The following is a 66,202-nucleotide window of genomic DNA, read 5'->3' on the forward strand; positions in this document are numbered from 1 at the left end:
AAATTCAAGACTCACCTGAGAGGCCCCCGCAAGTTTCCTACTTATCTTTGTACATGTTATCCTGTCTACATTGATCCCAACTTGGTCAAGAAGCTGCCAAGTATCTACTCATCCCAACATTTCCACCAGAATGGCACTCCTATCAACCGGCTGGTAGTCACCTGGAGCCTTCCTCACCTGCCACCACCAATTGTCACCTTCAGCTTCCTTCCCTGCCTCCCATCTTGTGAGTTTCGCAAGATGAAGGACGAGCGACAGTGGTGCTTTCAATGATGGGGCATTGGTCACATCTCCTGGTATTGCTCTGTGCCATAATGGTGTGCATGGTGCTCTGGCCAACACGACTCTCGGATGTGTCCTCACCGACCCCCTCCACCTGCTTCTGATACAGCCTCGATGCAACCCAACCCACCACCTCCAGATATCTTGGACTGGAAATGTCCCCGATGTCATCAAGAAGGGGTTAACATTTAACATGGCTGCACTGGACGCTGGCTAACCCTGCCCTGTTGCTAAGGATGGGGCTCCACTAGCGTCACCACCACCACCACTCCGCGTTGCCGCTTCCCCTGCCTCGACTGTCAGTTTCGACTCAGCTGCAGTCACTGAACTTCACGATGCTGTTGCCACTCTCAGGACTCGGATTAGCTCACTTACAGCACGTTTGATGCAATGGAAGCCCACACTGACGGCTTGGTTGGCAAGCACGCCACACTTGAGGCAACATTAAATTCACTGGTTGAATCACATGTCATCATTATGACTGTCACAATCTTTACAGAGAAGCTGGACTCCATTGTCACTCCCATTGGACGACTAAATGCTCCCCCCAGGGAGTCTTCCTCTTGCGGCACACTGCGCAGCAGTAATCATGCCACCACCACTTCCTCATCTGGCCCTCACAAACGTCATGGCAAAGTTAGGTAACATGGCACTACTGCATTTCATCTCTTGGAAATGCCTGTGGTGTTACTAATTGGTCTAAACTTACTGCACTCAAAGGATGTGTATACAGTTGCCACCTGGATATCACTTCTTTGTTGGTCATGCGCTACTCGGGGTAGAGGCACCCACTCTCAGTGGTTATGTTTCCTATGTCCATTGAGTTAGGAATGGACTTGTCACGTATGTCCATTCCTCCATCCAGCACCGTTTCCTCCAAAGCTCTGTAGACGACGAGACAACCTTCCAGCTTCTTGAGGTCACCATTGGAAGCAGCACAATTCGGTTGTGCAACGTGTACTCTGCGCCAGGCAGGTTGAATACAGCTGCTCTCCCAGCTCCCACCATCTGTGGCATTATATACATGGGGGATTATAATGCCTGACACCCTGCTTTGGGGGACCTTTCTGCCACTGCTAACCATAATGGGACTAAACTTCTTGAGTATATTCGTTGTAATCAGCTCACTTGCTGGGACACCAGTGGGGCCACACACTCTCGAGGAGGCACACTAGATCACATCCTTACATCCGGCCTCATGGTGTCCCAGGTCAGGTGTTCACCTATCCCTGCACTCTTCTCTGATCACTTTGCTTTCAGCCTTCATTATTCCCTCCCTGCTACACCTTCTCCTGTATACAGATGCACTCGCATTGCAATCTCACCCAAGTACTGCCCTACATACATCTCCTATATGACCAACCTTCATCCCACATTCAACCTTCATTGTCCCGAAAAGTTGTATTCATCACTTGTCAGCTCCACACATGGCTTCTACACCCATTATGTCAGCAGGCCACACATTACGCACCATCATGATGCCCACACTTGGACTCTGGATAATCACATCACTCAGGCAGAGAGGAAGGTGGTGGAAGATGGTTTTACCTTTCAAAGACGACCTTTCCCCGAGAGTCTCCATCCGTATCGATTGTCAAGGGATGATCTAGTTGCTCTCCAGCACTGTGTTTATACTGATTCGTGGCATAAACTTACCGATAGCATCAACCATCATACGACTGTTGATTCCATGTGGCGCCTTATCAACAAGGTTGTCAAGAAGAAGCCCCCTAGTCTCCACCACAGTCCAGCGCAGTAGGCACAGGATCTTCTAATTGCCTGGTCTGCAAAGTCACGGGCTTTTGCCCTTCCTGCACACATACTGGACGTGCTCTCCACCCAGAAAACTTTCGTGCACTCCGTCTCACCGCCGCTCTACTGAGGACAGACGATGAGGATGGTGTGGGCATCACATTTTCTGTCCTCCATGTCTTCCTGAAAGTTCCTGGTAATCCCCTTCTCCAGCTGTTCAACCTTTGCATCCATCTGGGATACATGCCACAAGCCTGGACCCGCAGTATAATCGTGCCTATTCCTAAGCCTGGCACTGATAAATTCCATCCTGTTTCCCTCACCTCCTGCTTCAGTAAAGTATTGGAATGCATCCTTCTTACAAGACTCTGATTAGGCTGCAGGACAAGCTCTCGCCCCGACTGTATGACGTTTTACCACAGCAAGGGACACATCACTGCCTCATGGAGCTGTACACCCTCCTATTCCCCACCAGTGTAGTGGCCTTCATTGATTTAATGTGTGCATTTGATGTCGCCAACAGAGACATCATCCTCGACCAGCTAGTGAATTTTGGAGTGAAGGGAAACCTGCAATGATGGATACGTGGTTATCTGTCTAATAGGTCATCTTGTGTTCTTTTTAAGGGTGCATACAGCACTGCTATGGATTTCGAGCTTGGTACTCCACAAGGTAGTGTCCTGAGTCCTTTTTTTGTTTAATATCCTCATACATCATCTACTCACCCTCCTTCCTGACATCCCTGGAACCATGATTACTTGCAACGCTGATGGCATCTGCATTCATTCAAATTTCCCTCCAGATCTGCAACGTTTCCTTCACTTTTTTCATGAGTCGGCTTCCAAATGTGGACTCATTAACTCTCCAGAAAAGAATAGAATCTTCACTTCCCATCCAGCAAGAACACTGCCTGTATTCTCTGTCGGGGATTGTGTTATCCCTTTGTGCACACAGTACCTTTATCTGGAGGCGCCTGTATGGATTTCTCCCTCCATTCCTGCAAGACAACGCATGCATCTGATTTTTCAGGATCTGCTGACCCGGCTACAGTGGTGCCTAAAATCTCTCAAGTGGCTCAATAAATATGCTGCTGGGGTGTTTAATCCCGTAGCACGAACCATATACATAGCATTCATTCAGTCAGTTGTTGATTATCTCTCCCTTGCTCTTTGTTAACTTTCCAGAACAGCCTTACAACCTCTTGAGAAGTTCCAAAATGCAGTAATGAGACTCATCCTGGGTTGCCCTGGCTCAACCAGAATTGTCAACATGCAACTTGAACTCAACCTTCCACCACTTGTTGAGAGAACATACTCCGGTGTTACATACTTCAGCGTTAAGTGCCTGCATTATCCTCACCTTTCTCCCCACTACTGTCACATCATTCGGACTTCCCTTGATCCCACTGCACCAAGGCCTCTGCTTCGCAGTGGTGGCCGCACACTAGTTAATACTGTTTGTTCAAACGTCCGACGGCTAAACATCAACGTACCGGTGCTTGCTGAGGAGGTGGACTATGGATTTCCACATCAGCAGACCCCTGTGCCTGCTATCTCATACACTCCAGCCACCAAGACTGACCTGCCTCAGCTTCAGAAACAGCTAACTTTGGAGACCATTGCCAGGCTGTCAACTTCCCTCTCTTCGGCCCACCATAGCTACACTGATGGCTCCCCACAGGAGGATGGCAGTGCTGGCTGTGCTGTATTTTCCCCAAGTCTGGTCCCACCTCAAGGGTGCTGGTTGGGCCGTCATCTGCCAACCTCGTTGAGCTCTGCATATTGCGAACTACATGGACTCCTGGATGCAGTTACTTTATTATTACAGACGAACAACAGCGGCTTGATTATCTGTGACTCGCAGCCGGCCCTCTATGCCCTCTCCTCTCCCAGGCCTGCATATCAACACCTCGTTATGCAGTTACTCAGTCAACTGGCCACTGGCTGATGATGCACTTTCTGTGGAGTCCCTCTCATATTGGTCTCACAGCCAACAACACCACTGACCTCCTTGCAAGGACTGCCTGTGGACTGGATCTGCCCACTGTGGATGCTACTAATGCCTCCCCCATTTGCTACAAGGAGATAACACACAGAGCAGCCCACTCCCCTATTCTCCACTGTAGAAATGCTGAAAGGGCTCACAGTGCATCTATTCAACATTATGACCACTTTCTCTCTCGTCCCCATAGATATTATTGCAGTGGTCTTATGGTTTGTCGATATAACGTGGTGTGTGACCGCCTCAGACTGGGCTACTGACCTGTGTGGCAGGTGGCTGGGGCGGGCAACACACCTCATTTTTCCTCCCGTAAGCTGTGTGATGCACCCAATGCCAACACCCTTAACCAATATTGCCTGCAATGTCTACTTGTCTCTGATTTAATACCACACGGACTCACATTAGTGGACACTTGGAAATATTTGTTGGAAGATGATAATCTAGATGTTATTCTCATGCATCATCCATACTTTAGTGGGTGTTAATTTGTTATAGCTAGACAGAGTGTCGTGCGTGGCACGAGTTCCCCTGTACTCACCTTACATATGGCCGCATGGCACTGTAATAGGTTTGTCACCTTCGGGCATAATAAATTAATCAAATCAATTTCCTCTGCTGGTTAATATTCCTAAGCTGCTAGAGGGTTGGTATGTTTCTCTGCTCTAATATTTCACCCCTTTTACTTGTCACTCTCCTTTGCTGGCTAATGTTCCTAAGCTGAGAGAGTCTTGGTATGTTTCTTTGTCCACTGATACAAAAGTTAACCTAATATTTCACCTTCTCTACTTGTCACTTTACTCTACTGCCCTATTATTAAACCTCTCCTACTTGTCACTTTCCTCTGCTGGCTAATATTCTTGTGCTGAGAGAGGCTTGGTATGTTTCTCTGGCCATAGATCAATGTGATTTACTATCACCAAGTGTTAACTATATTAATTTTGGTCTGATAATAAGCAGTTTTACCTCTGACTTACTGCACGTATGTACGGTACGTATATATAACTCTCTCGCCTTTGTCTTTCAACTTGTACCTCTTCTTCTTGCTGGAAGTTTGCTGTCATTCAGCCAGTCCCAAAGAAGGGTGACCATTCCTAACCCTCTAACTATCGTCAAATTGCTTTAACATCCTGTGTCGTGTCTCAAAAGTTTTCGAGACTATTCTTAACAGAAAAAATTTAAACCATCTATCCTATTACAACCTTCTTTCTGATCGTCAGTATGGGGTCCGTCGGGGACGCTCCACTGGCGATCTTCTCACCTACCTTTCAAACTCCTGGTCATCCTCCTGTCGGGACTTTGGCGAAAGCTTTGCCATTGCACTTGACATCTCAAAGGCTTTCGATCGAGTTTGACATAAATCTTTAATTTCCAACTGCCCTCTTACGTTTTCTATCCTCCTATCTGTGCCTTCATCTATAGCTTCCTTTCTGGTCGTTCTATAGCTGCTGTTGTAGACGGTCATCATTCGTCTCCTAGATCTATCAGTAGTGGTGTTCCTCAGGGCTCTGTCCTATCACCAACTCTCTTCCATAAATCAATACTCTTCTAAGCTGTACATCTAATCCTATCCACCCATACACTGGTGATTCCACCCTTCACCTTTCCATTCGGTTCCCGCAACGTCCATCTCAGCAGTTACTTCAACAAACAAGGGATGAGGCTATGGCACACCTAATGTCTGACTTGGCTCGTATCTCGGACGTGGGTAAAAATAATCTTATTGTTTTTAATGCATCAAAGACTCAGTTTTTACACCTATCAGCCTGTCCAAATCTTCCTCAGGAGTACCCACTACTGTTTAATAATATCCAGCTCAATCCACCATCATCCTTGAACATGCCTGGGGTTTCCTGCACACGGGACTTACCTTGGAAAGATCATATTGCATCCCTTGTTAAATATGCTTCCAAGAGACTAGGTGTGCTAAACCGACTCCATACCTTCTTTACCCCAACTCAGTTGTTGCCTTTATACACAGGTTTTGTTCACCCCTGTTCAGAGTACAACTCTCATGTGTGGGGAGGCTCCCCACATACAGCTCTTCTCAATAGGGTGGAGTCAAAGGCTATTCGTCTCATCAACTCTCCTCCTCTTACTGGCTCCCTTCAACCTTTGTCTCCTTGCTGCACTGTTCCATCTTTATCTCTTTTCTCTCGCTACTTCAATGGTCACTGCTCCTCTGAACTGTCTGCTTGCATCCCTCCAACTCTACGGCGAGCGCATAGCATCCGTCTAGCAACAAACGCTCATCCCTTTGCTCTCCAACTTTCTAATGCAACAGTTAACCGTTACTTTCAGTCCTTCATTTATGCACCAGGTCAACTCTGGAACTGTCTCCCTCTGTCTGTATTTCCTACTTCCTATGATCTCCATTCTTTCAGACTCAGTGTGTCCAGGCATCTCAAAATGAATGGATCTTGAATTTGGCTCTCTTTTGTATTGTTTTTTTTTTTTTTTCTTTGAAGGAATGTTCATGCGGGCTCTGCCTGTGGCTCCTTCCTCCTCGCATAAATATATATATATATATATATATATATATATATATATATATATATATATATATATATATAATCTCATCAGCCGTTTGAGTGTCCATTGCAGGACCGGCATATCCCGACCGAATTTTCTTTTTCTTTTTTTTTACGTGTCCGACTTTGGGCGAAGGCTTCAGGGCCTATTTCTGGGGGACAGTGACCTATCCCAAGGCCCAGTAGTCCTCCTACACCTCCACATGTCACTACTTCGGCGCTAACACCCACCATCCATATTGAATACATGCTAGGGCTGTCTCATACAGGATTGGTGTATTGGTATTAGCGGGAGTATTTATACGATATGTTAGCGGGCCATCTGGTAGATCAGGAAAGTCTGCTTTTAGGAGATTCATATCCTTAAACTGTTCCCTGCCCCAGCCGGGATTCGATCCTGGGTCCATTAGGACCGCAGGCAGCCTCTCTACCGATTCCGGGACGATACAGCAACTGTATCTCTACCAGTGGCTTAGGCTGTTTGGAAGAGATTGTATGTAGGGTGAGAAGTGCTTGTAAGTGTAATTGTAGTGTTGGAGTGGCTTTGGATGTGTGTGTAGTCTGTGAACCCGCGCAAGCCGACTGGGTGCAAGCATACTTAATAGTATGTGATATTGGTTCAACCACAGCACACCTTGTGTCCGCCAAAGTAGTACGTGGTCAGAAGAACGCTCCCAAAATTTATTACCCTGGCGGGACGCGAACCTCGTCCTTCAGTGCACGAAAACGCACACATTACCACTTTACCACAGAGGCTCAAAATTATATATATATATATATATATATATATATATATATATATATATATATATATATATATATATTGTTACATAGCCTATGATTTCATCATCCTTTGTGTAATTTTAACGCTCAGTATGCTGCATGTTTGATCACGAGCGTGTTCTGCCTCAGTTCCCCCCTTCTACCGTTCTAATAGAGTAAGTCGTTCTCTCTGTTATCCAGAGCGGAATTTTCAGCTTTTTGTCCCCATGGCTTCATTTGCGCGTCCTTCTTACAAGTTGTATCAGGCTCTGCCGGCCCCTATATAATGAGCTCAGTCTCTGCATCATGGCCACTTAGATCTGCTCCTCATTTTGTTCACATCTCTGTCCTCCCCTGTACAGATATTATTATTGTGAGTGCTCAAGAAATCTCCAACCATCTAGCAGCTGTGTGTAATTTGAGTATAACTGTTGTTGCATTTTTTCTTGTACTGTATAGCATAAGTTTAATTTGTAGGCCTAGTGAAGTTTTTGTAATTCGTGTGGGGTTCTTTATGTCAGTCATTTTTGATAATAGTTTGTATCTGTAATTATTTATCTGGCATTCACTGAGTATTATCTGGTATCTCATTTTATCAGGGCTGACTTAGATAAATTTACTCTTGCTAATTTCGTGTTAATAGAGGCTATTGCAGTTAACCATATATTTAACCTGTTTTTGCCATTACATTATCCTTATGAGTCCTGAATGTTTTGTTGTTAGTTTAAGCATTAAACTTTAACTTGTAATTTTACCTAACTCTTTTGTTTTGAACCTGGAACTTTACGGGACAGTAGTGACTCTTAGTATTCTCACTTAAAGTGTACGTTATCTTTCTCTGTTCCGTAACATAAATTTGGCGACCTCTCATCAGGATATTCAGGATATTATCATAAGGATATTGTTTGATATTTTGTGACTGTGATATATTCATGATGGCTACTATTTCTACACTTGATGAAGCCAAAGATTTTTTGTCAAATGTGCAAACAGTGTGTGATATAGAAAACAGAACAAAGAATGAACTTAAGCTTGTTGCTCAACAATTGGGAATTGCAGTTCACTCTCATCATTCTAAAGATCAAATTGTTGGCATGATTAATAAAAGCTTGTTTAATGTAACTCCTCCAAATGAGCAAACGCAGATTGAATTAGCTAAGTTACAGCTAGCCCTGCAGGAGGCTAAGGCTAAGGAGGCGGAGTCTCGTGTGAAGGAAGCTGAATTTCAAGCACAGGCTAAGGAGGCTGAATTTCAGGAAAAAGCTAAGGAGGCTGAGGCACAAGTTGAAATTGCTAGGATTCAGGCAGACCATGAGTATCGCATGAAATAAGGTGGAACTGGATCATCTAGCTCTGATGATTTTGATGTGGCTAAAAATGTTAAACTTGTCCCTCCTTTTAATGAATCTGATTTAACAAAGTATTTTCAGTTGTTTGAGAGGGTAGCTACAGGTTTTAATTGGCCTAAGGAGTATTAGCCAGTACTCCTTCAAACTGTTCTCACCGGTAAAGCTCAAGTAACTTATGCATCTTTGCCTCAGGATCAGTCTGATAATTATGATGTAGTTAAGAGCTTGATTCTTAAGGCCTATGAGCTTGTTCCTGAAGCTTATAGAGTAAAATTTAGGACAAGCAAGATAAGCAATCCCATGTTGAGTATGCAAAAATCAAAGAAGATCTGTTAGAGCAGTGGTTAAATTCTAAGAATGTGGATTCTGATTTTGGTAAATTTAAGCAGATGATTTTGCTGGAGGATTTCAAAAGGTGTATTAGTAAAGATGTAAGCCTATATCTTGATGAGAAAAGAATAGATAATTTGTCTGATGCTGCAGTTTTAGCTGATGAGTATGTTCTCACTCACAAGAGATATTCTAGAGAAAAAGGGAAAGCTGAGAGTAAGTACGTTGCCTCTACTCAGAGTACAGGTAACAGGAAAGAGAATAAGGATGATGTTTCTCAGGAAGTAAATACCAGCTTCACCTCTAGATTTCAGAAAAGTAAATGTACTTATTGTAGTAAGCTTGGTCATACTACGGAGAGGTGTTTCAGGAGACAGCGTGATGTGAACAAAAAGGAGTCTTTAAATATTCAGTCAATTGGTCTAGTGTCCACTCTTGAGAGTTCCCAGAATTCTTTAACTGAGTTAACTGAACCTGCTTTGAGGGGTAACTTAAATTCTCATGATGGAGCTCCTCTTTTGAGCAGTAACGTGGGTGACACTCTCAAGAGTTCATGTGCTAATTTCCTGTCTGATGGTTTTGTCAGTCCTCTGGACAGTAATGACAGGAAATCAGTTCAAATATATCGTGATACAGGTGCTTGCCAATCCCTTATGCTGACCAGTGTTCTAGGCTCTAATGTTAATTCCTCTGATGAAACTGTAATCTTACAAGGTGTAGGGAATAATTACTTCTCTGTTCCTCTGTGCAAAGTGAATTTAGAGTCTGGTTTTGTTAATGGTTCTGTTATGGTTGGGTTGGTTGAGACACTCCCAATGTCAGGTGTAACTTTCTTACTTGGAAATGATATTGGTGGAAGTCAAGTGTGTCCAGCTCCTCAGTTGTCTAGTGAGCCAGTGGCTGCGTCCCAGGATTGTGATGTCCCTGATGTGTTCCCTGCATGTGCTGTCACTAGGGCTAAGTCTAAAGTTACTGGTGATTTAGAGGATAATGATGATGATGATGTTATCCTAGCTGACACTTTTCTTGCTAATTTGGACCACTCACCAGATGAGGCAGTACCCCGTAGTGTTGATAATTTGTCTCGTCAAGAGTTGGTTGAGTTGCAGGTTGCTGACCCTGAGTTGAAAGGTCTAGCTAACTCTGCTTACAGTGAAGAAGAGTCAGCCGGTGTTTCTACTTGTTATTATGTAAAGTCAGGAGTACTTATGAGGAAGTGGAGACCCCCAACAGCATCAGCCGACTGTGAATGGGAGGTTGTACATCAAGTTGTCATCCCTCGTGTTTGTAGGCAGGATATCATTCGAGTGGCTCATGATTCCAGTTTGGCAGGACACCTTGGAGTGAGGAAGACTGTGGCACGCATTTTGAAACACTTCTACTGGCCAGGTATCTTCAGGGATGTTTCCTGGTATTGTAAGTCTTGTCACACCTGTCAAGTTGTGGGGAAGTGTAATCAGACCGAAAAAGTTGCACCTCTAGTTCCCATTCCTCCTTTTGAGGCGCCTTTCACCCGTGTGTTGGTGGATATTGTGGGCCCTCTTCCTAAGACTTCTTCAGGATTTTCTTATGTGTTGACCATGATTGATATGGCTACTCGTTATCCTGAAGCCATTCCACTTAGAAATATCTCAGCAAAGAACGTGGTTAAGGAAATGCTAGGGTTCTTCACAAAGTTTGGTCTGCCCAAGGAGGTACAGTCAGACCGGGGAAGTAATTTCATGTCAAACGTTTTCAAACAGTCTCTGAAAGAGTTGGGCATCACCCAGATCACGTCTTCAGCTTACCATCCCCAGACCCAAGGAGCGTTGGAGAGATATCATCAAACACTCAAATCGATGCTCAAGAAATACTGTTTGGAACATCAGAAAGACTGGGATAAAGGTCTTCCATTCGTTGTGTTTGCTGCAAGAGAATCTCCAAATGAATCACTGGGCTTCTCACCTTTTGAACTACTGTTTGGCCATGAAGTAAGAGGACCCCTTAAGCTACTCAAGGAATGCTGGCTGTCGGAGGAAGATGACGTCAACCTGCTGGAGTATGTGATGAATTTCAAAGAACGGCTGTCCACTGCTTTACAGCTGGCGAGAGAGAATTTAGGAGCTGCTCAGGAGAAGATGAAGACTTGGTATGATAAGAAGTCCAGGTTACGCCACTTTCAGCCAGGAGATCAGGTTTTGATTCTGCTACCAGTTCATGGGCAACCTCTTCAAGCCAAGTTTAATGGCCCTTATTTCGTGGAGAAGAAACTCAGTGATGTCAGCTATGTCATCGCCACACCAGATCGTAGAAAGAGCAAGCAACTATGTCACATCAACATGCTAAAGTTATATCACAGGCGGGACGAAAATAATCCAGTCTGCATTGTAGCTGTTCCACCCGAGTCTGCAAGTGAAGCTCTCCCATGCAGTATGAGCCTGAGTGATAGTTTGGGGAAGAATCCTGATATCATGAATGATCTCCAGACTAAGCTTTCTCATCTACCACCCAAGGAAAGGCAGGAGTTTTCGGCATTACTGCAGGAGTACCCGCAAGTGTTCCGTGCCACTCCAGGAAGAACCACTGTGTTGATGCATGATGTCGATGTTGGAGACGCAAAGCCAATTAAATTGCCTCCTTACCGTGTGAACCCAGTGAAAGTTCCTCTTATCCAGCAGGAGCTTGGCTACCTGTTGGACCACAAGATGATTGAGCCCTGTCAGAGCGAGTGGAGTTCTCCTGTCACTCTAGTCCCTAAGCCAGGTGGGTCACAGCGGCTTTGCATCGACTACAGACGTGTTAATCAGATAACTAAAACAGACACTTGCCCTCTCCCTCGTGTGGAAGATTGCATAGACAAGATCGGAAAGGCTAGGTACATAAGTAAGTTTGATTTGTTAAAGGGATACTGGCAAGTACCTATGACTGAACGTGCTAGGGAGATCTCATGTTTTGTAACATTAGGAAAGACTTTTGCATGTTCTGTAATGCCATTTACAGATTGTTTTAGAGTAATAAGAAATTTCCTTTGTAAATTTCTTTTTTCTTTGTGGGGAGATGTTACATAGCCTATGATTTCATCATCCTTTGTGTAATTTTAACGCTCAGTATGCTGCATGTTTGATCACGAGCGTGTTCTGCCTCAGTTCCCCCCTTCTACCGTTATAGTAGAGTAAGTCGTTCTCTCTCTTACCCAGAGCGGGATTTTCAGCTTTTTGTCCCCATGGCTTCATTTGCGCGTCCTTCTTACAAGTTGTATCAGGCTCTGCCGGCCCCTATATAATGAGCTCAGTCTCTGCATCATGGCCACTTAGATCTGCTCCTCATTTTGTTCACATCTCTGTCCTCCCCTGTACAGATATTATTATTGTGAGTGCTCAAGAAATCTCCAACCATCTAGCAGCTGTGTGTAATTTGAGTATAACTGTTGTTGCATTTTTTCTTGTACTGTATAGCATAAGTTTAATTTGTAGGCCTAGTGAAGTTTTTGTAATTCGTGTGGGGTTCTTTATGTCAGTCATTTTTGATAACAGTTTGTATCTGTAATTATTTATCTGGCATTCACTGAGTATTATCTGGTATCTCATTTTATCAGGGCTGACTTAGATAAATTTACTCTTGCTAATTTCGTGTTAATAGAGGCTATTGCAGTTAACCATATATTTAACCTGTTTTTGCCATTACATTATCCTTATGAGTCCTGAATGTTTTGTTGTTAGTTTGAGCATTAAACTTTAACTTGTAATTTTACCTAACTCTTTTGTTTTGAACCTGGAACTTTACGGGACAGTAGTGACTCTTAGTATTCTCACTTAAAGTGTACGTTATCTTTCTCTGTTCCGTAACAATATATATATATATATATATATATATATATATATATATATATATATATATATATATATATATATATATATATATATTATATGTAAAATGGTGGGGCATTACAGTGAAGGCTGAGAAATAAAATGATAGTTGGAAGGTACAGTGAAAGCCAGGAAGCACAGTGAAGGTTGGGAAACACAACGGTGTAGTGAACATAGGGAAACAACGAAGAAAGGATCGGAGAATGATGATAGGGAAAACAACTGAGTGAGAAAAGCACAATGAAGATATAGAAGCACAATGGAGATATGTCAAGAATATAAACAAGCGTAGGGAAATTAGAATCACAAAGGAAGGATCACATTGAAGTTAAAGCTAAATAAAACACTCACACACACACACACACACACACACCCGTAGAACACACTAGGCAAGATCAAGGTCTTCGAGATGAAGGGATCTCTGAGAAATCTGAGTCCTGTTCTGGTGTGAAGAGCGTCAGGCCTTGACTATGAGCATCAATATTACACCGTTAAGGGATACGATACTGATACTGCCGTTATTAGCATTCTATACACTGAAAGTTGTAGATTAAATGATGGTAGGAAGATAAATGGCCATCGTGAGTCTCAGCCATAATCTTGCAAATGTCTTGGACCCGAAATTTCACCATATACAACTAAAACGGCTGAGCAAATCCAAGAAACAACCAAAACAGCTCAGCAAATCAAAAAACACAACAAAACATCTCACTTAATCAAAAAACGACTCAAGCAGCTCGGCAAATTAAAAAAAAAACAATAAAACAACTCAGCAATACAAAAAGCACAACCCAAACAGCCCAGTAAATAAAAAAAATGAAAACAAAACAGCTCAGCAAGTAACCAAACATAAGAAAAAGAGCTCAGGAAGACAAAAAGCAACGAAAACATCTCACCAAGTTAAAAAAAAAAAAAAAAAACGAAACAGACCAGCAAATAAAAAAAAACAGCTCAGTAAGTAAAAAAAAAAAAACAATAAAAAGCTCAGCCAGACAAAAAACACAACCATAACCGCTCAGAAAGTAAAAACACCTTCAAAATAGCTCAGCAAATATAATAAAAAAACGTAACAAAAACGGCTCAAGAAAAGCACAACTAACATCTCAACCAAAAAAAAAAAAAAAAACACAACAAAACAGTTCAGCAAATGAAAAAAAAAAAAACACACACAACGAAATAGCACAGCAAGTCTAAAAACATGCAGCACAAACAGTTCAGCAAGCATGGAAGTGGACAGCAAACATACCAGTTCCTGGATGCGTTCCCAATAAGAGACGAGGGAAATATTTTGATCCCACCTCCCTCCCGGAAAAAAAATAAAAAATAAAAATCCTATAATGGCCACTGCTTCTTTGGGGGCAGCCTCGATGGTTTCTTAGAAGCAAGGTGAAGGAAAATGGAAACTATCACGAACAGTAGAAACTCGGTTACCATCTTGCCTCTTCTGGCTCTCTCTCTCTCTCTCTCTCTCTTCTCGCTGCTGTACTGTATAATGTGCACGGGACGCTGCACCCGACCTTCCACGCATGCGCAATCATTCCTTCAGAGTAGAGGGGAGCATGGGAGGGGGTAGCTGGGGATAACCCAGGGCCGGACCTGCAGGGGGGTCCGTACTCTCGAAGATAGTGTTAAGATGGTGGAAAATAGAGCGTAGGTCACTGTATAATGAAACACTGGATTTCTAAACATAATATATATGAGGAAGTAGGAATAATTATATCTAAACACATTAAAACAAGGCTGTGTATAACATTTACAGTAGCCCTTCAGAAAAAATTTTAAAGTCTTAAAATATTTATAGAGCATCTTTCCTATGACAACCTTCTTCCTGATCGTCAGTATGGGTTCCGTCAGGGAAGCTCCACTGACGATCTTCCCACCTACCTTTCAGACTCCTCGTCATCATCCTATCGGGATTTTGGCTAAAGCTTTCCCATTGCACTTCACATGTCAAAGGCTTTTGATAGAGTCTGGCATAGATCTTTAATTTTCAAACTGCCCCCTTACAGTTTCTATCCTTCTGTCTGTGCCTCAACTCTAACGTCCTCTGGTCGTTCTATAGCTGCTGTTGTAGACGGCCACCGTTCTTCTAGAGCTATCAATAATGGTGTTCCTCAGGGCTCTCTCCTATTACCAATTCACTTCCTTTTATTCATCAACGACCTAAGCTGTACATCTAACCCTATTCACTCATATGTTGATGACTCCATCCCTCACCTTTCCATTCGCTTCTCTCAGCGTCTATCTCAGCAGTTACTTCAAAAGTAATCTTGTTTTTAATGCATCAAAAACTTAGTTCTTACTTCTTTCAACTCGTCAAAATCTTCCGCAGGAATATCCTCTAATATTTAACAATATGACAAACCTGACTTCTGACTTGGGATCGTATTCTTAGGGGTTAAAGAAGCTCCCTAACACCTCTTCCTAATCGATTTGTTTTGCTAATTGCTCCATACTATCCTTGTCATTTAAATCATTCAAATATCACCATACTCATCCTAAATAACATACAAACTAATACTGCAAACCTGTATCCAGTAATAAATCGCTAGGGAAGTGGTGCTACAGAGCTTCACAAAGCAAAGGGAAAACAGGTCTTGGCCCATAATTCGGACTGAATAAAACAAAAAAAAAACGTGTTTTTATTGCATCAAAAACTTGATTTCCGCATCTTGTTGACATGAGAAAATCTTACAATGGAGTAACTTTTAATGTTTAACAAATTACTGCTTATTACACATGTGGTGAGAGGTATCCTGAGATGGATAGGTAAATTGATAAATAGATAGATAGATAAACAGATAGATGAATGCAGACGAATCGACAGATGGAGATACGGTACACAAAAGGATGGCTAATGAGACACATGAACGTAAGATACATCATTTAATCTAACAACATGTAACGTAAGTACCGAAATCGGGCATGGATGGAGAGAGACAGATAGACAGTTACATAGACAGATAGGTAGACTGATAGATAAAGAGACAGATAATTAGACTGATAGATGGAAATAGATATATAAAAAATAATATAATTGCATGAGTAAATCCCTTGTTCTAGTTACATGTATCTCAATAGAATCCACAGGAAAATAATTCCACAAAATAAATGATACTAAAATTGTATAGATTTTTAATTATTTCTTTCCCCATTGGATACTGAGTATAGGTGACTCTACACTGAAAGTGGATCCAAGGTGTGTGATGCAGCCTTAGGAACTGATCTTTTCTGTATTCTCTCTCTCTCTCTCTCTCTCTCTCTCTCTCTCACACACACACACACACACACACACACAGGAGGAGTCACAGATAGCAGACGTGCGACCTCGGCGCTCCGAACCAGCACGGCCAGTGGCATTACCTAAATTAGTATCTTTATATGAGTCAAGCTCTGTACCAGGTTAGACTAAATGATTTTTCAATATTAAAAGAAAAAAAAATAAGAAGTTTAAACAAAACTTGTTCAAACAGAAAAGAGAACCAAGAGGCGAAGGAATGCGCTCAGTCAGTTGAGGTTTGTTTAGACTACAGCTGCACGGGGTATGTAAGTACATGTACTCTGTGCTTTTAGTATTGCAAAATGGACACATACTTTAGTAAAGCAAATTTAGAAAAGAAAAGGGATAAAGGTAGAAAGCAAGATGATGATTTCTACCAAGAATTGGTTGAAGTGGAGACGCACAATAGACTGGTTGAACGTGTACACAAACTAGAAATGGCTTTCAAAAATGAAATTGATGAAATAAAGAAGCAGATGCACTTGCAAAAGGAAGAAATAGAAAAACTAGGAAGGGAGGCCAGCAAGAAAGACACAACCATCAGTGAACTAACAGTGGAATTGAGTACACTTAGGAAGAAAATGAGTGAAATGGCAAGTACAGTAGTCAATCACGAGAGTGTTATGGAAGAGTTCAAAAATGATACAGAGACAATTAGGCAAGCAAGCAGTCTGATAGACCAAAGCAGTAATATTGAGGAGAAGATAACACAGGTGAATGAAGCTGTGCAAAGCTACAAAAATGATGTGGAAACCACGTATGCTGAAATGGTGAAAGTAAAGAAAGATTTAGAAACAAGGGTGGAGGAAAAAAGCATTAAACAGGAAATGAAAAGAATAATCCAAAACAATCCAAAGTTAGTCAGAGATTCAGTAGAGATAAACAAATCTATAGTAATCACTGGTATAGAAGAGGAAGAAGTAAAAAACAAGATCACAAGAGACAAAAAGGAGATGGCAAATGTAATTAGCTTACTAAAAAGTATCAAAGGAAATCTGTAGTAAAGGCATAGAGGAACAAAAAAAGGTTAGGGAAATACGAGAAAAACAAGACAAAACCTCTAAAGGTGACTTTCCAGAGTGTAAACACTGTGGAGGAGATACTAAAAAATGTAAAGAATCTTATGGAAAAAGAGGAGTTCAAAAATGTATGGATAAAAAGATACCTAACACAAGAGGAACTGGAATTACTGAAAGAGAAGAGGGAGGAAGCAAAAACAAAAAATGAAGGAAGATCAGAAGAGGAGAACAAATTTTTTTTTACAAAGTAATAGGATTGCAGGTATGAAAGTGGTACATAAACAGGATGGAATAAAAAGGAGGAAGGTAGTAAAACCATGTCATGACAAGTATATAAACAAGATGATAAAGCTGATGTACTCAAATGTGGATGGAATGGTATCTAAATTACTAGAGATGAATGATTGTCAGAGAAAATGAACCACAAATAATATGCCTAACTGAAACAAAATTAACACCAAGGATATCCAATGACATACTAAACTTAGAGGAATACAATATATGGAGAAGAGACAGAAATTTAAAAAAAGGATGAGGAATTATAATATCAATTAAGAAAAATCTAAAAGTCTATGAAATAAAACTAGATATACCATCACAAGTAGACCTGATTGCAGTAGAGATCAACACATCTGAAGGGAAAGTAATTGTAGCCAATTTGTACATGCCACCCAGATCAAACACATGGGAAAGAGACAAATATGAGGACCTGGCAGAGAGTACAATTCAGAGTTTAAGATCATTACTACATAAAATGGAAGAGAAATCGGAAAGAATTATACTAACTGGAGATTTTAATACAAATATAAATTGGAATACTCTAGATATAATTAGCCAAGAAAGCTATTGGGACCAAAAGCTCCTGGATCTCGTGCAAGAGTTTTTCTTAACGCAACATGTGAGGGAAACCACCAGAAAAAGAGGACTCAATGTACCTTCAGTGCTAGATCTAATATTTACTAGGCAAGAAAATGATATTGACAATTTAATATATCACCCTCCACTCGGCAAAAGCGATCATGCAGTACTAAATTACAACTTCAGGATAGCATATGACATAGTAAACAGCAATGAAAGTTACAAAAAGAGCCTAAACTATAAAAAGGGAAATTATCAAGACCTAAAGAAGTATTTCTTAGAAGTTGATTGGGAAAATGAGCTTAGAGGACAAGATTTAAATGCTATATATAAAAAATTCTGTGAATTTTATGAAATAGGAGTCCAGAAGTACATCCCACAGCACAAAGAAGCAGATAAGAAAATACAGAAATGGTTCAATACAGAATGTAAAAAAAATAAAAAAAAAAGAAGAAATTTGTTGTGGAATAGATACAGAAGACACAATAGTGAAAGGGCGTATAATAATTACAAACAGGCAAGAAACGATTATACAAGAATAAGGAGGGAAGCCCAAAAACAGTTTGAGGAGGATATAATAAATAAAAGTAGTGATCAACCAAAGCTGTTTTACAGCTACATCAGAAGCAAAACCAAAGTAAAAGATATAATAATCAACCAAAGCTATTTTACAGCTACATCAGAAGCAAATCCAAAGAAAAGATATAATACAATCCATTGCGGACGAGGGAATCACTTATACGCAAGAGAACGATATTTGTGAAGCACTAAATAAGAATTTCCAATTAGTTTTTACAAAAGAAAAAATTTTTGAAAGGGACTATGTGGAACATGCATGTCCACACATACTACCAGATATACAAATAGCAGAAAAAAGTAATACAGGAGGAGTTAAATAAATTAGACAGAGGAAAAGCAAGTGGTCCTGATGAAATTTCATGTTGGGTACTACGAGAATGTGCAAAGGAGTTAAGTAAACCATTATTTTTAATTTTCAAGAAATCCTTGAGTCAAGGTAAACTACCTGATATTTGGAAGAAAGCAAATATTGTCCCTTATTCAAGAAAGGAAATAGACAAAATCCACTCAACTACCGACCAGTATCACTAACCAGTGTTGTAAGCAAGGTATTAGAAAAGCTTATAAGAAAAGCTTGGGTAAATCATCTAGAAGAACACAGTATGATAACAGAAAGACAGTTTGGTTTCAGAAAAGGAAAATCATGTGTTACTAATCTGTTGAGCTACTATGACAGAGTAACAAACACAATACAGGAAAGAGAAGGATGGGTGGACAGTATCTATTTAGATTTCAAGAAAGCTTTTGACACAGTACCACACCAAAGACTTTTATGGAAACTGTACCATCAAGGAGGAATTCGAGTCAAACTGTTTTGTTGGATGCAAGATTTTCTCATAAAAAGAGAAATGAGAACAGTACTAAGAGGAAACTACTCATCATGGAAAGAAGTGACTAGTGGCGTACCACAGGGTTCAGTGCTGGCACCAATCATGTTTCTAGTGTATATAAATGATATAAACAGTAACACTGGAAATGAGAGCTATCTGAATATGTTTGCAGATGATGCAAAAATACAAAGGAGAATTACTAACACAGACTCTTGTAAAGAGCTACAAGAAGAATTAAATAAACTTCATGAATGGAGTATTACATGGCAAATGGAATTCAATGTGGACAAGTGTCATGTAATCAAGTTTGGTAAAAGTGGAAAAAGACCTGATTGGGATTATAAGTTAGGAAATAAAACCCTACACACGTCAGAAAGAGAGAAGGGCCTAGGTGTGATTATCAATAACAAACTATCTCCGGCTGACCACATCAGCGAGAAAGTACGGAACATGTATACACTGCTTGCAAATATGAGAATATCATTTACATACATAAATGAAAACATGCTAAGAAGGGTAATAACATCATTCATTAGACCAACCCTGGAATATGCATCAGTAGTCTGGAGTTCTCATCTCAAAAAACACATAGACAAGATTGAAAAAGTTCAAAGGGCCGCTACAAGATGGATACCAAGCTTAAGGGACCTAAGCTACGAAGAAAGACTAAATAAACTGAATCTACCAACACTACAGGAGAGAAGGAAAAGAAGTGACATGATAATGCTATATAAGTGCATATCAGGGAAGGAGAAAACAGACATAAATGATTACTTGACATATAGAGAAGCATCAGCAAGAGGACACTGCAAAAAACTGCATAAGAAGAGAGGTGACGAAGACGTAAGGAAATTCAGTTTCCCAAACAGAGCAATTGATCAATGGAATGCACTGCCGAATGAAATAGTGTGTGCCAAAACAATTCACAAATTTAAGGATATGTACGATAAATATGGTTTAAGACACGGGACAGTACGATCTTGACTCATTCCTGTAAAGATACAATTAGGTAAGAACAATTAGGTAAGACACACACACACACACACACACACACACACACACACACACACACACACACACACACACACACACACACACACACACACACACACACACACACCTCGCTGGTGCAGTGATAACGTTCTCACTTGCCATCTGATAGACGGGAGTTTGCGCCTCGCTCAGGTTGCGAAAAGTTTCACTGACGAAGTGGGTGGTTACTGTCCCCCTTGAGCAAGAGGACGTGTGTGTGTGTGTGTGTGTGTGTGTGTGTGTGTGTGTGTGTGTGTGTGTGTGTGTGTGTGTGTGTGTGAAGGTCACAGCCTTGCCCTTAGATCGGACTATATGAGCTCTCAGCTCCCTTCCGGGAGGGTAAAAGCTGACGATCACGACCATCAAGTGATCCTGACCGACCCGGTGAATTACACACCTTTTCCCTCCCCTCTCTCCTTCCCTTTTACTTCTCCCTCTTCACACACACACACACACACACACACACACACACACACACACACACACACACACACACCTTTTCCCTCCCCTCTCTCATTCCCTTTTACTTCTCCCTTTTCACACTCTGCCTCTCCTCAATCACCACCCTGTACGGCTTTGGGGCACTGATAATTGTTGGGTAAGGTTCTCTCTCCGTCTTCAGCGTCTCTCCCTGCGGCGGTGAGAAGGTGAAATTCTGCAACAACGCCGTCAGAAGCACAAAGATCTCTACCTTGGTCAAACTCTCCCCCACGCACGCCCTACGACCTGTGGAGATTGGGCTGGAATAAGAGCTGGTGTGGACTGGAATAAAAGCTGGATTAAGGGCTGGGATAAGAGCTGGTGTGGACTGGAATAAAAGCTGGATTAAGGGCTGGGATAAGAGCTGGTGTGGACTGGAATAAAAGCTGGATTAAGGGCTGGGATAAGAGCTGGTGTGGACTGGAATAAAAGCTGGATTAAGGGCTGGGATAAGAGCTGGAAAAATGGCTGAAATAAGAGTTGGTGTGGACTTGGATAAGAAGTGATGTGGGCTGGAATGAGAGCTGGTGTGGACTAGAATAGGAACTAGTTTGGACTGGAAGAAGAACTGGTGTGGATTGGAATAAGAGCTGGTGTGGATTGGAATAAGACCTGGCTTGAACTAGAATAATAGCTGGTTTGGACTAGAAAAACAGCTCGTGTGGACTGGAATAAGAGCTAGTGTGGGCTGGAATAAGAGGTGGAATAACGGATGGAATACGATCTGGCGTGGGCTAAAATAAGAGGTGGAATAAGGGGTGGAAAAGGGGTTGATGTGGGCTAGAATAAGAGCTGGTGTGGGCCGGAGAAAAAGCTGGAGTGGGCTGCAATATGAGCTGGTGTGGACTGGAGAAAGAGAAGGTGTGAGCTGGAACAAGAGCTCTTGTGGAATGGAATAAGAGCTGGTGTGGGCTGGAATAAGAGTTGGTGTGGACTCTAATAAGATCTGGTGTGGGCTGGAATAAAAGCTGCTGTAGGCTGGAGTAAGAGTTGGAATAAGGTCTGGAATAAAAAACTGGAAAGAATTGGATTAAGAGTTGTTGTGGGCTGGAAAATGAGCTGGAATAAGGGCTGGAATAAGAGGTGGCGTAGGCTGGAATAAGAGATGGTGTGGGCTGGAGTAAGAGCTGGTGTGGACTGGGATACTAGCTTCTGTTGTCTGGAATAAGAACCTGTGTGAACTGGAGTAAGAACTGATGTGCGCTGAAATAAGAGATGGTGTGGACTTGAATAAGAGCTAGTGTGGACTGGGGTATGAGTTTCCTTGGACTGGAATAAGAGCTGGTGTAGGCTGGAATAAGAGTATGTGTGGACTGGAAAAAGAGATGGTGTGGGCTGGAATAAGAGCTGGTATGGACTGGAATTATAGCTGGTGTGAACTGGAATAAGAGCTTGTGTGGGCTGGAATAAGAGCTGGTGTGGGCTGGCATAAGAGCTGGTGTGGGCTGGAATATGAGCTGGTGTGAGCTGGAATATGAGCGGTATTGACTGGATTAGGAGCTGGTGTGGACTGGAATAAGAGCTGGTGTGGACTAGAAGAAGAGCTGGTGTGGACTGGAATAAGAGCTGGTGTGGACTAGAAGAAGAGCCAGGATAATGACAGTGTATGACAATAAGACTATATCCCTTTCACCAAAGTTTGGCCAATAATTGCCATCCCTCGATCTTGAATCCTGAGTAATAACAGTAGATTAACATAAGAGGATGCTAGTCATGAAGAAGTTCTGTGGAACAGGGGAGAACCATAGCACTGTCTAGACTCTGAACTACAAGAAAAATATCAGTCAATATCCTAGACTGCTTCCCCCAAGAAAGAGAGGGAGCTGGGACAGGAACACACAATTCCAATATACTCATCCACACAAACATATTCATTCGCATCTTAGCCCCAAGGGGAGAAGGGACAGATCCTCACTGCACCATACCGTACGAGGGTCACCTGCGCAGTGCTGTTAGCATCTGCAGCAGGGCCCGACAGCTGAGCTGGTTTACCCCTGCCACATCAGAATGGACCCATCCCCTTACCCGCTCCTGACCTGATCAGCAGATCAGACCAAATGCAAGAGAATATCCTCTCAGGGCTGCATCATCATTTGTTCATTCACAGTCTCTCTCCAATAATTTCTATCAGTCTTCCTTGCTCAACAGACATCCCTCTCGCATCCAACGCTTTCTTCACACTGTCCATCCATCCTGTTTGTGGTCTTCCTCTCAGCCTTACACCTCTCACATCCAATCAATTTTCTTTTTCGCCAATCACCGATCATTCATTCTCTCCATATTATGCCCAAACCATCGCAACACCCACTGCTCAACTTAGCCATGTGCCACACAACTCCAGTTCTCCTTTTCACTTCATCATTTCTCACTCGATCCATATGCGCCAATCCACACATACTCCTCAGACACCTCATCTCCATTGGATTCAAACTTTTCCTCTCTGCTGCACTCATATTCCATGTCTCAGCCCCAATATAACGCAGTCAGTACCACAACACCCTCATAAAGCCATCTCTTTGCATCCATTCTTAGCGAACAACATCTAAACACTTTTTTCATTCCTCCCAACACCTCTCATATTTCTTTCATTCAAACTTCCACTTATGCATCTATTCATCCATCCACAGCAACATGTAACTCTACGTTCTTAAAACAATCTACTGCCTTAAGCAACTCACCCTTCAATACTATATTCCTCCTCCCACCATCTACCAACCTCGTACACTTCATCACTTTACTATTACTCTCACTTACTCTCAATTTCCTCCTTTCACACACCTTTCCAAACTCCTCTACCAACTGTCTCAATCTCTTCTCTGAATTAGCCACCAGTGCAGTATCATCCGCAAACACCAGCTGATTCAGATTCCACTCACTACCATCATCATTCACCAGCCTCAGACCTCCACCTAACACTTTTGCATTGACCTCCCTTACAACACTATCTGTCTATCTATTGCCAGACGCCTCAATCCCGTACGGGGTGGTCACAAACAAATCGCCTCCACGTCACCCTTTCCCCCGCAATTTCACTGCCCTGCTCCCAACTCACACCCCCCTCTCTCATATACCTCTCCACCCCATCCCTCCATCTCATCCTCGGCCTCTCCCTCCCTCTTCCCCCCTCCACCTCACTCACATACACTCTCCTCGTCAGTCTCTCAACACCATCCACAGAAATATTAAACAATCAACGCGACATGAGAGTATTGTGATACCAACTCTAACGTATGGAAGTGAAGCTTGGACGTTGTTGGATAGACACAAGTCAAGAGTGAGAGCAGTGGAAATGAGTTATATACGAGGAGCCTGTGGAGTCACATGGAGAGACAGGCTGACGAATGAGGATATAAAGGAGCGTTGTGGTGTGGATGTGATAGGAAGCGTTATGAGGAATACACTGAGGTGGTTTGGCCATGTGGAGAGGATGGAGGGTGAGAGACTGACGAAGAGAGTGTATGTGAGTGAGGTGGAGGGGGGAAGAGGGAGGGGGAGGCCGAGGATGAGATGGAGCGATGGGGTGGAGAGGTATATGAGAGAGGGGTGTGTGAGTTGGGAGCAGGGCAGGGAAATGGCGGGGGAAAGGGCGACGTGGAGGCGATTTATTTGTGGCCACCCCAAACGGGATTGAGGCATCTGGCAATAGAAGACGACATTGCATATCCGTGCCGCAGCCCCTCTCTCACGGGAAAGCAATTACTCACCGTATTTCCCATTCTTACATATCCACTACTATTTACATAAAAATTTTCACACCTTTTTGCAATCTACCATCAAGTCCATACAATCTTAAAACAATCCACAAAGCCTCCCTATCAATTCTATCATACGCTTTCTCTAAATCCATGAACGCCCAAAACACATCCTTACCTTTGGCTAAATACTTCTCACACACCTGTCTCAAAGCAAACACCTGATCCACGCATCCCTCCCTCTCCTAAAGCAACACTGCACATCACCAATCACTCCCTTCGTACCATCTCCAACACTCTTAATTAGCACTCTGCCATACACCTTACCTACAACACTCAACAGACTTATACTCCTTAAGCTAGTATATTCATACTTATCACTCTTACCTTTATACAACGGAACTACACAAGCACATACCCACTCAATTGGGACCATACCTCTCACAAAACACACATTCAACAATCTTGCTAATCACTCAACAATAGTCGCTCCACCACCTTCCAGGTATGCCATAGCACACCCATCCATACCTGCAGCTCCCGTGTTTTCATCTCATTTACTGCCTCCTGCACTTCCTCCATTGTGATCAAAGAATCATTCAGCTCTCACAACACACTCATTCCTTGCGCACTACCATCTGCCACAATTTCAGCCTCCCTCTCCTCCTCTACATTTAAAAATCTTTAAAAATACTCCGCCCATCTCTCCCTTACTGCATCCATCTCAGTTAACATCCTTCCATCCTCTCCATTTCCTCGATCTTTCTTCCGAGATTCTCCTTTTCTCACCGTTTTTGCCTCCTTCCAGAACATTTTCTTATTCTGTTGAAAATTCACTGTCGTCCACCTATGCCACCTCTCATCTGCTGTCACTTTAGCATCATGCACAGTCCTTCTCGCCCTATTCCTCTTTTCCTTATACCTCTCATATGATACCTCATCTTTCCTCTGCAGTAAAACTTCATATCCACGTCTCTTCTCAGCCACAGCCATACTTACTTTCTCACACCACTATTCACTTCCCTTTCTAACACCACCACCCACTCGTCTCACAGCACAGACCTCTTCCGCATGCCCTACCACAGCACTCTTAAACAACTGCCATTCCTCCTCCACACTGCCATTTTCTTGATCTTTCACTGCGTTCCACTCGTCTTTCAATTTCTCCTGATACTCTGTCATTTTCTCCCTTTTATCTAACTCCCTCCCCTCCAAAACCTCCCTGCCACACCTAACACTCCTAGCTCTCACCCATCTTTTACTTACTCTCAACTTTCCCTCCACCAGGTAGTGGTCAGACAAACCTCCACCCCCCTCTCAAAACTCTCACATCCAACAATCTTCTTTCTACATTCCTGGACACAACCACATGTTTGTAACCATTTGCAATAATATGTAGTGTGTAAGTATCGTATGTAAGTAGTTGTAAGTAGGATCCAAGTAGGGCGCCACTGAGCGCTTGCTATCACTTGCTATGTCTGTGAGCGCTTGCTATGTCTGTCTTGATTCAAATTTTGCTGATCCATGAGTTTTGTGGCCGCACCAACGCCTAGCCAGTGAGAGTCGAGCAGTTAGTAACGGTCTGGGATTGGACACGGGTTGTGTCCACAGCTGCTGTGTGAAGGTATAAGGCGGTGCTTAATATGTTATCAGAAAACCACTCCAGGACTTTGAATTCACCTATGACTGGCGTCAAGGGGCATTAAAAAACCTTAACATTTGGTGGAAAGCGAGTGGGATAATAGTGATTTCACGTCTTCTGTGAGCAATCTTGGCTGTGTCTATTTTCCCACGCTACTGTTCTTCCCACGATGACACAGTTTATCTCCGCTCCAGCCTCCAGCCCTTTTAGCAGTCTTGGTGTGTGTGTGTGTTTTTTTTCCATGACTACGGAATCATCCTTTGCAGCTTTGATGTGGTTTTGGGATTTTCCTCCACACCAACACCCCTCCTACCACCACACCACTACAGCCACGTAAGCCTCCATCATTACCTTCACTACCTGCCTTCGCCTGCCAGTCCTGTGTGACCTGTTGTATTATCGCGCTGTATGGGTTACTTTCAGCCCCCACAACTCCATCCCAGACCCCACTCCAGTAAGTTGCCCCCAACCGCCGCCTGATGCCGTTACGTCATCGTTCCCCCACCTACCACACAGACCAACGTCACCCAAGGAGCGTAGCCACTCACACCGAGCTACGTCACAGTCTCCTGCTCCTATCAGCTTCTCGCTCTGCCCACTGCTTAACTGCCGCCCAGTGACATCACGAACCCCTCTGCCCAATCAATGCTGGCGGGGCGAGGAGACACTATGACACTACGATACGAGAGCTTCACTCAACATCAAGCTTTTGCACAGAACACATATTACTACAAGTATTTTTCTATCTGCATTTTCATGCATATTCTCATTCCATCACATTAATCGATTCCTTTCTATAGAGAAGCCAAGCTGTCTCCATAGATTGTGATATTTTCACCATTTACTCTTATCCATTCATTGTCCCTCATCTTTCATTCATTCAGAATTTTTCGTTCACTCACTCCTGCTTCATCCCATATTCTCCCTATTATACTCATGCTCAGCTGTAAATAACGCATTCATTTTCACTTCATTGTATATAAATCATTTCTTCACATATTATAAATATTTTTATTTATTCATTCTCTCATTTATTCATTCATTTGTTCATTGATTTTCATTTACTGACTTCCTATTCTATTAATGTCCTTTTTTGAAAGGGTAGATCTCTCCCCCATTGAATCTGATAGTGACACAGATGACCCTGTATGTGGTGATAATGTACAGTAACTCTTCGTAGTGGCAGATCTTATAGTAAACAAACCGTAAGTTCCTTACCTGTTTCTACTACGACTACTCCTGTTACTCCTCCCACACCTACAACCACCTATAGTAACCCTACTACTCCTACCCTAAATCCAGATATATCAACACCAGATACTCTATCATCTTCTCCAACTGATTCTCTTGAAGCCACTCAGCCTTCTCCACAGTCTTTATCCTTCCCTTCTACTACACATACACCACCACTAACCACGACACACACCACTACCACCATGACACTGCTTCCCACACACCGTCTCAGTTTACTAGTGTGCCTACTTCCTCACCCTTCGTGGTCTCACCCTCTTCCTATGATGTCGAATCAGAACCCTCCACCTCCCCAGTCCATATATTTGGATGATGTTAACAGACCCAAATTTACAGGAGAGGATAGTGCAGTTTCCATTTACGACTTCCTCAGAGAGGTCGAAAATGACATTCGTAATCGGCAAATCGCAACTGAACCCTTGAAAGTTTCTTACCTGATGGGTCGACGGCATCAGGGCAGGTCACTAATAGGAGCCGCTATTCATGAGGGGCACTTCAAAGTTTGCCAAACGTTTGACGCTTGTCGCCAACAGTTAATTCAACTTTGTTGCCAACATGCTAATGCTGCATCTTTTATAGGGTTGACAAACCTTCTCAAGCAGATGGAGCAGCACATGAAGGTACCTTCCCAATACGGAAAAGGTAATTGAGGCAGCCGCTACTATGAGGACGACGAGTTCAGAGCTGTGCCAATTGTTCCATGGTACTCAATGGGTAGCCGAAATTAATGGAATGCTTATGGTTTCACTAAATAATTTGGCAGATTTGTTCGGTTACTTTAGATTTCTTAAATGGCTTTCTGACAACCAAAAACACATAGCACTACAACTTGGCTTTAACCCTGGAGGCAAAACAGTTAACATCTCCAAGGACATAATAGAAAGGTCAGGATCAGACATTACTCTCCAGGCCGGTTCTTAAACCCCAGCCTCTCACTCTGCAAGTGGTACTGCGGGAGTACTACACATCAGCATTACTTCATCTGATTCCTGTCGTTCATGGTCAACTAAAAAAATCAAACCTAGTAATCGGTCTCACTCACACTATTGCTCAGCTTCTAGCGGTCGTGACAAATCAACTGTGCGATGAAGCAAACAATCCTCAATTGTGTGCTGGCACTGTGGTAATGTAGGTCATCGAGAGTCTAGCTGTGCACGCAAAAAAAGACATTTCCACTCACGGGAAGGACAGCGCACACCCTTGCGATCCCATCATCTAACATGCAAATATCAAAAGAATAGCACAACTCACTCCACTGACGAGTGTCGTTACCTTAAGAGCCGTCAGTCAGGGGAAGAGGAGCGCTCGGATTGTAGAAATGTAACCTAATAGTAGAAGAACAACCTGTGTCTGAAAATAAGGTCACAGAAAGTCAACTCCCCATTCGCCAGGTAGGACCTATAACATCTTTCTAGGATGGAGTGAAGGGGTGCAAAGCTCTTTCTTTATGGACACTGGATCTATGGTAAACCTGATCTCAGATATCTGTTTAGACAACCTTAAGGAAACAACTAAAAGAGTTGGGCTCCTGCCTATGTGGCATGGATGGCTCAGAATTTCAGGTCAAAGGAAAGATCACACTAGAAGTACAACTTGATAAAGCCTTGAGACCTTTAGATGTGGAGTTTCATGTCACTAATGATCTTAAATATCCAGCGGACACTGTCACTGGCTTTCAACAATGGCTCAACAAGCTATTGCTCTCCTCCCTGCTTCTCGTACCATAGATATCAATGGTTTCCCAATATCTAGCATGGAATATCCACGTCCGGTACTTTCCCAGACAAACTCATTATTCAGTCTCACGTGATTTCAACATTACTCGAGAGTAAACAGGTACACACACCGTTACCTGAACAGCCAAGTTCACTACCATCTAGTACTACACCCTCTGAGCATTCAACTGTGGATCGTATCAACCCCTCTAACAGTGGCACATTTGCCGACTCAGACACGTCTCATTTAACTACCTCACATAGTGTGAATAATGTTTTACAACACGCAGAGACAAGTCATGCAGTAACAAATCAGTGCACAATTTTGTTGCCGCATAAATTTACCAAAGTCTCTGTTCGTGTTGTTGGTGCGAAAGCAGGAGTGGATTTACTAACCTTACCTGAGACGTGTTGTGTGAATGGCTTAGCTTATGAGTCGACGTTGTGTACGGTGCTAGAGGATGGTTTATGCTACTTGTACTTAGCCAACTGTACTAATGCTCCACTTAAATAATGAACGGGAACACAGATTGGTGACTTCTTGGTATACCCAGCAGCCGTACGTGTGTGCCAAGATTTCCCACGCTCTGTTGCCGATGTGTGCTCAGTTACTCAGTCCACCAACATTCCATCTAATCTTGAATCTCATGTGAAACAGAGTGATTACCCAGAATACAGAAGTCACTTACCTAATCTCTTGCGAGACTATCGTGAAGTCATAGCCCTACCCGATGAGAATATGGACAAGACAGAATTAGTAAAGTGTCAAAAAGCCCGGAGCTCAGCCAGTATATATATCTGCCTACCGTTTACCGCACAGCCAACGTCAACAAGCTGATCATCTTATTCAGGACATGTTGGATAATGAGGTCATTGATCACTCTGATAGTCCGTGGAACAGCCCACTATTTCTGGTTCCAAAGAAAGGTGGTGAGTTACGACCAGTGATAGATTACAGACGCATGAATGCGCTGACTGTCCCAGACAGATTTCCAGTTCCTGTACTCACTAATTTGCTGGAATCATTAGGTGAAAACAATTGTGTTTGCTCCTCCCTAGATCTTTTAAGTGGTTACTGGCAAGTGGAAATGGAGGAATCATCTCTTCCTATCACTGCCTTCAGTACACCATTCGGGCATTACCAGTTCCGTAGACTTCCATTCGGTTTGAGAAATGCACCATCAGCATTCATGCGGCTATTTCATACAGTTTTTGCTGGCATGATAGGTCATTCAGTTTTTGCTTATCTAGATGATGTCATAATCGCCAGTTACTCGGTGGAAGAACACTTAGAAAAATTGGCCAAAGTGTTCACTAGACTCAAACAAGCTGGACTTAAGACCAAACTATCAAAGTGTGACTTTTTACGTACAAAACTCCAATTCCTAGGACATTTTGTTGACGCTCACAGAATTCATACATCAAATGACAAGGTTAAAGCCTCGACAAATTTCCCAGCTCCAACCAACACCGATGCTGTACACAGTTTCCTCAGTCTTAGTGGCTATTACCGCAGATTTATTAAGGGGTACGCCCGGATAGCTGCGCGTTTAACAAAATTGCTAAAGAAGGATGCATCTCTTGTGTGGGCTGATGAACAGGCAACCGCATTTACAACACTAAAAAATGCCCTAGCACAATCTCCAGTTTTGGCATTCCCTGATTATTCAAAACCATTTCTTCTCTGTACTGATGCTTCCGGAGTAGCCCTAGGTGCTGTTCTCATGCAAAATTACTCCGAAGGGAAGAAACGTGTCATTGTCTATGCCAGCCGTGTGCTAAACTCTGCAGAAAAGAATTACAATGTAACTCACTGGGAAGCCCTTGCCATGGTCTGGTCTCTAAAACATTTCCGCGACATCATCTACGGTTATCCTGTTCGCATTCAAGTAGACCATATTCCCTTATGTGACCTGTTTTGGGGATGTAACCTTACCGGTCGACTTGCACGTTGGGCAGTCACTGTGAATGACTATAATCCGACATTTGAATACGTTCCTGGGAAGTCCAATGTCGTAGCCGATGCCCTCTCGCGGCATGTAGCCACAGTCTCAACCGGTTGCGATGTAAACTTGGCGTTCAATTATGACACACTACATAGGTTCCAGTGTGTGGACCCTATATGATCACAGGTCATATATTTTCTAGAATTAGGTGATGATTCTTTCTTGCCAAAGTTACCAATCCCTGTATCTGATTTCTTCCTCAACAATGAATTGCTCTATAAACACTCAGCACTGAAAGGTAACAACATACCTCATCGCGAAGTTAAGCAATTAGTCATTCCAAAGGACTTAATTCCTGCTGCCCTTCATTTAATCCACGACTCCCCTCATGCATCACACCCTGGCAAAGACAGAAGCTTATGGCAAGCACGTCTGTCATATTATTGGCCCACTATGCTAAAGGATATAGAAGCACACTGCGATGCATGTTTATCATGTGCCTTTCATAAGGGGATAACCTGTCAACCTGCTTCTATATTGCAGTACCTGGTAACATCAAAACCTTGGCAAACTGTCTTTCATGATCTTCTGAAGCTGCCTCGTACAGAATCTGGCTTCGTCTATCTATTAGTGGTAGTCGATCATTTCTCTAGATTTGTTATCTTAGTTCCATTGCGTGAGAAATCTGCTAATGCAGTGGCACATGCCTTTATTAACCCATACCATACCAGGCATTTTTGCAATTTTATACCCACCCAATCCCGGACCAAAAATAGAAAAAAAAAATATTGCATAAAACAATCCAATAGTACATAAATGAAGGAAAAGCAAAAAAAAAAAGTACTCCCTATAGGAGAAATAAGTGCAGCATGGTCATGCATAGTGTTTCTAGCCCAGTTTTCCAAGCCGTGAGCTACGTTTTCCCACCCAGGTGGGCGGGATGAGAGAGAACGGGGGAGGAGAATGGGGGAATCCTCATTCTCAATATCCTTCTCCACTGGCTCATATTCCTCCCCAGAGGAGTCATCCAGGTCTTCATCTTCTATAGAATCACTAAATGAAGGGACAGAGGGTCCTTGTGATAGTTTCAACCGCCTCCTCCATCCCAATGAGGTGGAAAAATGGCATGACTTTCGCGAGATTCTAACAATGTGACAGACAGTGGCACACTGATGTTACCCAGCAATGCAGAACCACACTCAGTGCTACAAGTGCTAGTGCACAATGTTGCCAAAATATTAAGCTAGTCTTTAGCAAAATATTAGCTAGATTGAAGCCGTTAGAAACGTGCTACAGCGCTCAAAATTTGCTGTCGGCACCATCATGTCGCTGGGATTACTTGAGACGTTTTGTACTGTCGGCACCATGCCGACGGCGGGATTGTACGGGTTAATTCAGTAATTTGCCCTTTCACAACACCAGAAGTAATTTTAACTGATAACGGGTCAGAGTTCAATAATTAAGTACTGGAAGAAATTTTTCGTCGATACGGAATTTAAAAATGCAATATAGCGGCCCAACATCCAGCCTTGCATGGCCTTGTAGAGCACCAGAGTAGGAAGATATTGGAGAGTCTGCATCACATAGTGGGAGATCAGACTTCCACCTGGGACGAGTGGATCCGCAGGTAGCTGCTTCAATTAATTCATCCATCAAAAGTCAATTGATGAAACACCATTCTTTGTCATCTATGGCTTTGACAAAAGACTACCTTATTCACTGTCGCAATCCAAACTGGATCCGATCTACAACTACGATAACTACATGCGAGTCCACTTATCCAACTTCCAGAAAATTCATAAATACGTTCAGGATAATCTGGCCCTTACAAATGAGGAGATGGTACGTAACCAACATGCCGCTGCCACAGATGTTACCATCCAAGTAGGTGACTTAGTTTTTGCCCTAGATCATGACAGAGATTCAAAACTAAAGAGTAAATTCTTGGATCCCTTCCATGTCATATCTTGTAAAGGTAATAAATTCGAATTAAGAGATCCGTATAAGGCAGAGACGACATGGGTGCATGCAGATGATCTCAAACGTGCATCAAAAAGCATAGTCTCGGAGGAGCCACTAAGAGAGACCACATCTCCACAACAAACTCCTACTCAACCTCCTTCTTTTTCTCTAAGTCCTCTTTCTGACACTACTGTTCAACCTTCCCCTACTGTTAATAACTATCGTGCCAAATTGCGTTCTGCCACTAAGTCTCTTGCATAACGCTATCATCTCACACTGTCGTTACCATCTGCATTAACATCACCTCTAACATCAACTCATTTTATAGGAAAGATGCTATGGGTCTACGTGCTGACAGTGCTGACTGTGGTCGGGTCTGGATCGGGTGAGGACGATGGTGTCATACGGCCCGGAGCTTTGGTTGGGACAGGAGGCGAGGTAATGGTAGTGAATGATGTAGTCTCCTTGCACTACGACCTAGAGCCGCTGGCCGCCATGGCCATCGCCCTGCCTGATTTTGCACATCAACTAGAGGACCTGCAGGGACTCCTGTCAGATATTAAAAATCAACATCCCACAGACACATATTGGTACCCACTCTACCTGCCCATCTGCTGGAAGTTAGATTATCTTCATTTTCAGTTCAGCCATCTCCAGATTCCTTCCCTAACCAAACGCCTGTGGGCCGCTTACGAGTGAAACGTGGACTTTTTGATCTTGAAGGAGAAATTCTATGCGGATTATTTGGTGTAGCAACTGCTCGTGACCTTTCTGGATTTAAGGAAGACTTATTTCAATTAGCAAATGCTCTAGAGTCCCAGGAAAAGATGTTAAATGTTCAACATTCTATGCTACAAGAGATGACACACCATTTAAATGATGTTACAAATACCTTAAATAAATTTACGTCAATTCTTAAGCGTGAAGTATCGAAGGTAAATATTGTTTCAAAGTTGATATATGTAAAATTACATGTAGATAATTTGCAGGTTTCTCTGGATTCTCTTGTCTCCCAAGTTTCTAACCTAATTCGTATTTTAGTCAATGCTGTTGATGGTCGTCTCACCCTAGATTTAGTACCACTCTCTGACCTTCGCTCTACCTTGGAATGGGCTCACTCAGCCTTCGGCTTGTCTCCTGTGATTTCATTTTCCACTTTAGAACACTACTACCCAATCCTAGAGGCAACATTCCTTACTAAAGATATAATTGTTCATATTCCTCTTCGTTCTTCCATCACATTCGATCTCTTTCACATCATTCCTTTTCCCTTCTGGTACAATAACTCCCTGGTACAAGCCTCTGTCTCTTCAGAGTACTTTCTTCTCTCCCATGATCATCTCTATATTGCCTTCATCTCCTCAAGTGACCCCGACAAATGTTCCTTTCTCATACCCAACTCTCGAGTTTGTGCTGCGTACCTCCTAACAATTTTTCCTGGCAGAGTTGCTCCTTGCGAATCTGCCTTAGTCCGTAACTTCTCAGTACAACCTGTCTGTACCTTTGTTCCTGCCCCCAAAAGCCAGAAACACCATGCTTGTCTAAATCACATCTGCTGTTTCTTTAGTGTCTCAACTCCTGTCAATCTTACTTGTCCAGGAACCCCTGTCCGTTCACTATCCGCAGTTGGTTTATATAAGGCCCCTGATTACTGTACAGTAAAGTCTGAGTCTGGAATAGCCCGTGCTACACATTATCACTTCGCACTTCGCTCCCACAAATATATCTTCAAACCTATTAATACTACCTTCCATCTACCAAGAGACAATTTTTCCATCACATCAGACAACCTACGTATGTTGAACTTTCTGAATCAGTCTAATTTCATTATGAACCAGTTCTCTTCAGCTTGTAACCGCTCCTGGGTACATCCAGTCTTTGTATTTCCTCCAGTGGTCTTATGTCTTCTAGGTTTTATTGCAATTGTATGTATCCTGTACTGTTGTGTCAAGCGAATGGACAAAAGGTTGCATGAGATCCGTGTAGCAACAAGGTTAGTGCGACAACCAAAAGACCTGGTAACTGGTAGTTCTAAGTAACACTCATTATGATTGGTGAAAATGTGAAGATCAGTTTGAAGAAAAGAAACGACAAGAAATCCCGGTGCAAAATTGAAATTTGAGCTACTTGAAACAAAATGTAATAATATTCCTATAATTACTATACAGTAAGTGAAGGGAATGAAAACTAGTGACATAAAAATGAGATGAGGGAAGTGAATATCTGACAGTGCATTCTATGTAAGATAAACTGGAGTGTATAAAGTGGTGCATTCCGTTACTATATTTCTAATAGAGGTATTATTGTGATTACTGGTACTTACTATCAATACGCTTGTCATATACCTGGTGCATAGTTAATTAGTGGCCTGTACCACGATAGTACATTATTTACATTCTACTTTTGTCTGATCAGCTAGTCAGGTCAGGTGCGGGTAAGGGGATGGGTCTGTTATGATGTGGCAGGGGTAAACCAGTTCTGCTGTCGGGCCCTGCTGCGGATGTCACTGATTGCATTGCGCAGTTGACCCTTGTGTGGTGTGGTGCGGTGAGGATCTGTCCGTTCTCCCCTTTGGGGCTAAGATGCGAATGAATGTGTTTGAATGGATGGGTAAATGGATTGTCGTCCTGTCTCGGCTACCTCCCTTTCCTTGGTGGAAGCAGCCTAGGTATATAGATAGATAGACTTTTGTATTTAATAGTACTTATAACCTTCTCTACCATTCCAACATGGCCATGTACTGTAAATATATTAATCCCTTCTTACATCCAACTTCTTAAATTATGTAGTAATATCCCTTTTATTATTATACTCAAATATAGTCCCAGTTGACTGTATATTCTGTCCAGTTGCATTCTTGCCACATTATGACTTAATGCCTCCACCACCGTGTCAGGAGACACACAAAATGCGGGAGAAAATTGTTTGTAACCATTTGTAATAATATGTAGTGTGTAAGTATCGTATGTAAGCATTTGTAAGTAGGATCCAAGTAGGGTGCCACTGAGCGCTTGCTATCGCTTGCTATGTCTGTGAGCTCTTGCTATGTCTGGCTTGATTCAAATTTTGCTGACCCATGAGTTTTGTGGCCGCACCACCGCCTAGCCAGTGAGAGTCGAGTAGTTAGTAATGGTCTGGGGTTGGACACTGGTGGTGTCCACAGCTGCTGTGTGAAGATATACGGCGGTGCTTAATGTGTTATCAGAAAACGACTCCAGGCCTTTGAATTCACCTACGACTGGCGTCAAGGGGCATTAACAAACCTTAACACACATAGTTCAGTACTCTATCAACAACCCTTCCACCCTCCTGTTTCACCCATGTATACCTATAAATATGTCTTCTCAAACATGGTATTTCCAGTCACAATTACTCGCTCAGCACACATCCCTATCATTCATTCCCCATTTTCATTTCTTCCAGGCAAACCATGCATACCAACTAGACCTTCAACTGCTACATTTCTCTCTCTAGCATTCAGATCTCCCATCATTACCACATTCACATTAGCTCCAATTCTCTGTAGACACTCATCAACATCATCCCAGGAAGACTCCCTCTATTCTCTATCCCTTTCACTACCAGGCCCATATGCTTTCACAGGTACCCACAACTCACGTTCAATTTACGCTTTCACCCACATCAGAATGAAAGACTGACTAAGAGGGTGTATGTAGGTGAGGTGGAGGGAGGGAGAGGGAGGGGTAGACCGAGGATGAGGTGGAGGGATGGAGTTGAGAGGTATATGAGGGAGGGGGGGTGAGTTGGGGGGAGGGGAGTCAAATGGTGGGTGACAGAATGACTTGGAGGCGTTTTGTCTGCGGCCACCCTTTGCGGGATTAGGGCGTCGGGCTATAGATAGATAGATAGATAGACCCACATCAGTCTCGATGACACGTCATTCCATTCAGTCACACACTGCTGCACTTCCGGACTCACTAAAACTACAAGAAATAAGCTGGAAAATGATGAAAAATATTTGGCAAAGTTAAAGTAATAATAATATAGCATCAATAATGATAAGTGACGGTGATGACGATGATGATGATGACGATGAAAATGACTATTTTCTTTGCCTTTTGTTTCCTTAACATCAACATACCAGTTCCAAATGGCAGAAACCCCTCCTTCCTGTTGTTAAATGAGCCGTCTGGGTTGAGGAAGTGGTCTGGGTTGAATTCGTTTGGTTGTTCCCAGATCTGTGAATCCTTGTGGCAGAACTCCAGGTGAGGGACAACCACTGTGCCCTGGTATAAATAATAATAATGATGATGATAATAATAATAATAAATATAATAATAATAATAATAATAATAATAATAATAACTAGAGGCACCCCAAAGGAGGGAATCACACCAGCCGCGAGCCGATACATATCTAGCGCGGCTGGGGATATGACTCTGACCTTGACCTACCTTCACCAATTTCGAATTCGTCCGAGATTTTCATCCCTACTACACACCTATAAAATTTTTTGAAATCTTGAGTGGTTGCGAAGTTATCGTGCTAACACACACACACACACACACACACACACACACACACACACACACACACACACACACACACACACACACACACAAACTGAAAGCAATGCCATCATATCCATCACAACTCGTAATAATGTGGATATTGTGCGTTTTCAAAGATTTTTCCTTATTTTCACCTTAACTACAGTACTTTAATAACATGAATTATTTATTTTTTACCCACTTTTTCTACTTTTCTTCCTGGCAGTTCTTAGTGGCTTCGGGTATTTCACAACATTTGTTTCTTACTGATTTATGTTGTACACAATGCCTCAATATAAATTTATGTGTTATTGCTGCGATACTGAAATTATATAAATAGCATACAATACAATATAGTGTTAAAGGTGTAATAAGAATGATAAATCACTTAGGAAAAGGTACTACGGAGCCTCCGAGAATACGGGTCTCCAGGATTCGAATCACGGTCACTAACCTTGGGAATGAGGTACCCGTCCAGCATGATGTCTGCAGAGGCGGCGTGAGAGAGGGCCAAAGGGACCACAGAGGCAATACGGTGCACCTCATGAATAACTGCCTCCAGGTACGGTAGTCTGGGGAGAGAGAGAGAGAGAGAGAGAGAGAGAGAGAGAGAGAGAGAGAGAGAGAGAATAGTTGTATCACCAAAATTAATGTTCTTACATGGCCCATTGGCGAGTCATATGGAAAGCTGGAACTGGGTATCTTATGAGAGAGAGAGAGAGAGAGAGAGAGAGAGAGAGAGAGAGAGAGAGAGAGACAGTGAGATTCTACCACCAAATTACACTTACTTGTTCCTCTCATTGTAGAAGAGAAAGCTGTTTCTTGGGACCTCTTGATCAATTTCCTTCTGCACCCTGGCCTGCACCTCCGGGTACTTGGCTAAATACAAGATTGCCCAGCGCACAGTGGATAAGGTGGTTTCAGTCCCAGCGTCAAGTAAGTCAATAATCATTGTAAGCAAATCCAGCTCTGAAGAATATGGAAAGGATAAGTAGCAATTTGAATGTAAGAGGAATATTCTGGTACTGCTCAGAGGAGGTTATACTGGTCTCAGTTCGGGTAAACATGACACAGATTATCATAACCCCCAAATCCAACACTGAGAAGTATGAAAAGGATAACTGGTGACTTGAATGTCGGCAGAATATTCTGGCACTGCCCAGCACAGAGTAGATATGGCAGTCTCAATCCCAGCAAACATTAAGTTGATAATCATAACACCCAAATCCAACTCTGAAAAATATGAAAAGGATAACCGGTGGTTTGAATGTAGGCAGAATATTCTGGTACTGTTCAGAGGAAAGTTGGGTCCATCTTCTCGTCAGTTGAGCAAGCTGCCTAAAACCTCTTCCCAAGCAGCTTATTTTGCTTATTACTCTTTGGCATTCCCTTCTGTTTCTCTTAAGTCTTTCAGATACCTACATACTCAGCGTAATTAACATACAAAGTGATGTTACCCAGCTGTATCCAAAAATAAATAACTCAGGATGAGGTGTCAGGGAGCTTCCTTGACTGACGAAAATACAGATCTTGATATGGTGTTGATGATCTCAGCAAACCGCAAGTCAGTTAATATTACATGCAAATCCAATAGTGAGAAAGGAAATTTGAAGTGAGAAACTTATTTGTCTAGAATTTGAGCCTAGCTAAATCTTCAGATGGCAATATTACAAATGATCCACGTGGGAAAGCAGATATCTTTGCTAGTACCTTTGCCAGAAATTCTACCATAGACGATACCAGCCAGAATGTCTCAGTACTGGAACTTGACTCGCCCGAAATTGCCCCATTTAAAATACAGACAAGATACGTAAAATCCATGCTAGACAATTTACCTACCAACAAAGCTCCAGGCCCAGATGGAATTCCGCCAATTGTTTTTGAAAAAGTGTTCCCCTGAACTTGCCTCTGTCCTGGCTAAATTATTCAGACTATGCATACGTACTTCATTATTCCCAAATTCATGGAAAGAAGCCAATATCCACCCAGTTCCGAAGAAAGGGAGTTCGTCTGACCCCTCCACCTACAGACCGATAGCTGTCACATCTTCTCTTGGTAAGGTATTTGAAACTTTAATTAATAAGCATATTGTTAAACATCTTGAATCCAACAACTTAATTAGTGATAGACAATACGGTTTTCGCCACGAAATCTCCACCATTGACATACTCAATCTCTTAACTCATACCATCCATCAATCAATTGATCTTTTTGGAGAAACTCATGCAGTAGCTCTTGATATCTCTAAAGCTTTCGACAGAGTATGGCACCGTTCCCTGCTGTCCAAACTCCCTTGCTATGGACTAACATCTTTTGTTCCATTGATTTCTTCTTATCTTAGTGACAAGAAAATAAGAGTAAAAGTAGATGACGTATATTCGAATTTCCACTCAATTAACGCTGGCGTGCCGCAGGGATCAGTTCTGGCGCCAACCCTATTTCTGGTTCATATTAATGATCTCTTATCTGTCACTCACAATCCCATTCACTCATATGCAGATGACTCAACACTACATAGTTCATTCACACTCAGACATCCATTTACAAAGTCTAATATCTCTACCTCTCAACTCAGTACAGCTATCTCCATAAATCAAGATCTATCTACAATCAGTGAATGGGGACAAAACAACCTTGTCTCTTTTAATGCTAGTAAAACTAAATATATACAGTTTACTAATAGACAGATATTGCCAGATTCGTACATTACCTTCAGTGCTACTAATATTCCCATCTCCAAAAGTATTGAAATTCTTGGTGTCTCACTTAACAGTGCCCTCAGCTGGACCTCTCATGTCAGATCACTTGCTAAAACCGCCTCAAAGAAACTTGGATTATTGTACAGAGTCCGTAACTTCTTGGCCGATGAGCAGTTGGCTATTATTTTTAAGAGTCATGTGCGCTCTCAGCTTGAATATTGCTCACCCTTGTGGAATGGTTGTGGAGAGGTTGCATTCAGACAACTAGACAAAATTCAGAATAAAGCTGTTAAAATCATTAACAACCCTGCCATTATATACAAACTACCTCCCCTGCAAGTAAGAAGGAATGTTGCCTCCCTTGCATTATTTTACAGATATTTTTTTGGCAAATGCTCAGACGAAGTTGCATCCATGGTGCCACCTCTCCATGCCTTCCCTCGTGCTACACGGGCATCTGGTAACGCTCTTGACTGGAATGTCACTCAACCATATTGCAGAACTTCTGCCTATTAGAATTCTTTCATTCCCCGAACTGCATCTCTCTGGAACTCGCTTCCCCAGTGTTGTTTTCCTCCAAATTTCAACCCACAACTGTTCAAGTCTAACTGTTACAGATATTTTATGAACAGAGGACACCAGTAATCTGGTGTATGGGTTATTTTTTTTACCCATTTGTTTTTCCTTCCTCCGTTCTGTTATTTATTTAAAAAAAAAAAAATTATACTTGGCAAAATTAAAGATGTCCAAGTGCAGTGTGGATATCATAGCCTTGAACCTTGCAAACAGTTAGTCAGTTCTCATTGCATTCTGACAATGTAATAAATAAATAAAAAATTAAAGTTTGGTTCTGATAAGATCAAAACTGCTTGAGTTGGCCTTGCTGTGTGACACTGGCTTGTGACTTTGATCTTAAACTGATTGTACACAAAACTAAATCCATTTATTCTTGCCATGTCCTCAACCCTTCGATAAAGTTTGATCTAAATAGAATAAAAATTATTTAGGTTGACCTTGCCCTGTGACTTTGACCTTTGATGTACCGTTATAGGATTATATATGTACCACTTTTCGTACTGTGCAGGAACAGTCCTAGATACCCCCTAAGCCACCTAGAATACTGCCTTTAACCTCACTTGAGTCGTGGGCATACATGGTCTCACCATTAAATAAACCACTTAGGGAGAGGTGTCACGACGCCTCCAGTGGTACTTAAACTCACCTGTGTATGGAGCGTCCGTTGCCTCTCCCTTGGTGTGGTCCATCGCTATCAGGTACTGGTCTATGAGGTCCCTGGGGTGAGACGGGTCCAGTGTGTCCTTGTGATCCTTCAGCACCTCCTGCAACACCAAACTATGCCTCGAGTTGTGTGTTATTGTTAATACGGTATGTCCTTGACTTGCCTTTCCTTGTTAATATGGCCTTGAGTTGCCTGTCCTTGTTAATATGGCCTTGAGTTGCCTGTCCTTGTTAATATGGCCATGAGTTGCCTGTCCTTGTTAATATGGCCATGAGTCGCCTGTCCTTGTTAATATGGCCATGAGTCGCCTGTCCTTGTTAATATGGCCATGAGTTGCCTGTCCTTGTTAATATGGCCATGAGTTGCCTGTCCTTGTTAATATGGCCATGAGTTGCCTGTCCTTGTTAAAATGTCCTTGAGTTGCCTGTCCTTGTTAATATGGCCATGAGTTGCCTGTCCTTGTTAACATGTCCTTGAGTTGCCTGTCCTTGTTAATATGGCCATGAGTTGCCTGTCCTTGTTAAAATGTCCTTGAGTTGCCTGTCCTTGTTAATATGGCCATGAGTTGCCTGTCTTTGTTAACATGTCCTTGAGTTGCCTTTCCTTGTTAATATGGCCATGAGTTGCCTGTCCTTGTTAACATGTCCTTGAGTTGCCTGTCCTTGTTAAAATGTCCTTGAGTTGCCTGTCCTTGTTAAAATGTCCTTGAGTTGCCTGTCTTTGTTAATTTGTCTATCCACAATTATCCAGTTCGATATTGTACTATTTGTTTTGCTTTGTTTCTAACTTGGTCCAGAGATTCATCCTTTTGCAACTTATTTCACGTAGCTCAGTGGCATAAAAATACATTGTTGCAACTCCACATCCTGTCCATATCATGTCTTTGTGACAAGAAGACAAATAAGAGGAGGAGGAGGAGGAGGAGGAGGAGGAGGAGGAGGAGGACGACGACGACGACGACGACGACGACGACGAGGCGGAAGAAGAAAACGAGGAGGAGAAAAAAATGAAAAGGAACAAGAAGAAAGAAGAATGCTAATCACTGCTACTTTTATTACAAGTAAACGTAACCTGTAACTAGGTGTGACATTTCATTGTGCATAGATAACCCACTCCCACACCCACATCAGCAGGCTGAGCCATTCCCACAACGTAAAAGTAATGACAAGGGAGATTTAACAAATTGATGATCCAATACAAGTGGAAATGTTGGATGGGAGGTAGACACAGAGCTTCAGATCTTTATTTTCTTTTACGTTCTAGGCTACACTCTCTGAAGATGGGTTCTGTGTAGCCCGAAACGTTCATTTCTCTAACGTTTTGGGCTAAACTCTCTGTGTTCTGTGTAGCCCAGAGCGTTGAGAAAATAAAGAGTTCAAGCTTTAACCTATATCTCCCACCAAGAGACTCAGTATATAACCGACCTTCATGTGTACTCACAGAAACTTTATCCAGTTTTCGCTCCATCCATCGCTGAAGTTTATCGTAGCCTAGTTTTTTCTTGAGGAAGGGAGGGGCGACTTTAAGAAGCCAAGGGAAGAGGTCGAAGAGGAAGACTGGACCTTGGAGAGATTCGTGGCCGGAGACGACTAACTCGATGGCTTCCTGTCCTCGAGGGTCGTCCATTTCGTAACGCATGTCTGGGGAAGATGCAGAGGAAGGACAAAAAACAGGAATGAAGTGTGTGTGGGAATGTCAAAGATGAAGTGGAGCAGGAGCATAGCAGAAGGGAAGCTGAAGGAATAAAAACAGTGTGAATGCAAAGTTTGATGAGAGAATGGTGGACCGAGTATATGGAAGATGCTGTATCCCAACAGAGAACTGGTCCAGAGCAGAGCACCATGAACAGCTCCAGCATTCGTCTCTGTGTCTAACAATGTGCTAGGCGAAGATAACCTGATCATACCTTTGTTTAGGGTCCTTTTGGAGACCTTTTTAGGCCCTGTCTCTGTATCCTGCACCAGTTAGCCACTGCTTGTCAACCAGATCCTGTCTGTATTGTCATACTGTAGGACTAGAACTCTTACGTGAATCATGCTCAGAGCTTCCAGGAGAATAGTTTATGTTACATACAAATATTGCATGCGTCACAAGAAGATATGACTAAAAAAGACACGTAGCTTAACAGAAGCAAATGCGACTAGTTTCTCAGCTTAGAGACAACCAGGCCCCTCCCTGACTACGTTCAGTCCGCTTTTGGACCGAGGGGGGGGGGGGTTATGTGGCCACGTCCTCTCTTAGTCCTTACCCAAATTTCTCATATTACCAGTTGACATGTAGTTTACTCATACCTTTTAGAGGGTCGAGCAAATACAGTGAACGTTGTTCTAGTGTTAAACTCACCAGCAATCATCTTCCACACCACATTCAATATGGCCACCCCAAGAGACAGAGGGAGTGGTTGTTCCTTGCCCGTGTGCTTCTTAAAGTCTTGCACCAGATACCCTGCCTCCCTCTGCATCACCTCCTCCAAGCAAGTCTTCCCCATGCCCAGGTCCCGAAGCTGACGAAGGGCAAAGCGACGATTTTTCTGCCACAGGGCCCCGTTGCTGAAGACTATGCCTGCAGTAGAGGATGTAAGTTTAGCTGTATATATTCAGCTGTGGTATTTTGTGATGATTGATTCCTATTTATTTGTCCAGTAGAGAGGAAGTATGTGCAATCCCAGGCCCAAGTCTTGAAACTTGCAGAGGACCAAACAAATATTCTTTTCTCACATGATCCTGCTTTTGAAGATGATGCTTAGGGCAGAGGATGTTACTGCTCTATGTACAGTTTATACAGTCTTGACGTAAAAGTGATGCTGTCCATCTTGAATGTTGAATCGTAACAAGAGACTAACACTGATATGTGAGGCTAGTCATGGTGAGGTGCTATGGAAAAGGATCAGACACCCAAAGGTGTTGTAAATCAGGTGGAGATGAAGGTCCGTGTTCTCGTCAGTCAAAAAAGATCCAAAACATCTATTTCATTGAAATTTGTTTTTGGATACTGCTGGTTATAACCTTTTGTACGTTATCTGTGCAGGGTATGGCGATAATAGAATGATTTATGGAACACGGGGACCGACAGTAAGGTGTAATAAGGAAAATAAGCCGCTTAGGAATAGGTTTTTGGGAGCTTCGTTAATAGTAAATGGTGTCCGTAGGCAATGCTGTAGAGACTTCTCAGTCAACTATTAATGTTTATCATGTATCATTTATTCATTTCCTACTCCCACCGCCACACCCACGCCCATACCAGCAGACTGTTATCACTGTCTATCCTGCGCCATTTATTCATTTCCTACTCCCGCTGCCACACCCACGCACACACCAGCAGATTGTTATCAATGTCTATCCTGCATCATCTATTCATAAACAAGTACTACTCCTACCGCTTCACCAATGCTCACACCAGAAGATTGTTATTAATATCTATCCAGCATTATTTATTCATTTCAAACCCCCCACTGCCACACCCACACCTACACCAACAGACTGTTATCAATGTCTGTTCTTCATCATTTGACTGTTTAGTACCCCCATTGCCACACCCACGCCCACACCAGCAGACTGTTATCAATGTCTATCCTGCATCACTTATTCATTACCTACTCCCACCGCCACATCCTCGCTCTTAGAAGGATATTAAGCCGTCCACGCAACACACAATAATCCGACAAGTAAGTTTGTAGCGGAGAGGTATTCTTGGAGCATCCTGTAGTGATTTATATAAGAATGAATAGAAGTGTCTAATGATGAGAGGAATAAAAACACTCTCTCTCTCCCTCTCTATCATTGTGTCTGTCTGTCTGTCTGTCTACCTGTCTGTCTGTCTTTCTGTCTGTCTGTCTCTCTCTCTGTCTGTCTGTCTGTCTGTCTGTCTGTCTGTTTGTCCCTGTCCCTACCTGTCTATCTAATTATTTATCTATCTGGCTATCTGCCTGTCCGTTTGTTTGCCCCTCTCTCTCTCTCTCTCTCTCTCTCTCTAATTATCTATCTATCTGCATGTCTGTCTGTCCGTTTGTTTGCCTCTCTCTCTCTCTCTCCCTATCGGTCTATCTAATTACATGTCTATCTGCCTGTCTGTCTGTCCGTTTGTTTCTCTCTCTCTCTCTCTCTTTTTCTGTCTGTCTGTCTGTCTGTCTGTCTGTCTGTCTCTGTCTCTGTCTGTCTGTCTGTCTGTCTGTCTGTCTGTCTGTCTGTCTCTCACCCAACATGGAGCCACTGCTGAATACACTGTAGGTATGGAAGTCTGGCCTGTCTGACAACTCCAGCTTTGCCATCGCTCTCTTGATGACCTCATAGTTGCACAAGAAGACGTTGACCCGACTGCCCATGCGCCATCTGCGGGAGAGAGAGTGAGTGACCTGCTGTGAGGAGAGGAAACTACTGACCAGCTGTATGAAGAGGAAACTATTTAATGACCAGCTGTGTGGAGAGGAAATTTTCAAATGAACAGGTGTGTGGAGGAGAAACTATTAAATGACCAGCTGTTTGTGTTGAGGAAACTACTGAATGACCAGCTGTGTGGAGAAGAAACTATTCAATGTGCAGCTGTGTGGAGAGGATACTATTGAATGACCAGCTGTGTGGACAGATTAAATTGTATTGTTTTTTCTTTATTTTCTTTTTCTTTCTTTCTTTATTCATTTTCTTTCTTTCCTTCTGTCTTTCAAAAGTTTGTTAACATGTATGTAGCTTGATTGATAGATAGGCAAACAGATAAAGAAAAAGGAAGAGGAGAACTTAGAGGAGGAGGTGCAGGAAGAGGAGGAAGAGGAGGAAGAGGAAGAGGAGGTGGAGGAGGATGAAGAAGAGGACGAAATCGAGGACGAGGAAGAGGAAGAAGGCGAGGAGGAAGAAGACGATGGTGTATAGCGACTCACGTAATTATATCTCCGTAAATTGGCCTCAGCTTCTTCACCTGCTCGGCCAAAGACGTCGAGGTGTCTGGCAGCTTCCCCAGTATAGGAAGACCCCAGATGCCTGTGTGCGAGAGACGTGTAGTAGTAGTAGTAGTAGTAGTAGTAGTAGTAGTAGTAGTAGTAGTAGTAGTAGTAGTAGTAGTAGTGGTAGTAGTGGTGGTAGTAGTGGTGGTAGCAGTGGTAGTAGTGGTAGTAAAAGAAATAGTAGTAGTAGTGGTAGTGATGGTGGTAACATTAGTAACGGCCAAATAATGGTGTTTGTATTATTAGTAGTAGTGGTAGTAGATATTGTTGATGTTGTTGTTGCTGTTGCTGTTGTAGCCCAATGCTCATATGAAGCATGAATGAAAGATATTTAATAGTTGATACTGTCATCGTCATCATGATCATCATCATCATCATCATCTTCATCATCACCATGATCATCATCATCGTTCATTTATGAAGGCTCATCTTCTTCATAATCATCATTATCATCATCATCATCATCATCATCATCATCAATGTTCATTTATGAAGGGTCATACATACTTGCGTGAGTCAACCTTGGTCACCTAACGGCCGCTCTCCACGCTGCTCGATCTCTAGCAGCCTGTCTATTCAGTCTCGTATCCCTAAGGTCACACTCCATGACCTCGACTTTTCTTTCTTTCTTCTTCTTCTTTTTTTTTAACTGGTACTCTATCTTTCACTGTTTTTTTACTTGGCCTAAAACTGCCACCTCTCCATCTAGAATGCTGAGTTTTAGCAATAGATTAGCACAGGTGCTAGTCACGAAGACGTGCCATGGAAAGGGTGTAGATCCGTAATATAGCCCTGCTGTGCCAACGAACTACGTGAAATAATCTGGAAGAGGACGAGAAAATAAAGATGCTACCAGTAGTTACACAGACCTGCTGGACGTTAGAAAGAACATTTGAAAGTAGAATAATAAACAAAGAAAGCGCATGCAGAGAGCACATACCTCCACCAACGCTTATACCACACAACTCAAATCATCACCAAAATGCAATAACTATTCTTTGGCCCACGACCCACATATCCAAAAAATTCATTCAAATCCATCGGTAACTTTTTGAGGCATCTTGCGCACAGACAGAGAAACAGGGGTGAATACACAATCTAATCCAGATTTCGTCGGCGGATGTAACAACAATATATACTGGTTGAACTCCGTAATTCCATCCAAAAAAATATTTATTCTGAATTATTATATGTAAATGAGTGTATCTGCAGTTCAATAGAGGATGTGGCAGTTCTGTGTGGTGGCATAATTTACTTACACATTTTACACACATTTACAGATTTGACGAACATTTGCTATTATGACGCCTGGTTAGAGAGAGAGAGAGAGAGAGAGAGAGAGAGAGAGAGAGAGAGAGAGCAACATTCAAATATCTGACTAACATTTACACACATTTTACCAACTCAGCTGGTCCTCACTCGCCGTTCACCAGCCATACCACCTGGGCAGGCTGTCTCTACACCCTCCTGGCTCCCTAACACCATTTCCTAAACGATTTATTTTGTTCATTACACTTTGCTGTCCTGTATGCATTAAGCTGGAAATAAGTGTTAGGAATATAATTTGCATCCACTCTGAACACCAAGTGAATCTGTAACGCTTAATATTTACTTATAATTAACCCACTACAGACAAACAACAATAAACAATAATGCCAAAAACAACAAACAACAAAAACAACAAACAGCAATAAACAACCACAACAAAACAACAAAAACAAAAACAAAAAACAAACAACAACAATAAACTAAAACAACAAACAATAACACAACAACAAATAACAAATAAAAACAACACAACAAATGCAAACAACACAACAAATGCAAACAACACAACAAATGAAAACAACACAACAAATAAAAAGAAAAACAACAAATAACAACAACAACGACAAACAACATAAACAAACAACAAACAACAACAAAAACCTGTCATAAAGACTTTGTAGTTACTTGTAGAGAAGTATATTTTAGACTTGTGGTCGAGCGGCTTTTATATCTTGTAGTAGTTTCCCCACCAGATGTCATGTAGTGACGGGAGAGGTAAAGAATAGTATGGGACTATTTTTATTTGTAGAGAAACAACAAACAAAAACAAACAAAAACAAAGAATAAGAAAAATGAGAAACAATAATCAAAAGAAAAAGAAACAAGAATAAACAGCAACAACAAGAAACAACAAAACAAATAACAGCAAACAACAACAACAAAGAACAGCAATAACAAATAACAACAACAAACAACAACAATAACAGCAAATAACAACAACAAACAACTACAACAAAAGCAAACAAAAACAACAATAAAAAATAACAACGAACATCAACAACAACGAACAAAAAAAAAAAACAAAGAACAGCAACAACAAACAACAAAAATAAATAACAAACAACAACAAACAACAAAACAACAACAAACAATAACAAAAAAACACCAACACCAACAACAAAGAACAACAACAAACAAACAAATATACAACAAACAACAAAACAAACAAACAAAAACAAACAAAACAAACAAACAACAAAACATCAAAAACATAAAAACATAAAAAACATCAACAACAACAACTACATCAAGAACATCATTATCAACAACAACAACTACTACATCAACAACAACAACAACAACAACAACAAACAACAATAAAACCAACAAACAAAAAACAATAAAGAACAATAACAACAAACAACAACAATAACAAACAGCAACAAAACAACAACAAAACAACAAACAACAACAAACAAAAGCAACAAATAACAAAAACAACAAACAACAACGATAAACCACAATAACAAACAACAGACAGCAAACAAGAAACAACATCAACAACAACATCGAAATCATCAAAAATATCAACAAGAAAACATCAATAACAAACAACAACAATAAACATCAATAACATTAACATCAATATCAGCATCAATAAACAACAACAATAGCAGCAACAACAACAAGCAACAAACAATAACAACAAATAACAACAATCAACAACAAAAACAACAAACAACAAACAACAACAAAACACCAAACAACAAAAAATGACAACAAACAACAAGGAACCACAACAACAAGAAAAACAAACAACAATAAACTAATACAAATAAAAACAAACATCAACAAATAACAACAAACAACAATAAATTAACAAAAACAACAAAACTGTAAAAAACAAACAAGCTAAACCAACAAACAACAACAACAAACAACAAGCAACAAACAAATAACAACGACAAGAAACAACAACAAACAACAATCATCACCACCACCACAACAACAACAACTAAAACCAACAACAAGCATCAACAACAATAATATAGAAAACAAACATCAAAAACAAACAAAAAATAACAAACAACAAACAACAACATCATCAAACAACAAACAACAAAACAAACAAAAAATAACAAACAACAAACAACATCATCAAACAACAAACAACAAAAACAACAAACAACAAACAAAACAAACAACAACAACAAAGAACAACAAACAGCACCAAACAAAGTGTAGAGGTGTATGGTATGTAGGAGGACTGCTGGACCTTGATAGCAGGCTGTGAAGCCTATGCCCAGAGTCGGACACATTAAAAAAAAAAAAAACTACAACACAAACAACAATAAATAACACCACCACCAGCATCAAAAACAAAAAACAACAACAACAAAGATCAACAACAACAACAATACACAATGACAACAATAAACAATAACAACAACAAACAAAAACAGCAACGACAACAAACAAAAACGACAACGACAACAACAATAACAACAACAAACAACAACAAACAACAAAAAACAAACAACAAAAAATAACAAACGGCAAAAAACAACAAACAACAACAAACAAGAACAAAAACACTAACAGCAACAACCACAAACAACAAACAACAACAACAAAGAGAAAACAAAAAACAACGACAAACAACAAACAACAACAAACAAATCACAACAATAACAAACAACAAACAACAACAAACAACAAAAATATCGGTAATGTCTGCGTGGATGTCAAGGGTACACATTCTTGGTTAAGGAAGCTCCCTAACACTTTCCCAAGCGATTTAATTTGCTTATTACACTTTGCTGTCCTCTTCCGTGTTATAAAAATCCTTCCATTATCGCCATATTCTGCATAAATGTCCTACAAAAGAATATTAGTCAGTCATATAAAAATAATTAATCGCCAAGAAAGAGGTGTTAGGGTCCCGCCCGCATTCCGGGTCAAGGTCAGATCAGAGACAAGCAAGCGTCCGAAAACCGCATTGAAATTCCAGTCATGATCCACGTCGCATCACAAAGGGGATCATCACTCGGAAAATTTACTACCTCAAATTTATGGTCACATTCTTGAACACATTTATGTGATCTAGATTTTTTATTGATTGACTGGTTGTTTGACTGACTGATTGATTGATTGATTGATTGATTGATTGATTGACTGATTGATTGATTGATTGATTGATTAATTTTTGTAGGAATAATAATTACGTATGCTTCATATTTCATTCCTTTTTATTTGGCAAATTCTCGTATTTTGCCGTTTATTTCACGTCGCTCAGTGGCGGAACAAGACAATGCTTTGGCTCTACATCCTTCCCGTAGCACTTCTTCGTGACTAGCACCGTATTCTAGTGCTATCTTATCGTCACGGCTCAGCATTCTAGATGGAGAGATGGCAATTCCACGCCTAGTCACAGTGAACAGAGTATAGTTGTAAAACTGCCATCTCTCTATCTTGACTATAGAAACAAGTGATTAACTAACATATGGTGCTAGTCACGAAGAAGTGCTATGGAATGGGTGCAGAACCGTACTATTGTCTTTTTCCCCGTCTATTTATCTATGTATCTATTTATCAATCTGTCTGTCTGTCTATGTATCTATGTATAGCCAACCGCCTTAATCCACTCAGGGGTAGCCACAAACAGATCGCCTCCACTTCGCCCTGTCCTCTACCACTTGTATGCCTTACCTCCAACTCGCACAGATCATATTATATCTCTCCATTCCTCCATCCCTTTCCTTGGTTTTCCCCTGCCCCCTTAACCTCGCTCATATACATTCTCCTAGTCAGTCTCTTAGTCATCATTCTCCCCACTCCTTCCCTCATCTCAGCCTTGGTCTCCCTCTCCACCCCATTCACATACACTCTCCTAGTCAGTCTCTCGCACCCCAACCTCTCCGCTCCATCACTCTATTTCATTTTAGGTCTCCCCCTCTCCCTCCCGCATAATCTCACTCACATACATTCTCCTCGTCCGTCTCTCGATCACCATCCTTTACACACCATCCTTCATTTCAACCTTGGCCTCCCCCTCCACCTCACTTACATACACTCTCCTACTCTCCTTGTCAGTCTCTCATTCCCCACCCTCTCAACTCCATCCCTCCATCTCATCCTCGGTCTCTTCCTTTCCCTTAACCTTAACCTCACTCACATACGCTCTCCTAGTCAGTCTTTCAGTCATCATCCTGTTCACAAGGCCAACACATCTCAAAGTATTTTTCCGCACTTTATCAGTCACATCCAGTAATTTATCATCTTTTCTAATCCTGAGTTTTCATATATGTTTAAAATTTTATCGTCATTTTCCTCTGATCCTTCTTGGTTATTATGCGAAATTTGGAGCCGTTTCCTCCTCTAGTTTTTTCATGAGGTAAAAAAAAAAAGAAATGAGCTGAAATGTAACACCACTACGGTACAACATGAGTGTAATAATAATCTATCTATCTATCTATTGCCAGACGCCTCAATCCCGTTTGGGGTGGCCACAAACAAATCGCCTCCAAGTCGCCCTGTCCCCCGCCATTTCACTACCCTGCTCCCAACTCACACCCCCCTCTCTCATATACCTCTCCACCCCATCCCTCCATCTCATCCTCGGTCTCCCCCTCCCTCTTCCACCCTCCACCTCACTCACATACACTCTCTTCGTCAGTCTTTCACCCTCCATCCTCTCCACATGGCCAAACCACCTCAGTGTGTTCCTCACAACGCTTCCTATCACATCCACATCAACACCACAACGCTCCTTTATATCCTCATTCGTCAGCCTGTCTCTCCACGTGACTCCACAAGCTCCTCTTAAATAACTCATTTCCACTGCTCTCACTCTTGACTTGTGTCCTTCCAACAACGTCCAAGCTTCACTTCCGTACGTTAGAGTTGGTATCACAATACTGTCATGTAGTAACTTTTTTACTTCCATGCTCACTTCCCTGTTTCTTATCACTGCTTTCAAGGAACCAGCAACCTTTCTTCCCTGCTGTACCCTTTCAAGCACTTCACCCTCCAAACCTCCATCCTTACTCATCACACTACCCAAATACTTAAACGTACTCACATTTTCCAATTCCTCACCATCCAACCTCGCTATACATTCACTGACTTCACCTCTCTCAAAGACCATCACTTTACTCTTCCCTACATTCACCTTTAGGTTCCGTTTCTTACACACTCTCTCAAACTCATCCACCAAGCCTTGCAGCTCCCCTTCATCTTCACTCAACAACACAGTATCATCTGCAAACAACAGTACAGGGAGTTTCCAAACACTATCCTCTCTCACCAGGGCCACTCCAACATCCACTACCCTACCTTGTACCTCTTTTATTACCCCATCCATGTACAGATTGAACAACCATGGAGACATGACACATCCCTGTTTCAAACCAACTTTCAAAGAGAAAAATTCACTTAGTTCACCATCCACACGCACTGCAGCCTTAGCACCATCATACATACTCTTCACAGCATTCAACAACTTCCCATCTACTCCATATATTCTTAACACTTTCCACAATCCTTGTCTATCCACCCTGTCATATGCTTTCTCCAAATCCATGAAAGCCGCATACAACTTCTTTCCCTTCTCTAGAAACTTTTCCACTAAAGATCTAAGAATGAATATCTGATCTACACAACCTCTTCCCTTCCTAAAGCCTCCCTGTTCTTCTCCAACTAATTTCTCTGTTCTTTCTCTAACTCTGTCTATAAGTATCCTACCATACACTTTTCCTATTATACTAAGAAGACAAATGCCCCTATGATTACCACACACTTCTTTTTCCCCTTTTCCTTTGTACAAGGGAATAATTATACCTGACTTCCAATCCTCCGGGACTCTACCTTCCTCCCAGGCCAATCTGCACATCTTCCACATCCATTCTACTACTATCTCTCCCCCATGCTTCAGCATCTCACCACACACTCCATCAATTCCTGGGGCTTTCCCCGATTTAACTTTCTTCATTGCTTCCACAACCTCTATCCTACTGATTTCTACCTGTCTTCTCACCTCCCTCCTTCTCCCAGCCATTCCCCAGCCACTTATACTCGCATTACTTCCATCCTCTACGTTCAACAATTCCTTAAAGTGTTCTCTCCATCTGCTCACTTTTTCTCCCTTCTCCACTAGTAATCTACCATGTTTATCTTTCACTCCCCTGCTAACTTCACTTCCACCCTGTCTTACTCTTTTCACTTCTCTCCAGAACATTTTCTTACAGTCCCTCCACTTTACACTCAAATTCCTTCCAAATTCCTCATCCACTCTCTTCTTACTCTCTCTTACTAATCTTTTCACCTCTCTCTTCCTTTCCACATATAACTCTCTCTTCTGCCTCTCAACTTCTTCCACGCCCCTATTTCTCATCCATTCATTGTATGCTTTCTTCTTTTGTGCCACAGCCTGTTTCACCTCTTCAGTCCACCACGCTGTTCCTTGCACCCCCTCCGTCTTCTCTTCCTTCCACACACCACATCACATGCTGCACATATTTCTTCTGTAAATATCTTACACACACCTTCCACGTCTCCCATCTGCTCCAATTCATATTTGCCCAATCGTTCCTCCACTTCTCTCTTATACTCTGCCTTTTTCTCATCCTCTTGTAACCTTTCCACTCTCCTTGCAACTACTCCTTCCTCTCGTCTTTCCCTTCTTCTATTCCTCCATCTTACTTGCATCCTAATTCTGGCCACCACCAAGTAGTGGTCAGAAAGGCCACTCCCCCAACCTCTATAAACTCTTGCATCCAATATACATCTTCGCATCCTTTCATCATATTAATAATAATAACAACAATAATAATAATAAAATAAAAATAATAATAATAATAATAATAATAATAGTAATAATAATAATAATAATAATAATAATGACAATAATAATAACAACAACAACAACAACAACAACAACAACAACAACAACAACAATAATAAAAATAATAATAATAATAATAAAAATAATAGTAATAATAATAATAGGAACCAGAACCGGGAAAGGAAAAAGAAGACGACGGAGAACCAAGAGAAGAAGAACACGAACACCACCACCAACACCGCCAACACCACCACCACCACCACCAAAAACAAAAGCAACGGCAACAGCAACAACAAGCACAACAACAACAACAAGAACAGTGTGGTCGAGGCGGACATGCAATTGTGTTACGTCTTCACCTGATGATTTGGATGTCACGTGATGATGGGTTGGCACGACAACGGGATTACCTGACCATTGTGTTCTTCCCCCCCCCTCTCTCTCTCTCTCTCTCTCTCTCTCTCTCTCACACACACACACACACACACACACACACACACACACACACACACACACACACATGCTAAAAACACTTACAAATAAAATCCACTACAAACATATTCTCTCTTCTTACCCTCTCCCCCCCCTCTCTCTCTCTCTCTCTCTCTCTGCATTTAATTTATTTACATAGAGCTAATACCGTACTCTAGATAGCCTCTATCCCTTTCTCACTCAAACTTGGGCCAGATTTTCGTCCTTTTGTCGCTTGTTTTATGTAGCTCTGTGGCGGAGTTAATAATACCCCTCTAACAGCTTCCCACAGCACTTCTTCGTGACTGGCATCTTAATCTAGCGTCAGTCTACGAGATGAGCATGGGCAGATGGGAATTTTATGTCAAGTTAGAGTAAAAAGAGTATAGGAGTCCCGTTCCCTGAGGCCCGCCAGTGACCTTCCTACGTTGCAATTTGTACACAACACTCTCCACCATGTTGTTGTTTTTCTAGAGGAAGAATGTGGCCTTAGAAGCCAGCTCTCATCACCGTGCAGTAACGTCATCCATCCTGCATTTATTTGCTGGTGAATCTTTAATTTTTATTCTAGTTAAATTATTACAAGTGAAGGAGCATTGTGGTGTGGATGTGGATTTGATAGAAAGCGTTAGGAGATATACACTGAGATGGTTTGGTCATGTGGAGAGGATGGAGAGCGAGAAACTAACGAAGAGGGTTTATGTGATTGCGGAGGAAGAGGGGAGAGGGAAGGAGAGACCGAGGACGAGGTGGAGGGGGGAGAAAGGGAGAGGGAGATCGAGGATGAGATGCAGGAATTTGGTGAGGAGGTATATGAGAGGGGTGTGTGAGTTGGGGGGAAGGCAGCGTAGTGGAAAGGAACAGGGTGACATGGAGGTGGTTTGTTTGTTGCCACCCCTTACGTGACTGATGTGTCTGGCTATAGATAGACAGATTGAAAGATTGATAGATAGATAGATAGAATGTTTTCTTCAGCTAAGTGGGCCATAGGAGCCTGTAGCTGGTTAGGCCCGTATTCTTGTAGGGAAGCTCCCTAACACCTTTCTTTAAGAGATTTATTTAGCTTATAACACTTTGCAGTCCTCCCCTGTGTTACATAAATCCATCTAATATCGCCATACTCTGTAGAAACAATGTAGAAATGGTTATTAAATCAGAAATTAAAAAAAATAAATAGGTGTGGAAGAGGCGTTAGGGAACCTCCGTACCCGACGAGAGTACATGCTTTGGTTGTCAGCTGAGGGAAGTTTGATAGGTCTTAGTTATGGGGTAAGAATCAGCCTCATTGGTTTCTAGTTAAATTAACCTTGCAGTCTGACACATTTGGTCATTAATGGAACTGAAAGAGGTTGTGAGTTGGGAATAAGTCTCCTTGGTTATTAGTCAATTTTACCCTCCAATCTGACAACATTTGGCCATTAACGTAGCTGGGTAATATTCCTAAACTTAGAGAGGCTTGGTATGTTTCTCTGTCCTAATATTTCACCTCTTCTACTTGTCATTATTCCTCTGCTGACTATATTTCTAAACTGATAGCGGCTTGGTATGTTTCACTGTCCTAATATTTCACCTCTTCTACTTGTCACTTTCCTCTGCTGGCTACATTTCCAAACTGAGAGAGGCTTGGTATGTTTCACGATCCTAGTACTTCACGTCTTCTCCTTGTCACTTTCCTCTGCTGGCTATATTCCTGAACTGAGAGAGGCTTGTTATGTTTCTCTGCCGTAATATTTCACCTCTTCTACTTGTCACTTTCCTCTGCTGGCTATATTCCTGAACTGAGAGAGGCTTCATATGTTTTTCTGCCCTAATATTTCATCCCTTCTACTTGTCACTCTCCTTTGCTGGCTAACATTCCTAAGCTGAGAGAGTAACGGTATGTATCTCTGCCCACTGATACCAAAGTTAGCCTAATATTTCACCTTCCCTACTTGTCATATTCCTCTGCTGCCCTAATATTACACCTCTCTTGCTTGTCATTTTCCTCTGCTGGCTAATATTCTTGAACTGAGAGAGGTTTGATATGTATCTGTGACCATAGATCAATCTGATTGACAATCCATAAATGTTAACTATATTCAATGGGATAAAGAACAGTTTTACCTCTGTTTTACTGTACTGTACGTATGTATGTATATGTGTAAAATGGTTGGGTATTACAGTGAAGGCTGAGAAATACAGTGAATGTTGGAAAGTATAGTGAAAGCCAGGAAGCACAGTGAAGGTTGGGAAACACAACAGTACAGTATAGTGAAGACAAGGAAACAACGAAGAAAGGATCCTAGAAAGATGATAGGGAAAACAACTGAGTGAGAAAAGCACAATGAAGATATAGAAGCACAGTGGAGATATGTCAAGAATATAAACAAGCGTAGGGAAATTAGAATCACAAAGGATGGAGGCCATTGAAGTTAAAGCTACATACAGAAATAAAACACCCACACCCACACCCACACAGACACACACACGTAGAACACACTAGGCATGATCAAGGTCTTCGAGATGCAGGGATCTCTGAGAAATCGTAGTCCTGTGGTGGTGTGAAGAGCGTCAGGCCTTGACTATGAGCATCAATATTACGCCGTTAAGGGATACGATATTGATACTGCCGTTATTAGCATTCTATACACTGAAAGTTGTAGATTAAATGATCGTAGGGAGATAAATGGCCATCGTGAGAGTCAGTAATAATCTTGCAAATGTCTTGGACCCGAAATCTCACCATATATAACTAAAACGGCTGAGCAAATCAAGAAATAACCAAAACAGCTCAGCAAATCAAAAACAAAACAAAAGATCTTTCTAAATAAAAAAAACTACTAAAACAGATCAGCAAATAAAAACAACAACAAAACAACTAAGCAATACAAAAAGCACAACCAAAACAGCTCAGGAAATAAAAAGAAACACACAAAAGAAAACAGCTCAGCAAATAACAAAACACACCAAAAACAGATCAGAAAGACAAAAAGCAACCAAAACATTTCAGGAAATAAAAAGAAAAAAAAATCCAAAAAAACTCAGGAAATAATAATGCACAACAAAACAGCTCAGTAAGTCAAAAAAACACAATAAAAAAGCACAACAATTAAACAAACACAATAAAAAATCTCAGAGGGACAAAAAATACAACCAAAACCGCCCAGAAAGTAAAAACACATTCAAAATAACTCAGCAAATAAAAAAATAACAAAAAAGGCTCAAGAAAAGCAGAACAAAACATCTCAACAAATAAAAACACAACAAAACAATTCAGCAAATGAAAAAAATGACAAAACAGTACAGCAAGTAAAGAAAAAACACAACCAAAATAGCACAGCAAGTCTAAAAACATACAGCAAAACAGCACAGCAAGCATGGAAGTGGACAACAAACATACCACTTTCTGGATACTTTCCGAATTCAAAAAAAAGAGAAAAATATTTAGATCCTACCCCCCCCCTGAAAAAAATAAAAAAATAAAAATCCTATAACGGCCACTGCTTACCTGGGGGCAGCCTCGATGGTTTCTTAAAAGCAAGGTGAAGGAAAACGAAAACTAACGCGAACAATAGGAACTCGGTCACCATCTTGCCTCTTCTGTCTGTCTCCGTCTTCCTGTTTCTCTTTGAGTCTCTCTCTCTCTCTCTCTCTCCTCGCAGTTGTACCATAAAGTGCTGTATGATGTGCACGGGACGCTGCACCCGCCCTTCCACGCATGCGCAATTATTCTTTCTCTATGGGAAATTTCCGAGATTTTGGATAAAATATCCTTACTTCAAACCCTCATATCTGACAAACTATAATAGGTGGAGATGCTAGTAAAAGTTCATAAGACTCACCAACTCTTCCTCTTTCTATTGATGGTATCCCGACGTCTCTAGATTGTCCCGTCGATGAGTAAGGATGCGTTGAAGACGAGTGGTTTTCCATGTTTTGGCGAGCTGCTCCGTGCGTGCGCCACTGGCTGGGGCCTCAGCCCAGTCGGTAGTGTTGGCAGCACTGCCTGGAGTGGTGATTGTAACACTGCCCATGCTTCCTTCGAAGGAATATGGAAGATTCCACTCGTTTTTTCACTGCTCCTTAATCACCGCCGTGAGAATGAGTCATCACCCGGTTCATGTGGCTCATCCAAGGATTTACCGCCTGCTCCATAATGCCTCTATCCCCCGTAGGTGTGTGGGAAAGGAAATATCTCGTCGTTTTTCTGTACTCACTTTTTCCGTAAGGAATATTTCTGCTTTACCTCGTTTTTCTATTCTCACTTCTTCCGTAAATAATCATATTTCACCTTTACTATGACACTTAGATCTGCACTGCATCACCATTACGCGTAATTACACTTAGACAAGTAAATGTTGTTGCTCTTTCACGCATTATCGTAGAGCATAAGGTAATTATTTGTACTGTAAATCATAGTGCTTTGTACTACTCAGGGTTATAGTGAAAATCATAGAAATGTTTCACACAAGTAACATTATTTGTACGTCACATCACAGATACACGGATGCTCATATTTGGCACAATCTCCCTGAGTATTGAGTGAAATAATTTAGGTATAGCTAAACAGGTATTTTTCTTTGTGGCCCGCTCACAAGTGGTTTTCTTTCAGGTAACACGTAGGCAAAAGCAAAGTATTTCCAATAATTTTCAAACCAATATCCAATAAACAGTATCAATTTCTGTCTTGAACTTACTATAAATAACTTAGTTGCACTTGTTGAACTTATTATAAATGACTTACATCTTAGCACTTACTTCACTTCACTCATACTATCACACTTTTCACTCATTTATGAAAATTCACAAACTTGTGCATTACTGTACATTATTTACACTTCCCCACACACCTGCTCAGTACTCACGCTCGGAGTGATACTCTGAGAAGCAATTGGGGCATAGGGGGACCTTGCATTCTGCACATTGGTACGAGGTCTCTTTTCATGCTGGGGGACAGCGTTTGGTTCTGCGGCAGACGTGGCACCGTTTGTATGGCAGACGACCTGCTGCTGTTCTCCCTATCTCCACAATCTTGTGCCGACGGAAATACTCAGCACAGCTGAGCCTGTCAGTTGGAGCCGCTGTCCCCCGTCTAGCACCTGTCACCTGAGCAGTTGAATATTGTTCAAGGAGTTCGCATGTAAGCTCTCTCTCAAACTCTCTCACCTGCAGGACTTACGTAGGCAATCTACCTCACCAATTTGCATGTCCGATTTATCAACCAGCCGCATTTTGATACTGTAATCATTGAATGCATCTGGCTTTACCACAGGTTCCCTGGTCCTGTACTCTGTTTTACCAGTATCCTCCAGCACACTTTATGAACTGTAGACAACATGTTAACCCATCTCTTATCATGCCAGAGAAGGGCTAACATGTTCCCACATTTCTTTGTCAGAAGGAATCCTTTCTCAGTATTTGCCGGAAATACTGGGAAATTCTTTCTGTTGGCCCTAACAGTTCCACAGGACCCAGTGCCATGGTCAAGCAAATACTTTGTCAACGCCGGGGCTGTGTAATAATTATCGGTGTACAGAATATGGTGCCTGTTGAAATACCTTTCCATCACCACTTTCACTACTTATGCAGAGAATCAATGAGGATCATCACTAGGTATATCAACATCTGTCGCCGAGTAAACTATTACATCCAGCACATATCCAATTCTACAGTCACAAAGGACAAAGAATTTCAGGACAAATCTGTGATGCTTTGATGGCACATACGGAATAAATGCAAGCCTGCCCCTGAATAACACCAGCGACTCATCAATAACCACTGCCTGGAACGGACGGAAAACCCTGGAGAATGACTCTTTCAGCATTATCAGGATTGGTCTTATTTTCCATCACCTGTCGTTCGGTGCAGGCCCGTAATTTCGATTGAAAAGTAGGAACCTCAGGATTGCCAGGTGCCTATCACGGGCCATGTATTTTCCGAAGACAGGTGTGCCAATGAGTTAATCCACCGACCAATAGTCGTGAAGCACATGTTTTTTTACATGCGCCATCAGCAAGGTTAGGGCGAGCCACACAAACATCTCTCCCACCTCTACAGGTATCCATTCACGCATGTGCATGCTCTCGCTGGCAGGTACGTCCAGCCAACGCATGCACATGGCCTGGTGAAAATAAATTTCATCCACCAGGTACTGCATAATTGCAATCATGAAAATTGCCTTGAATAGACTACTAATAGTCCAAGGCCTGGGGGGAAGTGCATCCTCCCGCACACCTGCACCCTCCTCATCAAATGCCGGCACAGACGGCTCAAAGCCGGCACCATCCTCCCACACAAATGTATCTACTCTACCCACACGTGGTAGAGCAGGCGGTCTGGCAGTTGCACTGCGTTTTCCATGCACTTGTGCACGACCACGGGCAGGGGGGAGGGGAGGAGAGGGGGAGGGAGAGGGGGAGGGGAGGGAGAGGGGGAGGGAGAGGGGGAGGGAGAGGGAGAGGGAGAGGTGGGGGAGTAAGCGGGTGATGACTCACCTGACGCGGAACTTTCCTTTGAAGACGCTCAGCGATGCGTATCACGACGTGGCTCCCTTCTAGGCAATACAACTCCTGAAGGGCTTGGTTGAGGTGATTCTGCCCTTGAAATGGTAGGCTGAGGTGTGGGGGAGCGGTGGAGGAAGATATGTCGGCGAGCAGGTGGTTAGAGCGTGGGGGAAATGGCTCTGCGGCGTTTTTTCCACAGATGTCCGCCAGGTCCACGGCCACTTTCCCGATATCCTGGGTCATCTACCGCCTCCTTATCAGCAAAATCATCGCTGTCGTAGGCTCTCCCTTCCTCCTCTAGAAGTCGGAGAACCCTCTCTGGCATCGGAGAGCGAGTAGGGGATGGAGGGCCAGAGAGCTCACTCTCCACGTGGTAGCTTTGTTTGCCCTCTGATGACGTACTCTCACTCAGTGTTTGAGATGATACAGTATCGTCTAGGGCACGTCCAATGGCACTATCACTAAGCCCTTTCACTGGAACAAAGGGCATGACTTTAGCAGGGGTCGATGAGGCGATCGGCCCTTGACGCGGTGTTATGGAATCGGACGACGTCGAGGAAGATGACATGGTTCCTCTCGCTACCACTGCCGAGTACAGACCGAACAGCGCAACCACGGTGTACCTGTGGGTCCTACCTACCCCATAGGTATCACAGAAAATGGTCCCGCACTTAGTGGCGGGAAGGTGAGTGCGGTATAGCAAGGCAACCGGCGGCCCTGCACGCCCTGAATCCTGTCGTGCATACACGTCAACTGGCGGATAAGGGTTAAAACAAGGCTGTGTGTAACATTTACAGTAGGCACACAGGAATAATTTTAAAGTCTTAAAATATTTTAAAACATCTTTCCTATGACAACCTTCTTCCTGATCGTCAGTATAAGTTCCGTCAGGGAGGCTCCACTGACGATCTTCTCACCTACTTTTCGAACTCCTGGTCAACTTCCTTTCGGGATTTTGGCGAAAACTTTGACCTTGCACTTCACATCTTAAAGGCTTTCGATCGAGTCTGGCATAAATCTTTACTTTTCAAACTGCCCTCTTACGGTTACTATCCTTCTGTCTGTGCCTCAACTCTAGCTTCCTTTCTGGTCGTTCTATAGCTGCTGTAGTAGACGGCCACCGTTCTTCTCCTAGAGCTATCAATAGTGGTGTTCCTCAGGGCTCTCTCCTATCACCAACTCTCTTCCTATTATTCATCAATGCCTTGTACATCGAACCCTATCCACTCATAGGTTGATGACTCCACCCTTCACCTTTCCATTCGCTTCTCTCAGCGTCCATCTCGGCAGTTACTTCAGCAGACAAGGGATGAGGCAATGGAACACGTAATATTTGACTTGGTTCATATCTCTGATAAGGGCAAAAGTAATCTTGTTTTTAATACATCAAAAGCTTTGTTCTTACATCTTTCAACTCGTCAAAATCTTCCGCAGGAGTATCCTCTAATATTTAACAATATGGTACACCGGACTTCTGACTTGGGATCGTATTCTTATGGTTTAAATTAGCTCCCTAACACATCTTCCCAATCGATTTGATTTGCTAACTTCTCCTTCCTATCCTTGTCATTTAAATCATTCAAATACCACCATATCCATCATAAATAACATACAAACGAATATTACACACCTCTATCCAATAATAAATCGCTAGAGAAGTGGTGCTACAGAGCTTCACATAGCAACGGGAATAAAGGTCGTTGGTCAATAATTCTGAATGAAGTAAAAAAAAAAAAATGTTTTTATTGTATCAAAAACTCAATTTCCACATCTTGTTGACCCGGCAACATCTTCATCTTACACAGGAGTAACCTTCAATGCTTAAGAAATTACTGCTCATTATACATGTGGTGAGAGGGATCCTGAGATGGATAGATTAATGGATAAATAGACAGATATATAGACAGATAGATAAACAGATAGATGGGTACAGACAAGTCGACAGATGGAGATACGGTACGGAAAAGGATGGCTAATGAGACACATGAACATAAGATACATCATTTAATCTAACAACATGTAACATAAGCACCGAAATGGGACATGGATGGATAGACAGATAGACAGATACTTAGACAGATAGGTAGACTGATAGATAGATAGATAAAGAGATAGATAATTAGACTGATAGATGGATAGAGATATAAAATAGATATGTAAAGAATAATATATTTGCATGAGTAAATCCCTTTTTCTAGTTACATGTATCGGAATAAAATCCACATAAAACTAAATCCACTGTATAAAATGGTGCTAAAATTGTACAGATTATTAAATATTTCTTTCCCCAATGGATACTAAGTATAGATGACTCTACACCGAATGTGGATCCAAGGTGTGTGATGCAGCCTTGGGAACTGATCTTTTCTTTATTCTCTCTCTCTCTCTCTTACACACACACACACACACACACACACACACACACACACACACACACACACACACACACACACACACAAATAGTTGTGCTGGTAGTAGTAGGTGTAGTACTGGAAGTAGTACTTGTTGTTGTTGCTGTTGTGGTTGTTGTTGTTAGTGTAGTAGCCCCATGTTCATATGAAGCATGAATGAGAGACTTTCAGTAGTTGGTACTGTCATCACCATCATCGTCATCATCATCACCATCCTCATCATTATCATCATCTTCACCATCATCATCATCATCATCATCTTCATCTCTATGATAACCGATATCATCATCATCATCATCATCTTCATCTCTATGATCACCGATATCATCATCATCATCATCATCATCATGATGATCGTCATTAACACCCTCCTCCTCCTCCTCCTCATCATCATCTCCATCACAACCATCATCATCATCATCATCATCATTATCATCATCATCATCATCATCATCAATATTGTTCATTTATAAAGGCTCCTACACACTTGCGTAAGTCAGCCTTGGTCACCTAGTGGCCGCTCTCCACGCTGCTCGATCTCTAGCAGCCCTTCTATTCAGTCTCGTATCCCTGAGGTCACACTCTATAACCTCGCCTTTTTTTTCTCTCTCTCTTTTGCAACTCTACCGTACAACATTTTTTAACGTGGCCTAAAACTGCCACGTCTCCATCTAGAATGCTGAATTGTAGATACTGATCAGCACAGGAGTATGATGCTAGTCACGAAGAAGTGCTGCGGAGAGGATGCAGAGCCTTAATATTGCCCTGCTGTGCCAATGGGGTTCGTGAAATAATCCGCAAAAGGACGAGCAATCACCAAGTTTAGATAAAGAAACTACCGATATTTACAGATTTGCTGGGCGTTAGAAAATATATTAATAAACAATGTATGTGCATTCAGAAAGCACATACCTCCTCCAACGCTTAGCCTATACCACACAACTCAGATCATCACCAAAATGCAACTAACTCTTCCTTGGCCCACGACCCACATATCCACAAAACTTCATTAAAATCCACTGATAACTTTTTGAGATAGCTTGCGCACAGACAGACAAACAGGGGTGAATACGTAATCCACTCCAGCTTTCGTCGGCGGGGGTAACGACAACAAGAACAACATGTACTGGCTGCACTCCGTAATACCATTCATGTAAATATTAATTCTAAATCATTATAATATATGTAAATGAGTGTATTTGCTGCTCATTCATTATTACATTAGACGATGTGGCAGCTCAATGTGTTGGCATCATTTACACATTTTACACACATTTACAGATCTGACTAACATTCGCGATCATGGCGTCTGAAGAGAGAGAGAGAGAGAGAGAGAGAGAGAGAGAGAGAGAGAGAGAGAGAGAGAGAGAGAGAGAGAGTAACATATACACACTTTCCAACTCAGCTGGTCCCCACCCCCTGTTCACCAGTCATACCACCTGGGCATCCTGTCTCTGCACCCTCCTGGCTCCCTAACACCATTTCCAAAACAATATATTTTGTTCCGTATACTTTGCTGTCCTGTATGCATCAAGCTGGATAGAAGTGTTAGGTATATAGTCTCCAAATCCATCTCTACAGTTTGCATCCACCCTCAACACCAAGTGGATCTGTAATACTTAATATTAACTCATAAGGAACCCGCTGCAGACAAACAACAGCAAACAACAACAAGCAACAAACGACAACAAAAACAACAACAAACAACACCAAAGGACAAAAACAAACATCAACAAACAACAACAAAAAACTACAAATAACAGCAGCAACAAACAACAAACAACAACAAACAACAATAAATTTGCAAAAACAACAAACAACATAAAAAAAGCAACAACAACAAGCTAAAACAACGAACAATAACAACAAACAGCAAACAACAAACAAACAACAACAACAAACAACAAACAACGAAAACACCAATAACAACAAGAAACAACAACAAACAACAACAAGCAACAACAAAGAACAACAAACAACAACAAGCAACAACAAAGAACAACAAACAACAACAAGCAACAACAAAGAACAACAAACAACAACAAGCAACAACAAAGAACAACAAACAACAACAAGCAACAACAAAGAACAACAAACAACAGCGACGTGAAATAAACGGCAAAAGACGAACATCAACCAAATAAAAACGAATGGAAGATGAAGTAAAGAGACCATAATTATTCCTAAAAACGTCAACCAATCAAGTAATT

General features: G+C 42.0%; 1 protein-coding gene across 1 annotated transcript; it reads right to left on the bottom strand.

Annotated features, from left to right (window-relative positions):
- Positions 1-20,944: 20,944 nt before the first annotated feature.
- On the bottom strand, positions 20,945-58,695 carry LOC145397472 (cytochrome P450 2L1-like). The gene is made up of 10 exons (XM_080270526.1): positions 58,587-58,695; positions 46,456-46,555; positions 45,780-45,913; positions 43,929-44,147; positions 43,026-43,225; positions 41,568-41,685; positions 38,435-38,615; positions 38,101-38,218; positions 37,238-37,382; positions 20,945-21,173 (listed from the first exon to the last, which is right to left on the bottom strand). Exons 1-10 carry the CDS (start codon positions 58,666-58,668, stop codon positions 20,971-20,973), a joined length of 1,500 nt encoding a protein of 499 aa, XP_080126652.1. The 5' UTR covers positions 58,669-58,695; the 3' UTR covers positions 20,945-20,970.
- Between the last annotated feature and the right edge of the window lie 7,507 nt (positions 58,696-66,202).

The sequence above is a fragment of the Coenobita brevimanus genome, chromosome 41 (assembly GCF_032717465.1).
Source record: "Coenobita brevimanus isolate Jiangsu-jjx chromosome 41, ASM3271746v2, whole genome shotgun sequence".
Lineage (NCBI taxonomy): Eukaryota > Metazoa > Arthropoda > Malacostraca > Decapoda > Coenobitidae > Coenobita > Coenobita brevimanus.

Bases quoted from the DNA above. Each gene is read 5' to 3' on its own strand.
- LOC145397472 (XM_080270526.1), bottom strand. From the start codon at position 58,668: ATGGTGACCGAGTTCCTATTGTTCGCGTTAGTTTTCGTTTTCCTTCAC. The intron at 45,914-46,455 runs GTGAGTCGCTAT...TCTCTCCCGCAG, and splicing joins ATTTACGGAGATATAATTAC to ATGGCGCATGGGCAGTCGGG. The intron at 41,686-43,025 runs GTGAGTACACAT...TTGGTGTTGCAG, and splicing joins GAAAACTGGATAAAGTTTCT to GAGGTGCTGAAGGATCACAA.